General features: G+C 33.2%; 4 protein-coding genes, 2 long non-coding RNA genes and 2 pseudogenes across 7 annotated transcripts; 1 reads left to right on the forward strand and 7 right to left on the reverse strand.

The window, feature by feature from the left end:
• Window positions 1-5,065: 5,065 nt before the first annotated feature.
• On the reverse strand, window positions 5,066-8,281 carry LOC132307020 (G-type lectin S-receptor-like serine/threonine-protein kinase SD1-1; annotated as a pseudogene).
• On the reverse strand, window positions 6,826-10,041 carry LOC132307014 (S-locus-specific glycoprotein S13-like). Its single transcript, XM_059804665.1, has 2 exons — window positions 8,491-10,041; window positions 6,826-8,316 (listed from the first exon to the last, which is right to left on the reverse strand). Exons 1-2 carry the CDS (start codon window positions 9,702-9,704, stop codon window positions 8,175-8,177), a joined length of 1,356 nt encoding a protein of 451 aa, XP_059660648.1. The 5' UTR covers window positions 9,705-10,041; the 3' UTR covers window positions 6,826-8,174.
• Window positions 10,042-10,762: 721 nt separating this feature from the next.
• Window positions 10,763-20,518, forward strand: LOC132307027 (uncharacterized). Its single transcript, XR_009482168.1, has 2 exons — window positions 10,763-11,208; window positions 20,254-20,518. It is a non-coding gene; the product is annotated as an uncharacterized LOC132307027 (long non-coding RNA).
• Window positions 11,524-15,696, reverse strand: LOC132307005 (G-type lectin S-receptor-like serine/threonine-protein kinase At4g27290). Its single transcript, XM_059804657.1, has 7 exons — window positions 14,302-15,696; window positions 14,082-14,192; window positions 13,392-13,519; window positions 13,003-13,213; window positions 12,627-12,870; window positions 12,391-12,541; window positions 11,524-12,307 (listed from the first exon to the last, which is right to left on the reverse strand). The coding sequence occupies exons 1-7, from the start codon at window positions 15,461-15,463 to the stop codon at window positions 12,002-12,004; spliced, it is 2,313 nt and encodes a 770-aa protein (XP_059660640.1). The 5' UTR covers window positions 15,464-15,696; the 3' UTR covers window positions 11,524-12,001.
• A 3,551-nt stretch (window positions 20,519-24,069) lies between the features above and the next one.
• LOC132307034 (uncharacterized) lies at window positions 24,070-27,709 on the reverse strand. The gene is made up of 2 exons (XR_009482169.1): window positions 26,506-27,709; window positions 24,070-25,108 (listed from the first exon to the last, which is right to left on the reverse strand). It is a non-coding gene; the product is annotated as an uncharacterized LOC132307034 (long non-coding RNA).
• Window positions 27,710-30,860: 3,151 nt separating this feature from the next.
• On the reverse strand, window positions 30,861-35,164 carry LOC132306988 (G-type lectin S-receptor-like serine/threonine-protein kinase SD1-1). 2 transcript variants are annotated; one of them, XM_059804623.1, is made up of 7 exons: window positions 33,695-35,164; window positions 33,475-33,585; window positions 32,766-32,893; window positions 32,372-32,582; window positions 31,994-32,237; window positions 31,758-31,908; window positions 31,188-31,674 (listed from the first exon to the last, which is right to left on the reverse strand). In XM_059804623.1, exons 1-7 carry the CDS (start codon window positions 35,001-35,003, stop codon window positions 31,369-31,371), a joined length of 2,460 nt encoding a protein of 819 aa, XP_059660606.1. In that variant the 5' UTR covers window positions 35,004-35,164; the 3' UTR covers window positions 31,188-31,368. The 2 variants fall into 2 exon arrangements, with proteins under 2 accessions (XP_059660614.1, XP_059660606.1); XM_059804631.1 differs by lacking the exons at window positions 33,475-33,585; window positions 33,695-35,164 and adding an exon at window positions 33,049-33,136 and having other exon boundaries at window positions 30,861-31,674.
• Window positions 35,165-38,334: 3,170 nt separating this feature from the next.
• LOC132307001 (G-type lectin S-receptor-like serine/threonine-protein kinase At4g27290) lies at window positions 38,335-45,515 on the reverse strand. Its single transcript, XM_059804643.1, has 8 exons — window positions 45,268-45,515; window positions 43,748-45,118; window positions 43,523-43,645; window positions 40,010-40,149; window positions 39,550-39,760; window positions 39,164-39,407; window positions 38,925-39,075; window positions 38,335-38,841 (listed from the first exon to the last, which is right to left on the reverse strand). The coding sequence occupies exons 2-8, from the start codon at window positions 45,027-45,029 to the stop codon at window positions 38,539-38,541; spliced, it is 2,454 nt and encodes an 817-aa protein (XP_059660626.1). The 5' UTR covers window positions 45,030-45,118; window positions 45,268-45,515; the 3' UTR covers window positions 38,335-38,538.
• Window positions 45,516-61,118: 15,603 nt separating this feature from the next.
• LOC132277804 (G-type lectin S-receptor-like serine/threonine-protein kinase At4g27290) lies at window positions 61,119-71,578 on the reverse strand (annotated as a pseudogene).
• Between the last annotated feature and the right edge of the window lie 511 nt (window positions 71,579-72,089).

The following is a 72,089-nucleotide window of genomic DNA, read 5'->3' on the forward strand; positions in this document are numbered from 1 at the left end:
CAATTTTCTGCTCTTCTACAAAAAGAAACAATTCAGAACTCGTTTTAAAGACTTTTCAATTGAAGGAACCATTAGTCAGCAAAAGGACAAATTATAAGCAAGAAATACACTGGAACTTGCTTGCAGCATTGGACTTTATTTCTGAATGAAATCTAAAGTGCTTCATTAAACATTTCTTCTATTTAGATAATAAAAAATGTTAAATTCAATATAAAGAAGTCAATAGTTATTGAGACAACGTTTAGGGACTTGACGCAGTTAGGTCTTATAACTTTTTCAATTATCATAAAAGGATTTTTAATTTTACATAGGAAATTTAAATAAAAGACTAATTTATGTGATCCATCGGATTAGATTCTCATTTAAAGCATGTATTGTAGTTTCGATGCATTGAAACCTGAAATGGTTTTCTTGGACATATCTAGAAATACATAAAAGGAAAAGATATGGAAATGGGTCGTAAAAAAGAAAATAACACCATTATGATAAGAAGATGTAAAATAAATTGAACTGAAGTATAATTAAATACATCAAAAGCTGGATTTTTGCAAAAAAGGTTGTAACTTTACCTTGTCTCTGTACTTTCCTCTTCCGTATTATTCAAGCACCAACAAGCAGCATTACTAAAGCTACTGATGTAAAAATCACCACCAACACCAGTGGCTTGATCTTCTTGGAATTGTATTCAACTCTAAGAACCAATTCGGTTAGACAAAGAATCCAAAAAATATTAACGGGTTAGTCAACTTGATTTTAGTATAATCCTAGGTGAAAAAACAAGAGAAATATACCTAGGTCCGAAGCTGTGGCCCGAATGTTAAGTTTATGGTTACTAAATTCTGTGAAACCTTTGATATCAAACAGTTCCCCATACCACAGCAAGCAACCACTTCCCCCTCCAGTAACATCTGAATTAGCATAAGCTGTGCAAGAACAATTCTTCAAGCACTCCATTTCACAATCCTTAAGGCTCATACTAGTGTTGATTGAAAACTGCAAGAAATCGGGCATTTTTATACCCTTTATCTCTATAAATCCTTCTCCTTTGGAACAATTCAATGGGTCTTTCCAAATACACCCACCAGACCATCTCAGCTTCTCCCAATCTTGTGCTACTCTGGGTACATATCCAGTCAAACAGCTGCAAATACTAGGATCACTGGTTGTGCAAATACTATTAGAACCACACTGGCTATAATTATCACATGGGTCTTCAGGCAAGACATGCATGAGAATCCACTCGAGGCTACTATTGTTCCCTACATAACTTTGGAGTAAGCCCGAAAAACTTAAGACTAACCTTGTATTAGTAGATTCATTCTTGATATCATACTCATAATATGTTTCCTCTGAATTTGTGATGAACTTGGGGTTGATGGGAAGGTTGGGTAGAAAAAGGACACCATTGCTCACCATTCCACAACCCGCTTCGGAACATCTTGATAGAGCCCTTATGGCTGACTAATTGTGGGAACCCACAAGATTCGATGCCATAAGAAAAATCTCCAGGAGCAGGGACATCCGCACTCTTCCACGGTGTCAAATACCAACCCAAACCATTTTTGAGATCCCTTCCTAGCTTCATTCCTGCTAGCAGGGTATCGGAAGGATGATCAAAGCTTTGCCAAATATAACCATCTCTGCTTTCATGTCTCAAAACAAGATTTCCAGAGTCTAAAAGCTTTGCAACAGTTGATGTCGATGATGAATCCTTGATATTAGTAGACCAGACTACTCTCCGTCTGGTCTTGCAGAATCAAATTTCCATCATCACCAATCTTCAGAATTCCTGATGAGTCATTGAACTGGTTATTGCGGTTTGCAACCCAGACTACAGTTTGGGTTGGGATGCTGTCAAACCATATTTCCAAGTATTGGTTTCTGGAATTGGTGGGAGTGAAGAAACCAAGCCGGAACTTTCTTCCAGCAGATACTAAGGTCATGTTTCCATTGATTGACTGGTTTTGACTTAGCTTATCATCTGCTACAGAGATAACTGTATGGTAGAAATATGTGAAAGCAAAAATGTAACAGAATATAGCGAAGAAGGCAGTGCCCATTGACTCAAACAGTTGGGCTGATATGCCAATTAGATCGTCATTTGCAGACTAATTTAAAGACCTGGGGCACTGCTCTCAGTCTCCCAAGATTTCTGGTTAACAGAATCAAAAGTCCATTCTAAATCATTGTCAACTTGGAAAACAATTGGTAATTTATTTTTTACCCTGTCCAAACGAAAAACGATAGGTAATTTATTTTTTACCCTGTCCAAACAAAAAATGATTGGTAATTCAAAGGTAATAAAAAGAGAATCAAATCTGTACGACTCTTTTTCTTAGGTCTTCCTCTCCATCTTCTTGATCTTTCCTTGCAGGCAGACTGGATCAAATTCCTCTCTTCTTTCTCGCGGGTGTGGGGATCATGTGCACACCACTTTGTCCCTTATTTCAAAAAGGTGAAAGTGAATTCCAACTGGAACCCTTCCATATTCTCCGTTCTCTTTTCTGTTATGTAAGAGGAAGCATTTGCTCCTCGACTGATGACTTATTTGATCTATTGGACTCTATTGGTCCTTAGGTTCATTCTTCGTTTTGTGTATTAGGGACGCATTCCCCTTTTGAACGCTTTTCTAATAAATTATTACTTATCAAAAAAAAAAAAAAAAAAAAAAATTCCAACTGGAACCCTTCCACAAAATTTTTCTGTTCAAGCGTAAGATCATCAAAGAAACTTGCATCCACCGAAAGGTCTGATAGTATCAGTGATAAGTAAAGGAAGTCGAGTTATGCTTGGAAATTTCAATTCTTGATCAATCCTTATCTGGTTAGAGACAAAATAGATGGTGCTATTCATTGTATAACTCATCCATAGAACACTGGACAAAGATAGTTTGTAATCTGAACATGGTTAATTCAATTTTAAACATTTCCATTATTCGGTATAACAATTTTTTCTAATGTTGCCATAACTGTACTTAGACAAGTTTGAGTGTATTTTAATTGGGTTAAGACAACTAAAAAAAGAAAAAGAAAAAGAAAAAAGAAAGCAGTAACTACAAACCAAGATTGCTTTTTGTTTTATGGTTTACCTAATCGGCTAACCAGAAACATTGTGGTATATATATGTATATATATTTTTTCATTGGCTAGAGGGACTTGAACCTTTTCCCTTCCTTTCTGGGTTAGTTGAGATGCTTCATTGTCAGTATTTCGGGTACTGAATAATTTCTCTAAAGCCTCCTTCAAAGTATACCCTTCCGGGGCCCACCCACTTATCATGCCCTTTTTTTCAAATGCTACCAATATAGAATCCAATGTGATCTTGCAAGCGAAGCCGAAATTTGAAGACAAAGCTTTATAAAGCGTCGAAATGTGCAATCTGGATGATTTACCCTAGTAAATTGATTACGGTCTTTTAGTAAAATTTCTTCCCCCGGTACTTTTACATATTTCCCCCTAATTTCAGATGATTTTTAGAAATGTTTTTTTCCCAGATATTTTTACTATTTTGTTATATCATTTTTACATGAGTTATTTATTAATTTATTTATTTTTGGAGTTCTTTCATATATTCTAAAGTTTACCTTTTTAATTTATTCTAACAATAAACTCACACACCCACATGTTCCAAGGACTTGAATGCTAGTCTTTCTACTTTGAAAGATAAGAAAGTGCCACTAAGTTATAACTTTTGGTCCTAAAATTTACCTAAGCAAATTGTTTTTCAATGCTAGAATATTTTCATTGGAAATGGGTAACAATTTTTTGTAGCTTCAAGCTTGCAATGCTCATATGGCTATGCACATGAATTCTTATAGGTGAGGCAATTGGACCATTATGCTTTTACTGGGTCCAAGAAAAACAAGTCTCTCCTTAACTTCTATGCATGTTGGGCTAAGTGACATTTTCCCACAAAAAAAAAAAGAAAAAAAAAGAAAGATAATTTATTGAAGTCTGTGATGAAGGTGTGTATGATGAGCCTTTGGAATTGCACCTTTTTCTTCTTACTCCAAACACCTGGGTAACAAAGTTATTGTAAATCTTAATTCACTTGCCAAACAAATGTTAAATAGATCCAAACACCTATTTGTCGACAGCTTATTGAGTGAACTTTAGAGCTTAAAAAAATAGTCCACCTATTGAACATTGCGCTACTATTTCAATACTATCAGTCTTTTTTCAATGGCAAATATAACTCACAGTTAACACCCAACTTGGATGGCCCGATGGAACCATCTTGGACTGCCACATGTCTCCATCCAGAGGCATCATGTGTCATTCACTTGACTAAGTGAATGAGTGGCTTGGTTATGGTATGAGCTGAAGCTGAACTACTACCAGATTTGAGCATCGAATTGTCAAGGGCACTGAGTTTATCAGGCTGACCAGTTATTTGCCTAAATAATGGAGTTATGTTCTCCAAATACTGACCTCATCTACCAACAAGAAGTCCACAAGTCAAGAGTCAGAAAATCCCTAGGACGTGTAACAACATCCTGAAGCCTCAAGACCCGCTCTCGTGTTGCCATTCCGTTTCCGTTTCATTTCAAGCTTCTTTTGTTCTTCTTTGTAGCTATTAACTATATGGCTATCAAGCTTTGCTTGGTTTCTGGTTTATTAATGCATTATTTCATTTCTCTCCAATTTTACTTGACCTGTTTTATTTAAGCTTTAAAGCTATTCATTATCAATTGTTATTGAGAAACAGTTTGCAAGTTAAGGTACATTTGTCAGTTCCATTTATTGTTTTCATGTTATCTTCATTCACATTTACTTTATTGCCTTTACTTTCAGTGTAATATTTCCCTTTATTTTTCAGTACCCTAAGTTAATATAAGTCTCTTTTAGGGTTAGTTCAACTTAGGATAGTCTTTGGAACGATCTAGGAAAGAAAGAACCAATTGGGCCGAGTTCTTTAATGATATTCCTGCATTGAAATCCTTTGATATGTGGTCTGACGTATCCAAAACTGTGTTGACAACTTGACACATGACCAATTTGCTCCTATGGCATCATGAACTCTTCACTTGCATTTTGATAGGTGAAGATATATCACTAAATTACAACCATTTGTTATTTGAACACTATGTTAACTCATAAGAATCTCGCAGGGTAAAGGAGGCTGCAAATACATTCCAAAAATAAACAGCTTACCTGAGTCTACCATCCTATCACAATAAAATATATTTACATTCAAGCCTACGTAACTACCATATCATATTAAATTCTAAGATAAGGCTTTAGCAGAAGGTGGCGGAAGAAATAATCTGTATCATTTTTATACCTCCTTACAGACACGTGGGTTAAAATATGATGTTACTTCTACCAACCATCAGCTATTGAAATAGTAATCGTATTTATTGTACAACTTCTTTCCTCTACCCGAGACTCTGTCTCGCAAGGGCTTCTATCTGTGTAGAAACCAGGTTGCTTAGGCTGGGGCAGCATTGTGTCCTCACTACTAAACATTAAGAGCACAAAGGACATCATCGGTCTGTCATCGGGGCGTCGCTGCACACACAATAGCCCAACCTGTATGCATCTTAATACTTGAGACATTGGAAATGAATCCTCCATTTGTGGATCTGTTAGCTCAAAGGCCTTCCGTTCAATCAGTAACTTCCATGCCTGACGCATCATAAATCATGAAATAATTTACCTTACAGAAGAACTGCAAAGAGGAAGAAAACCAATTTTAACAATGAACTTACATGTCCAAGAAGGTTGTGGTGATGGTCCGGATGATGGAACTGTCTGTTCCTTTTGCCACTCTACCATTTCCAAAACTAGCACTCCGAAACTAAACACATCTGATTTCATGGAAAATAGGCCTTCGACGATGTACTCTGGAGACATGTAACCACTGTTCTATCATAAGAAAAATGAAGAAATCAATGAAAGTTTATCTTATATGGATGCACCTTAAAAACATATTTGCGCACTTACTAAGTTCCAACCACTCTTCTAGTTTTCTCTAGTAATTGATCTCCTGCAAAAGCTCTGGCAATGCCAAAATCTGAGATTTTAGGATTCATCTTATTGTCTAGTAGCACGTTACTGGCTTTTAGATCCCTATGAATAATCCTCAATCTTGAATCCTGGCAAAGATAAAGAAGCCCTTGAGCAATCCCCATGATAATATCAAAACGCCTCTTCCATACAAGAGAATTAGTTGCGTCATTTGGGCTGCCTTCAAAAAATATATTTAAATAAATAAATAAAAGTGTTTGTATTATAGTACTCATATTTGTCATGTTACTAATACTATTCTTTTGGCATTATTACGAATTTCAATTTAAGCAAAGTTAGAGCACCAAACCAAAAATAAAGGAGCTCAAGCTTCCATTGGGCATATATTCATAAATCAACAATCTCTCTTCTCCTTGAATGCAGCATCCCAAAAGCTTTACGAGATTTTGGTGCTGTAGTTTTGCAATCAGTATAACCTCATTTTTAAATTCATGGTGTCCTTCTTGTGAATTCTCTGAAAGCCTCTTCACTGCTATCTGTTGTCCAGTTGCTAGCTGACCCTACAAAATTTGAAATGTGATGACTTCTTCAGCTATCAATACATGAGCGACACACACAAACACACACACACAACACACAAGCTCTCTCCTTGTCTATACATACCGACACCATATGATAATCGAAATTACATAATTCAACTGAGATTACCTTGTATACAGGTCCAAAGCCACCCTCTCCAATCTTATTTGAATCAGAAAAATTGTTTGTTGCTTCCACGATGGTGATCATATTGAAAATAGGTAATTCCATGTTTTTTTCATCTCTTGCTTGAGAATCTGATAGCATACCTGTTAATAATAACAGGTTCAGGAATATAGAACGAACATTATTTTGGATCATAAGATAACATTCCCAAACATAAACTCTTGGCCAGTTGGGTGAAGTTTTGTTCTAAAGAACATGGTCAATACAATTTTAATCACCAACATAAAAGTACTCCACTGTCGTCCATAAAATTATAATTTGAATGTTATGGCCCATGAGGTTTTCATAAAACGCATTACAGTTTTTCTGCAATTCTACAAAAAGAAGCAATTCCGAACTTGTTTTTGAGATTTTTTGCAACCACTAGTCAAAGCGGACAAATTACAAACAAGAAATACACTGCGACTTGCTGGCTGTTTGGAATTTATTTCTGAATAAAATTCTAAACTACTTCGTTTGAAATTCTGCTTATAAAAGAAAAGAAAAAAAGAAATGGGTCATAGAAAGCAAAATGACTCCATTAGGATAATAAGAAATACCTTGACCTCCCCTGATATTTGTTCAAATATCTTTGAGCTGAAACTATTGTCAAAATAACCCCTTGGGCCCCGACCTTCCCTGAGGTTTGTCCAAATATCTCTCCGCCAAAACTGCTGTCAAAATAGTCCCTGACCTCTCTTGAGATTTGTCAAAAATAATTATTGACACCCCTTGAGGTTTGTCCAAATTTCTTTGACCACCTCTAACATTAATCAATGGAATATTTTCAAAATGTCCAAACTACCCTTAGGTGAGAGAAAAAGATTCAAATGACCCTTGTTAGAATACCAAATGACCATTTCAACCAAAGTTAATTGGACAAAAATACCCTTTCTTATATCTATCCTTTTGGATTGCTTATGCAGAGTTGAAAATAATTTTTTATGGGCAGTTGAAGACGATTTAGTTTAATTTTTTTTTTTTTTTTTTAACAAGTGGTTTGTTAATGAATCAAATGATGAATTATTATTAGCCAATGTTTATTTTCTTGAATTATATGAATTATTTGTTGAATATTTTGCTTTGACAGCAAATATGTTGAATTATATGTTTAATTATATGCTGAAATGATTATTTGGTATACTAACAAGGTTATGTGAGTTATTTTTTCTCACTTAGTGGTACTTTGGACATTTATAAAATATTCCATTGACATAATTAACTCTAACTAACATTAGGGGTAGTCAAAGAAATTTGGAAAACCTCAAAGGGTGTTAGGGCTATTTTGACAATGGTTTCAGCTTTGAGATATTTGGACAAACTTCAAAGGAGATCAGGTTATTTCACCCTAAAATGAAATATAAATTTAACTCAAGTATAATTGAATTGTTTTATTATTATTATTATTATTATTTGACAATTGAATTAATAAAAAAGCTAGATCTTTTGCAGGTTTAAACTTTACCTCGTCTCTGTACTTTCCTCTTCTATATTTTGCAAGAAGCAACAAGAAGCATTACTAAAGCTACTGATGCAACAATCGTCACCAACACCTGTGGCTTGATCGTCTTGGAATTTGGCATCAATTCTATGATCCAATTCACTTAAGAAAACAATCCAAGAAAAAGATTAATGGGTTAGTCAATTTGATTTTAGTATAATCTTAAACGAATGCGTGCGCGCACACACAGAAATAAGGTCCGAAGCTGTGACCCGAATGTAAAGTTTATGTTTATCAAGTTCTGTGAAACATTTGATATCAATGAGATCCCCATACCACATCAAGCAACCACTTCCCCCTCCAGTGATGTCTGAATTAGCATAAGCTGTACAAGAACAATTCTTCAGGCACTCCATTTCACAATCCTTAAGGCTCATACTAGCGTTGATCTGGAACTGCAATAAATCAGGTATTTTTATACCCGTCATCTCTATAAATCCTTCTCCTTTGGAACAATTCAACGGGTGTTTGCTAATACACCCACCGGACCAGATAACCATTCCCCAATCTTGCGCTACTCGGGGTACATATCCAGCCAAACAGCGGCAAATCCTAGTATCACTGCTTGTGCAGATAGTATTAGAACCACAATGGCCATAATTATCACATGGATCGTTAGGCATGGTATGTATGACAATCCACTCGAGGCTGCTATTTTCCCATACAAAACGTTGGACTAAACCTGAAAAACTTAAGACTGACCTTATAGGAAGATATTCATAGTTGGGACCATATTCATGGTTCATCCCTTCTGAATTGTTGATGATGACCTTGGGAATGAAGAGGAGGTTCGGTATAAGAGGGATTCCCATGAATTGCTCACCATCCCATGGTCCACTTCGGAACTTCTTCATAGAGCCCTTACGGATGACTAACTGTGGAACCCCATGAGGATCGATGCCATAAGAAAGTTCTCCAGGAGCAGGGTTATCTGCACTCTTCCAGGATGTCAAAAACCGGTCCAAACCATTTCCTGACTCCCATCCTCTCTTTGTTTCTGCTAGCAGGGTATCAGAAGGATGGTCAAAGCTTTGCCAAATATAACCGTCTCTGCTTTCATGATGTCTCAAAACAAGATTTCCAGAATCTAAGAGCTGTGCAACCGTAGTTGATTTTGATGATGAATCCTCGAGAATATTAGTAGACCAGGCAACTCTTTCTGTCTGGTCTAGAAGAATCAGATTTCCATCATCACCAATCTTTAGAATCCCTGATGAATCATTAAGCTGGTTATCGCGGTTTACAACCCTGACTACAGTTTGAGTTGGGATGCTGTCATACCATATTCCCAAGTATCGGTTACTGGAATTGGTTGGAGTCGTTGGACTGAAGAAACCAAGACGGAACTTTCTTCCGGGAGATACTAAGGTCATGGTTTCATTGATTGACTGGTATTGTCTTAGCTGATCATATGCTACAGAGATATCTATAACGTAGAAAAATGCGAAAGAAAAAATGTAACAGAATATAGCAAAGTAGACTGTGCCCATTGACACGAACAGTTGTGATGATGATGTCACAGTTAACTTGAAGCAAGAACTGAACTGCAACTAGCTGACAGTTTGGCATTTATGTCTGAATAAAATTCTAAAGTACTTTGGTTGAAAAGTTGTGTGGCTCTCTAGATGATAAAAGTGGTGCTGAAAGAGCAATTTCCAAATATCTTGACCAAGATAAGTGGTCGGTGGTCCACCACTTATCATGGCCTTTGTTTCAAGCTGCCAATATTGAGACTACTTGATCTTGCATGCAAAGCCGAAATTGAAGACTAAGTTCGGTACAAAAATATGTGAATGCATTTGTTTTTTTGTTTTTTTTGTTTTTTTTAATTTTATTTTAAAAATGCGTACTATTATAACTGAGTTTTTATTATTAAAAAAAAAAAAAAAAAAAAAAAAAATCACTCAGTTACAAAAATTAACAAATCAAAATTTTTGTACAAATGTTTTACTTATAGTTAATTTTTCTGAGTTAGAAGCCAAACACTCAAATAATAAACAATGATGACAGAGGTAAGAATGATAATATCCGATACAGACATTTAACATGTGCACATAGATAGGAATTTTATAACTAATTGATTTCAAGTACGTAATATATATTTTCTATCTTATTAATTTGTCAAAGAATTAATTAGTTATAAAGTTGTAATATGATCTAAAATTGAATAATTATTCTCTCCCTGTTCTAGCAAATAGAAGGTCTTGAGATCAAAATTCTATAGAACAAAAGTGAGTATGTTAGCGTGTTTTTTACTTTTAAAAAATTAAATAAATAAGTAATCACTTCTAATAGATGAAATGATTTTTTTTTTTTTTTTTTTTTTTTCAATTAGTCAAACGGTAACAATTTAAAGTTGGAAGAAGGAAGCTAAAATTTGTTTGCTTATAATATGTAAAATACAAATAAAAAATTAATTTAATTAGAAAAATTATTTATTTATTTATTTAATTTTATTAGTGCCTATATTAATTAACTAAAATAATCTTTTTTAATAATCCAAGTCAATAGAATTAATCCAAACATTTGAATTCACGATTCAGGAGCATGCTCCTGGTAAGTTTATAATTATTTTTGATTTTTTTTTGGGACAATTCGGTTATTTCAATTATTACGTGATGATTTTATAGAAACTTCTTTAGGTGAGGAATTTTTTCGTATATTAGATATACAAATTGATTTAATTAGATTAAATTACATAAAAGTTTATTATTTGACTTAAAAAAGAGACGGCGTCGTTTGGATTGAATAACCCTTTCTTCCCGTTCTCCAAGTTGGTATCTGTGTGTTTCTCACACACGCACACTAACAAATAACTATTACCTTTCACTCCTTTAATGTCAACGGCGAAACCCTAACCCTAAAAGTCCGCTTCGCCGGTTTACGCGTGTTCTTAAACGGTGGCTTTCGACTTCGTAATTTGGGGATATTTTTTGAAGCAATTTCAAGCACAACCAACTTCCATCGAGTGACTTGAGTCTTCTTCATTACTAGGTCGGTATCCAGAATCTTCCTAAAGTTTGGAATTTCTGCTTAAATATGTCTTAGTTTGTTTAGTTAGTGGTTGGATTGAATTGTATGTGCGCTAAATTAAACGACAAATAATACATATATGTATATTTTTAATTGATTCTGTTTCATTCCTTTTCCCTTTTGCATCTTGTTTGAGTGATTATAAGTGATTATTCATTCATTATATGCTTCTTATTGATTATATAATTGTTTTACTCAAAATTGTAGGAAGTTGCAGTGATTTCATGATTATTGTGTATGCAAATAGGTTACATTTGGATAAACACATTTGTGTTGAACCAATAACAATCTTCTTTAGCACTCTAGGTCATTCTAACTCTCACTCCCCTGATAACTTGGCTGTTCAACTCGCCAAAGATTGGAATAATTAAACACTTTTGGGTGGACCTCGACTCTGGCACGACCACATTGAAACCTTCCGGCATTTGAAGTTTTGAACTGTGAACTCGTCAACATGTGAACACTTTAGAAGGTGAAAGACTACCACTAAGTTCGAACCTTTTCTTATTCCAATTGTTTGTTGTGTCATAAGAAGCTCGCGGATGAAAGAGACTACAAAAATATTCCAAAAATAAATAACTTACCGAGCCTACCATCCTATCACACTAAAATATATTTATATGTGAGCCTACTTAAATACCATATCAATATTAAAGACAAACATAAGGGTTTTAAAAAAAAGTGGTGGAAGGAATAATTTGTATTCACTTTTTATGCCTCCTAATAAATATGTGGGTCGTTTTATAAGTTACTTCTACCGACCCTCTGCTATAGAAATGGTCATCTTATTTATCGTACAAGTTCTTTCCTTTACCTGAGACTCTGTCTCACAAGGGCTTCTATCCGAGTAGAAACCAGGTTGCTTAGGCTGGGGAAACATTGTACCCTCACTATCAAACAATGAGACCACAAAGGACATCGTTGGTCTATCTTCGGGGCGTTGCTGCACACACAAGAGGCCGATCTGTATGCATCTTAGTACTTCACATATTGGAAATGAATCCTCCATTTGTGGATCTATTAGCTCAGTGGCCCTCCCTTCAATAAGTAATTTCCATGACTGACAAAGCATATATCGTGAAATAATTAACCTTACAGAATAACTGCAATGAGGAAGAAAACCAATTTTGACAATGAACTTACATGTCCAAGAAGGTTGTGGTCATGGTCTGAATGATGGAACTGTCTGTTCCTTTTTCCACTCACTATTTCCAAAACTAGCACTCCAAAACTAAAGACATCTGATTTCATGGAAATGAGGCCATCGATGACATATTCCGGAGACATGTAACCACTGTGCCATGGTAAGAAAAGTAAAGAAATTAATCAACGAAAGTTATCTTATATGCATGTACCATAAAAAATATTTGGGCACTTACTAAGTTCCAACCACCCTTCTAGTTTTGTCTAGTAATTGGTCTCCTGCAAAAGCTCTAGCAATGCCAAAATCTGAGATTTTAGGATTCATATCATTGTCTAGTAGCACATTGCTGGCTTTAAGATCCCTGTGAATAATCCTCAATCTTGAATCCCGATGAAGATAAAGAAGCCCTCGAGCAATCCCCACGATAATATTAAAGCGCCTCTTCCATGAAAGAGATTTACTTGCATCATTTGGACCACCTTCAAATAATATTAATAAGAAGAGAAGTGTTGTAACAAAGAAAACAACTTTATTTAATACTCATATTTGTCAAAATAATTTTATAATAATGCCTAAAAAAGATTCAATTTAAGCAAGGTTGAGAGCCAAACCAAAAATAAAGGAGTTCAAGCTTCCATTGGGCATATACTCATATATTAATATTCTCTCTTCTCCTTGAATGCAGCATCCCAAAAGCCTCACAAGATTTCGATGTTGTAGTTTTGCAATTAATATAACCTCGTTTTTAAATTCTTGGAGTCCTTGTTTTGAATTCTCTGAAAGCCTCTTGACTGCTATCTCTTGTCTAGTTGCTAGCTGACCCTGTAAAATTTAAAGTTAACACGATTTTTTAGGCTATCATGCCAAAGATTGGAATTTTGCTTCATACATTAGCGAACACACTCACAAACACACAAGAAATCTCTCCTCTCTGTATACACACACGCACACACACACACACCATATGTTAATCATAATTACATACTTCAAGTGAGATTACCTTGTATACGGGTCCAAAGCCACCCTCTCCAATCTTATTTGAATCCGAAAAATTGTTGGTTGCTTCCGCAATGGTGATCATATTGAAAATTGGTAATTCCATGTTTTCTTCATCTCTAGCTTGAGAGTCTGATAGCATATGTGTTAATCACAATAGGTTCAAGAATATATAACTAATATTATTTTGGATCATAAGAACATTCCCTAACTTAAAAACTGGACCTTTTGGTCAGTTTGGTGAAGTTTTTATCTGAAGAATATGGTCAATACAATTTTAATCCCTTACACAAAGAAGTACATACTATTATAATCTGAATGTATTGGTCCAGGAGGTTTCATAAAACGCCTTCTCATTTTTCTTCTCTTCTACAAAAAAAAGCAATTCAGAACTTGTTTTTGAGATTTTTCTATTGAAGCAACCATTGGTCAACAAATGGACAAACTGTAAACTGTAAATACACTGCAACTTGCTGGCAGCTTGGAGTTTATTTTTTGAATAAAATTTTAAAGTACTTCGACAAAAAAATTCCCTCTATTAGATAATAAAAATATGTAAAATTCAAAATTGTAAAGAAGTCAATAATCATGGAGACAACGTTCAGGGACTTGACATAGTTAGGTCTTATTACTTTTTCAAGTATTATTAAATTCATTAAAAGCTGGATTTTTGCAATAAAGGTCGTAAGTTTACCTTGTCTTTGTGCTTTCCTCTTCCATATTATGCAAGAAGCAACAAGAAGCATTACTATAGCTACTGATACGACAATCACCACCAACTTTAGTGGCTTGATCTTCTTGGAATCTGATATCAACAATATGAATTTAATTAGCAAAACAATCCAAGAGAGATTAACGGGTTAGTCAACTTGATTGTAGTGTAATCTTGTATGAAAAAAACACAAGAAATATACCTAGCTCCGAAGCTGTGACCCGTATGTAAAGTTTTTGATTACCAAGTTCTATGATACGCTTGATATCAAGCAGGTCCCCATACCACAGCAAGCAACCATTTCCCCCTCCAGTAACTTGTGAATTAGCATAAGCTGAACAAGAACAATTCTTCAAGCACTCCATTTTACAATCCTCAAGGCTCATACCGGTGTTGATCCAAAACTGCAATAAATCGGGGATTTTTATACCCTTCATCTCTATAAATCCCTCTCCTTTGGAACAATTCAATGGCTGTTTCCTAACACACCCACCAGACCAAATCAGCGTCTCCCAATCTTGTTCTACTCTGGGTACATATCCAGTCAAACAGCTGCAAATCCTAGTATCACTGGTTGTGCAAATACTATTTGAACCACACTGGCCATAATTATCACATGTGTCGCTAGGCACACCATGCATGGCAATCCATTCAAGGCCACCATTGTTCCATACATAACGTTGGAGTGAACCCCAAAAAGTTAAGACATACCTTGTAAGAATAGATTCATTCTTGATATCATACTCATAATACATCTCTTTTGAATTTGTGATGAACTTGGGAATGATGGGAAGGTCGGGTAGAAAATGTTGTCCGCTGAACTGCTCACCATTCAACAGCTCGCTTCGGAACTTCTTGATAGTGCCCTTCTGCAAGACAAATTGTGGAAACCCACGAGAATCGATGCCATAGGTAAGTTCTCCTGGAGCAGGGTCATCTGCACTCTTCCACGATGTCAAATACCTGTCCAGACCATTTTTCAAGTCCTTTCCTAGCTTCATTCCTGCTAGCAGGGTATCAGAAGGATGATCAAAGCTTTGCCAGATATAGCCATCTCTGCTTTCATGTCTCAAAACAAGATTTCCAGAGTCTAATAGCTGTGCAACAGTACTTGATTTTGATGATGAATCCTTGATATTAGTTGACCAGACAACTCTTTGTGTGTAGTCTTGTAGAATCAAATTTCCATCTTCGCCAATCTTCAGAATTCCTGATGAATCATTAAGTGGGTTATCGCGGTTTGCAACCCAGACTACAGTTTGAGTTGGGATGCTTTCAAACCATATTCCCAAGTATTGGTTTCTGGAATTGTTGGGACTGAAGAAACCAAGCCGAAACTTTTTTCCGGCAGATACCAAGGCCATGGTTCCATTGATTGACTGGTATGGACTTAGCTGATCATCTGCTAGGGAGATACCTATATGGAACAAAAATATGAAAGCAAAAATGCCAGGATATAGCAAAGAAAACGGTGCCCATTGACATGAACAGTTTTTATGATATGCCCATTAGATCATCATTTCCAAAGGAATTAAAGACGTGGGAGACTGCTCTGGTCAACAACATCAATAGTGAATTCTAAATACATGGTCAGTTTTGACGTATTTCCTATCATATGCATTATCCATACATCCAAATTAAAATGATACTAAGGTATTTTTTTTGTTTGAAGATCTTTACTATATTAATCATAGGTTTTACCCTCCTAATAAATTGATTAAGGTCTTTTAGTAAAATATCTGCCAACAGTACTTTTACATATTTTCCCCTAATTTCAGATGATTTTTAGAAATTTTTTTCCCAGATAATTTTACTACTTTTTTTTTTTTTTTTTTCTTAAATATGAATTAATAATTCTTTTGGAGTTTTTACATATATTCTAAAGCTTGCCTTTTTCTTCTTATTTTTTTTTAGCCCTGGCAATAAAAAAGTGTATATATATATATAAATCCTAGCAATAAACTCACACACCCACCTACTCAAATGGCTACTTAAACGCTAGCCTTTTGTTATAACTTTTGATGATTATAAAATTTACCCAAGCAAAATGTTTTTCTTTAAAGAAGATATATATTTTCATTTTTGGAGCTCGCAATGCTCATATGACTATGCGCACCATTATGCTTTTATTGGGTACATTATGCGCATCATTTTTACATGCCAAATTTATATTTTGACAGGAGTTATAGTGTCAAAATGTTATATTTTAACAACTTTGCTCCAATAATGCATTTCATCCAAAATGTTATTTTTTTTATACAACAACTATTTTTTTCCAACTATCATTTCCAATTACCATTTTTAACTACCAATTTTCAATAATCAAAATTTTTTTTTTGTGAGTGTCTATTATATTTAGCTTATTTACCTGAATAAAAATAAAAATATATATAAATTAATTATCAAATTTAATGTAAAAGATAAGAATGTAAATTATATAAAATTAAATGGGTAAATTTGTCATTTATATAACAAGCAAACCCTGTCAAAAATCATTTCAGCCTCCCCAATCGCCTGCATCTTTGTTCTTGTTCTTGACTCTGAACTTGCCCCCTCTCTCTCTCTCTCTCTGTCTCTCTCTCTCTCTCTGTGCAACTGCAAACTACAAAATCTACAAGAATCAGAAGCTCTTTCTGCAACTGCTACTTGTATGAATGGGTTTTGTTTTAATTTTTTTTCTAAATCAACTAATCAAGGTCTGTAATTCTTGTTTTTGCAAACTAAATCCTATTTGGTGAAATTTTTTATGATCTTTTTTTTGTGTATATATATATATATACACAATATAAATTATATATATATATATATATATATATATCTGAACCCCCCTCCCCCCCTTTCTCTGTACTCCCCCTCTCTCTCTCTCTCTCTCTCTCTCTGCAACTGCAAACTACAAAATCTACAAGAAGAAGTTCAAACCCATATCGGCATATCATTTCAGATTGTTCAAAAAATCAAAATCCATATCTTTCAGTTTTCATCCCCCGTTGTTCCAGTTCGGGTTCCCCGTTTGCATACACGCATCCATCTGATGTTGATTTTGTTTTTTAACAATCTGGTGTTGAGTCTATGATTTATAGACTCATATGCTGACTCGGTCTAATTTGTTTATTGCCCTTTTTTTCAAATTTGCCAGACACGTGGGTTGAATAATTTGTTGATTGCCCTTTTTTTCATTACCAATTTGTTTATATGGGTTGAATAAAACGACACAAGAATTTCTGCAATCGTATGCTTAGCAGGCTAATAGTCTTTCTAGATTATTATTATTATTTATTATTATTATTTTTTTTGTCATAATAGTCTTTCTAGATTATGTAACAATCGTATGCTTAAAAAATAGTCACCTATTCCACAATACACTATTATTTCAATAAAAAATGGCAAATGCAATGACACCAACTTATTAGATGGCCACGTGGAATCATCTAGGGTCACCACATGTTTCCATCTTGAGGCAGAGGAAAAGGTGATGATATTACTATAGTGAAAATAATATTTAACGGTTATGCAATACCCCGTCAATAAAAACACACCCATCTTTCCTAAGCATGAGTGTGTGTTGTGTAGGTCTCACATCCAAGTGATAGTATTAAGGCGTTACAAGGAAAAATTTGTTCTACATCCAATTCAAATGGAAGATTGATTGGGTATATATGGGAGGGCGTTAGACTAACTTAATAGTTAAAATTTATAGGTAAATGGACAAATATCCACACGTTACATTTGGTATCAGAGCAAGACACGATCCTTGTTTTGGTGTCACGCCAAGTATCCGGCCAGAACGGTGTCCGGATGTCCATCCGGGTAGGCAGGTGGCTCGACCGCAATGAGAGTATTGCGAGTTCGGGAGGGGAGAATGTTTGTAATGTCCTGGATTTTTTGGATTTTTTTCAAATTTTTATTTATTTATTTTTCGTGCCTCGTTTTGCATTCCACACGGGTCCTAATAGTCATTTCCTTGAGCCAAGGGTTTTAGAAGTTCATTTTAATTATTCTAAGTCAATTAGAAGTAATGGTATCATTTTTAGAATTTTTCAGAAATAAGGGCAATTTTCGAGTTCGGGAACTTCTCTCGATTTTGCCATTTTAATTAAAGGGCATTGTGGTATTTTTACATTTATATGCATTCACCTATATCTATACATTTTGAAAGATTTTTTATTAGGACATAGGAGTTTTAATGGTTATAGAGGGCAATAAGATAACTTTGGCATAAGTTAGAAACCCACCAATTGTTTACACTTGGCACAATTGTAGCCTTGGAATCTAAAGGAAGACCAAGCCATGCTCCATTTTCTTCTTCATTTTGGATTGCCCCTTCTCTCTCTATCTCTTCTGTTTCTCTTTATATATCCATCTATACACCACATACACCAATGTTTAAAGCTTAGATTTGGAGAGGCTAGGATAAAATTTTGAGGAAAGCCAAGAAAAGAAAGTGGAAGAGCTTGACAAGGGCTATCATTTGAGACTAATAATGCATGGTTGGAGGGATTTGAGATTTGGGAGGCCTTAGGGCTTGTTTGACTTGCTCTATGGAGGTAGGGGTTTTCTAAATCCCTAAACTTTGTCTCTAATTGAGAACTACTAGCATGTTCTTCATTTAATTTCATGTCTAATGTTACATCATGATTTTGTTGCTAGTTGAAAGATGGTGATGTGTTTTAATGATTCAAGCATGCTTATGTGTACTAGATGTGATGCCATTTGTGTTAAATTCTAAGTACTAGCATACTTGTGAAATGTGAAAGATGTTGTGAGCATGTTGGTAGCTATATTAAGGAAAATGTTATGCTTATTTCCATTGTATTAAAGATAATATGCCTATAAGTGATTCTATGACAATTGTCTTACTTGTGGTTAATTGATAGAGAATGCCTTGCTTGAAACCAAATGCTAGTAAATGTCTTACTTATATCAACTGTACTGAATATGCCATGTTTATACCATTATTGTTACATAGACGAATTCAGGGCTGCAACTCGGGCGGGTTGGCCAGGTTTAAGGTATAACTTGAGCCCAACCTTGACTCTATCTTCAATTTTAACTACTCAACCCGAGCCTAACCCATCTTTATACTTTTAAATTCGGGCTTACAACTCGGGTTTAGATTTTGGATTAAAACTTCGCGTTAATTCGGGTTGCTCATATGGCTAATCTTTATACCAAAAATTTAATATGATCTTCAATTAGTTTTAGATTAAATTACTCTTAAACAAGAAGAAGTTTAAAATTTTTTTTGTAGATTATTAATAAATTATAAACAAATTTTTAGAAAATTAATTCTCCTAAATGATAACAAACAATAAGTTAAAGATTTAACAAAAAAAATGTTGAAAAGAAAAAAGTAATCATAGTTTAAATTTTATATATAATGTATTTAAAAGTAAAAATATATATGAAAATAATATTAGAATTCAGGTTCAGGTTGGCTAGAGTTGCTAACACTTCAATCCAAGCTGAACCCTAATTAAATTTGGGTTGAGATTTTTCAACCCAAGCTTAACCCTAATTGTAAAAATGATTGTCCAAACCCGTGAAAATCGGGCTGGGCTCGGGTTGGGTTCGGGTTACCCAACCCAAGTTGCACCCCTAGACGAATTTGATGTTAAGTTGATGAAAATGAGGCATTTGCATGACATGGTGGGAAAAGGAAATGAGAATAGGATTTTGAAAAGATTTTTCATAAAAGGAATCGGATTTTTCGAGTCCGGTACTAACTTGACCTGGAGGAAGTGCGGTCTGATGTAGGACATGAAAAAGTTTGTACTAGGCCCCAAAATGGTTGCTGGATTTGAAACCAGGGATAATTATCAATCTCGCCTTAGTAAAGTCAGTTAGCAGTTTTCAAATGTGAGTTTAGGGTCGGTAGAAACCAAGTCTAGGGCCAATATAGGCCAAGTTGGGGTCGATTGAGACCAAGGTTGGGAGAATATGGTGCGTTGCATTGCATTTTATGCATATCCGTATAGACATGCCTAAATGCTATTGTGAGGATTGATACTGGATTAAATGCTATAAAAATTCCAAGTATGATCTCGGATTCCTTTTATCCCAATGTGTGATGTGTGGCTCAAGGGAGTCTAAAGTTGGCGCTTTAGGCATCTTCTACTGAGCCTCCGTGCTCACCCCTTCTATTAACATTTTTCAGGTTATAGCAAAGGCGTAGCTGATGACAGACTCTCACAAATATAGTTAGGCTGATGAGAGCATTTTTCGATATCCTTGTGACCAATGTATAGCTTATGTGATCTTAATTGTAAAGGCATTGTAATTGTGACCTTAAGGGTTTTAGACTTGTAATATTATTCTTTTGGGACTATATTATGTTTATTTTGGACAATGATGTAATGATCTATTTTAACCATGGATGGCTAAATGAATATGAATATAAATGGACTATTTTGATTATGTAACTTAAATGAATGAAGAATAGTTATATAGGTGATTGAATGATTTTTCATATTCTTGTTTATGAGTGTAAATGGAGCTTTGGATGTTATATATATTATGTTTAAGCAGGTTAGGAAGCATCCTAATAACCTTTCTTAGGACCTGAGAGGTCCCCATAACTCTTTATACTCAATTTAGTCAATTATGGGTCATTTTTATCATTCTGGCATGTGGAACCAGTTCAGGGGTGAAATTTGGTTCCCAACGTGGGCATACTGCCCATGTTAAACCGGTTCTAGTATTCTGAACCGGTTTAGGTCTCCTAGAATCATTTTGCCTTGGTGACTTTTAGCTTTAGACCTCTAACTTCGAGCAATCATAACTTATTCGTTTCAAACCCAAATAAGGTCTTTCTTGAGTCTATTTTCAAGGTTTTTAAGTTAGTTTTCCAATGATACCAACCTCATCTTCAGATTTGAATCATACTGAGAGATATGACTATTTTAGTGAGACAGTGTTGGGATTTTCCTTGAACCGAGCAGGGGTACTTTTGGACAAACCATGACTAATGCCTATAGAACCTTTTATAATGTTATGGAATGACTAGGATTTGACGTGATTGGGGTCAAATTATCCTTACTTAATGTAAAATAACCATTTTATCATTGGGTGTTCACGGGTCGGGTCGGGACCTGTTAGCGATTTGGACTACCGGGTTTATGTTGTTACAGATTTGGTATCAGAGTCAAGGTTCAAAAACCTTTCGGACGACGGGTAGTGGCTTACCTAGACGGGGTGAGAGGTTGACTTGCATTGACTATGTGTTATGTGCTTATGTATTTACGGTTTTAAAAGGTATGCTTACTTGCTAAGTGTTCACATGCTTACGTGTTTAATTGCTAAAATGTGTGTTACATACATAAATGGCTATGTCAATGAAATGTGTAAATGATTGAAAGCATGTTAATTGTGATGAGATGACAAGTGTAAGGTGCATGGTATAATGGCAAGTTGTAGGCACGGTTTGTGCAATCATGTGTTAAATAGTAAAGTGAATGGTAGTTGTACATGGTAATGTGACGGGTAGTCGAGCACAAGTTATGCAAGCGTGTGTTTTATGAAAGGATGATGATGAACGGGATGTTTAATTTTACATAATGAATTACTAGGCATGTATTTTAGTTGATATGATAGGACATGACTATGTCAAGGTATAGGTCCTGGTTATTATATATATATATATATATATATGTATGTATAAGAGTATGCGGACGAGCATGTGAAGGTTACTAGTACAGTACAGTATTTGTGGCGACATAGATGACTGTGAGGGTTATGACCTAAGTAGGCGGGGAGCTCGGTTGCTCTAGGGTTGTTGAGTGCTAGTTCTTATTGAATGAATGGCATGGATTTCTAGCTCGTGGATTGAGCTATGCGGTGCGGGGATTGTTTCAGTTTTCCCATTGTTTTCATAGTATGGTGCTCGGGGCACAACCTTAGAATGATAGCATATGGCATAGTGTGGTGTCCAGGGTGAGGTGTATAAGAATCATATATTAGTGTATGGGTTCTTGTGACCGTGGAGGTCAGGCGTACGATGTGAGGTTTTTGTGAGATATATATATATATATATATATATATATATATATATATATATGACCTTAAGAGGTTTGTTTGTAACTTAGGTCACGATTTGGGTGTGACGGTTCTCTTCGCACCAGCTTGTGGTAGGTATAATAGAGATTGGTAGAATTACGAGTGTGGTTTATGGATTGTGGACGTCGGTTTTGGGTACTTTGGTACAGTTTGGTGAGATGTGTTAGCTATGGGTGTTAAGTATAGATTGACGAAAGCGTTGGGTGGAGTCATGTCGGTATTGGGTGACCAATTGATGGATGTGATTCATTTCGTAGTCGTGTAAAAGGAGGTTTTAGATATTAGTTAATTGAGATGTGATTTTTATTTTGGGAGACCTACGGAGGTACGTAATGGGTGTTTCGACTCTTGGTGAGTTGATTCAGTGGCTCGGTTGTCGAGTGAGTCTCAAGATAAGGGATGGTGGTTAATTTTAGCTGGATGGTGTAGGATTGCACGATAAGGTAGATAGTGTATGGTTGTTGAAGCATTCGGTTGTTTGCGGATGAGGTAGTGGATGACGAGTACTAATTTTGCAATATAATTCGTCTTCTCTAAGCATAGATTATGAAAACATTCATTCACAAAACGGTTTATGCACCATTGCATGATCTTTATTCTTATTGTCCGAGAAACCCTTAGACGCCAATCTCACACAATAAGAATAGATTGAATATAGTTTTAGAATAATTAAATCTAAGATAATCAAAAACCAATTTATTTGATTAAAATCCCAATTGCATAGAAGATCTAAGTTAATTGCTCAAAATCATGCAATCAATTATACATTAACAATTAAAATCCCAAAGTATAGAACAATCAAACCATGTAATCAGATTCGGGTTACATCAATGCCCTATGAGAGGATTTAGCTACTCATGACGATGGAATATATCATTTGTGTTATTGTAGACTTCATCATCATGGATTGCACTTCTCTTCTAAAGATCTTCACTTTCAATACTTTAGAGAAAAACTTCAAAAACCCTAAAAGCCGCCAATTGTTTGTAAGAGATAAGAAGAAGGTTTTTTGTGGCCTTGTGCATTCTTTTATAGAAGTAACTGACTTCTATCAATGATTGGATGGGTTTTAGGTCTTCTAGGGTCATCTGGGCTCGTCTGGGATTTAATAAGACTTAATGAGAACTCGAACTATGGTGGTTTATCAAGTTTTAAATTAATTACTATTTTAATTTAGAAGGAAGTTTTGTTTGTTGTGTGTTGTGATTCAATAACATGAACAAAAATTAAACTAAGTAAAAGGATTGAGATCAGAGAGAGAAGATCCTAGGGATTGACTTCACCACGACCCTCATACTATGGTCAATTATCCAACCTTGGGAATTCAATATTATATATAACTCGGAATTAAACTCAATAACATTTGTTTAATTCAATTTAAAGAAAGATGAATCATGAGTTTCAGCTAATAATAACCTATCTTCGGTTGGTACGAATTATCTACCTATCTATTTCTAACTAATTTTGTAGTATAATTCATCTTTCCTAAGCATAGATTATGAAAACATTCATTCACAAAAACTATTTATACACTATTACATGATCTCTATTCTTATTATCCAAGAAGTCTTTAGCCTCCAATCTCACACAATAAAAATATGTTGAATATGGTTATAGAAGAATTAAATCTAAGACAAGGTATCAATTTATCAAAAACTAATTTATTTGATTAAAATCTCAATTGCTTAGAAGATCTAAGTCAATTGCTTAAAATCATGCAATCAATTATACATTAACAATTAAAATCCCAAAGTATAAAACAATCAAATCATAATAATCAGATTCAGGTTACATTAATGCCTTAAGAGAGGATTTAGCTATTCATAACGATGGAAGATATCATCTGTGTTGATTAAAACCATAATAAAAATATGTTGAATATGATTTTAGAAGAATTAAATCTAAGACAAGGTATCAATTTATCAAAAACTAATTTATTTGATTAAAATCCCAATTGCTTATAAGATCTAAGTCAATTGCTTAAAATCATGCAATCAATTATACATTAACAATTAAAATCCCAAAGTATAGAACAATCAAACCATAATAATTAGATTTAGGTTACATTAATGCCCTAAAAGAGGATTTAGCTACTCAAAACGATGGAAGATATCTCTGTGTTGTTGTAGACTTCATCATTATGGACTGCACTTCTCTTCTGAGAATCTTCACCTTCAATGTTTCAGAGAAAAACTTCAGAAACCATAAAAGCCGCCAATTATTTGTAAGAGAGAAGAAGAAGGTTTTCTGTGGCCTTGTGCATCCTTTTATAGAAGTAACCGACTTTTATCAATGATTGAATGTGCTTTAGGTCTTCTGGGGTCATTTAGGCCCGTTTGAGACTTAATAGGACTTAATTAGAATTAATCCCACAATTAAAAATTCTAATTGAAGGGAAAAGGCTCGAGCAAAGAATCTTCTGCTCGAGCTTTTTGGCTGCTGCTCGAGCTTTTTAGGCAAGACTTGAGCAGGAATTCTATATTTAGCCAAATTTCTTCACTTTATTTCCGAAACGTCTTTTTCATCAACACTTAGAATATTTTTGGACTTTTTTTCAGGGTGCTCGATCACCTTGGCTGGAGTGCTCGAGAAAAGAAGCTTCTGTTCAAGCTTTTTGGATAGTGCTCGAGCTTTTTGCATTCTGCTCGAGCTCTGGCAACTGGAATTTCCGAAGCGTCTTTTCATCTTCCCAAGGGAGTTTAAGCTTGAGCCTTTTGGAAAAGGCTCGAGCAAAGAATTCTCCGCTCGAGCTTTTATGCCTTAGTTGTTTTTCTTGCTTCATTCCACTTTGTGCTCTAGTTAGGAAACTTGTGCTCGAACTTTTGCACTTGAATTTCTCCAGAATCACCTTTTAGACTCCAAGCTTGCTTTAGATGGTTTTGGACAACTCTGTAAGCCTCGGTAACAGTCTTTAAGTCTCCAAAATCACGATTTTATCATTTTCTTTGGGAAAGTACCTACAAAAGCAAATAAACTAAAATCAATCTAAAACTGAATAAAAGTATCACTTAGGATCGTAACATACGCACGTTTATGGGCTTGAATATGCAATATTCAGCATTCATCACACCCCTAAACTTACATATTTTTAGTCCCTTAGCAATATAGAATCTAAAAAGTCATTTTCGTGGGAATCACGGTTGCATTTAGCCTATGCAACAAGCCTTTAAACTCCAAGGTTACCCTAGCGAACGAGTTATAATCTCGTGAGGGCTTTCAGTGATGATACCCACAAACATCTCAAAATTTGTGCCTTAATGCACAATATGCTCATTTAAACATGTTCCGCATATCACAATATCCCAACAATACATAACACGCAAATACAACAAGTATAGAGAACTATATTATTCAGGAAAAATTTCGAACCTCCAACATCAAATCAACAATTAATCATGGTTCCCACATGTCAGTCTAATCACATATCAAATAATCCCGATCCCCAAAATCCTTTTTAAAAGTGAACCTACAGTTTTAAACATATGGCTTACCATCCATACTCATATCTGTTCCGTGATATCCCTCAATTCACAAGCAAACCTTTCAAATCTCGATCCCCAAGGTATATTTTCTAATTTTCACAAATATGCATTTGTTTCATTCATCATTCATTTTTTCATTTTTTTTTTCAAACAGGGTAATGTGCAATCCTTGGGTTTCTTAAGATCTCTAGATCACTTGAATAACGAGATTTTAGCCTACGACTCCCAAACTAGATGGTTTTAGGGCATTAGGTGTCAAAACACCCATAAAGACTTAATTACTCAAGCAACCTAGGCTACAAACCCAACTGACCCTTCAACTTATTTTCTTGTCTTTTTCACTTTTCTGCGTGAATCCTCAATACTTAATGAGGCAAGAGTCCCAGTTACTCAGTGAAAAAGCTCTTTTTTATTTAATTACATACATACCATATTTTATACATTGGTTCTCAAAATTATCAAATTCACCTACTTATCTCAGTTTAACACAAAACAAAACAAAATATCAAGTTTATACTCCACAGAATGCATGCAAGTGTGAACATGTACAAAGTGAAATATTCTAGGAATCAAAATCATCAGACTACAACCATGCTGACAAAGTGGACCACATGTTACCAACTAATATAAAAAAATTTCAAAAACCCTTAATTAACATGAATTTGGCATACAAGCCATTTTTAATCCATTTTAGTCTGTATATGAACATCATAACACAAAAACAGGTCCAAACTTATGCTTAGTAGTTAATATTCATCTTGTTGTGCACTACACAATAACAACAAATTTTAAAAGGCACTACCTTACCCCCAACTTATTATGCATATTGTACTAAATGTGAGAAAACAAAGCTGAAGTCACAAAGATATTACCAAGATCGAGTAGAACCAGCAAAGATAAGTAAATGTAGCTCAGAGGGGCAAAACAAGAAATTCACCCCCAAACTTGGTCCACAGGCCCTGGCAAAATAATTAAACTACACAGCACATATCAGAGTATCAAGTATCAAGTATATGGAGTAAAACAAATATATATCATCATGCACAAGTAAACATAACATCCATAATGTAACAAGGACAAAATAGGCAAAACAAGCATGTATGTAGTTGGGACCATCCTCATAGTTCATCCCCTCTGAATTGTTGATGATGACCTTGGGAATGAAGAGAAGGTTGGGTACAAGAGGGATTCCTATGAATTGATCACCATCCCATGGTCCACTTTGGAACTTCTTTGTAGAGCCCTCACGGATGACTAATTGTGGAACCCCATGAGGATCGATGCCATAAGAAAGTTCTCCAGGAGCAGGGTCATCTGCACACTCTTCCGGGATGTCAAAAACTGGTCCAAACCATTTCCCGACTCCCATCCTATCTTCATTTCTGCTAGCAGGGTATCAGAAGGATGGTCAAAGCTTTGCCAAATATAACCATCTCTGCTTTCATGATGTCTCAAAACAAGATTTCCAGAATCTAAGAGCTGTGCAACCGTAGTTGAATTTGATGATGAATCCTCAAGAATATTAGTAGACCAAACAACTCTTTCTGTCTGGTCTTGAAGAATCAGATTTCCATCATCGCCAATCTTTAGAATTCCCGATGAATCATTAAGCTGGTTATCGCAGTTTGCAACCCAGACTACAGTTTGAGTTGGGATGCTGTCATACCATATTCCCAAGAATCGGTTACTGGAATTGGTTGGACTGAAGAAACCAAGACGGAACTTCCGGGAGATACTAAGGTCATGTTTTCATTGATTGACTGGTATTGTCTTAGCTGATCATCTGCTACAGAGATATCTGTAACGTAGAAAAACGTGAAAGTAAAAATGTAACATAATATAGCAAAGAAAACGGTGCCCCTTGACACGAACAGTTGTGATGATGATGTCACTGTGAACTTAAAAAACTAACATTGCATGAATAAATTATAAACAAGAATTGCACTGCAACCAGTGGGCAGTTTGGAATTTATTTCTGAATAAAATTCTAAAGTAGTTCGTTGCAAAGTTGTGTCTATCTAAATTATAAAAGTGGTGCTTAATAAAATCGTAGAATTTGAATGGGATATAAATGAATCCACGTTAAAATATGAAAGAGCAATTTCCAAATATCTTGACCAAGATAAGTGGTTGCTGGTCCACCCACTTGTCATGGCCTTTGTTTCAAACGCTGCCAATATTGACTACTTGATCTTGCATGCAAAAGCCCAAATTGAAGACCACGTTCGATACAATAATGTGCGTGTATATTTGTAGCGCGAACAAAACGAGTGAGCGGAGGCGAGAGCAAGTTAGGTTTTTTTTATTTTTTTTTATTTTTCAGACACTTAATTTTATAGTTTTTAGCCAAAAAAAAAAAAAATCTTTCAAAAAAATTAAACAATCAAATTTTTTGTACAATTTTTTGATTTGCAGTAATTTTTTGTGAGTAACAAACTAAGGACTCAGATAATAAAAAATGATGACAAAAGTAAGAGTGATAATAATCAACACAGTCAAGACACTTCAAACCGAGTGAGAACTTTCTAAAAATGAGATCCCACTGTACCACATATAACATGAAAATTTTACATGTGCACTTAGATAGAAACTTTATAACTAACTGATTTTGTAGGGGTGCAAATTGCACGGATTAATCCAGTCCAATTCAAATTCAGCCCAAAAGTTTTGAATTTTGAATTTTTAAATTCTCAAATCGGGCTCAAATTGGATTGGATTTTGGAGAACCCAGACATGTTTAGGTCGGGTTCGGACTCAACCCGAAATTGAAAAAAAAAAAAAAAAAAAAAAAAATTAAGAAAAAAAAAAAATTCCCCCCTCTTCTTTCTTCTCTCTCTCTCTCTCTCTCCCCTTGCAACTCACTTCCAAAATAAGCCCTCTTCTACCGGTAATAGAAATTCTCATCAATCTGTAAGAAATTCTAGAACTTTTATAATTCAATTCTGTCTCACTCTTCTTTCTTCTTCTTTTGTCCATCTCCATCACCTCATTATTTGCATTCTACTTCCAACAATCACATTCTGACTTTATACGTCTTTTTACATTCCACCCAGATATTGGGCCTTTGACTACCAAAACCCAAACAACCCATTACAATTCTCATGAAATGGAACATAAACAAATGCTCATACTAGTCCTAGGAATAACCTCTGCATCAGTCATAACGATTCTGTGCTTCACGATCTGTACGTGCTTGTTGACGAAAAAGGTCCCTGAAAGATGAGTCCAGTGACATAGAAACTAGCCTAGAGACTTGATCAAGTTTCGTGGCGGCGAAACTCTCGGCATATATGACATGTTGGAAGCTCCTGGGGAAGTGATTGGGAAATGTCTCATTTTTTTTTTTTTTTATTTTATTTTATTTTATTTATTTATTTATTTTTTTTATGAGAAAGAAGAAAAGTCTATGAGATTGTAAATCAATTAATTGCACAAAATATTTTTATTAATTGCAGAATCAATTCTTTAGTACACTCAATTATTGGAATTAAATTGTGCAAAGTGTTGAAAAAAAGAAAGGAGTTAATTAAATTTAATGCTGTAAGATGTAATTAAGTAATTGTTCTTAAAAACATATTCTAATTCCATCAATATATTTGAAAAATGATAAAAGATCAAATTCATATTATTAGTCTATTACTCATTTAAAAACTTTGATTCCTGAAACTCGCTTGATTTGTTCAAAATATTGATGTTTAAAAAATAAAATTTTCTTAAAAATTTTGATATTTATAAACATGGAAAATAAAAATGTAATTTGCATATTTAGAAATATATATATATATATATATATAAATTGACTTGTAAAATCCATCTGACCGGTCCAAAATATTCAGACTGACTTATGTCGATAACTCATTTTGGGTAGAATTCAGGTTGGCCCAAGCCCAACTCGCAACCCTAATTTCAAGTACGTAATATACATTTTATATCTTATTAATTTGCCAAAGAATTAACTAATTATAAAGTTGTACTATGATCTCAAATTGAATAATTATTCTCTTCTTGTTCTAGCAAATAAAAAGTCTTGAGTTCAAAATTCTATAGGATTGTGAGCATGTTTTTTACTTTAAAAAAATTAAATAAATAATTAATCACTTCTAGCAGATGAAATGATTTCTTCTTGTATGATTTATTATTTATTTATTATTATTATTATTTTTTTTTCTTTCAAATGATAACAATTTAAAGTTGGAAGAAGGAAGCTAATATTTGTTTGCCTATATAATATTTGTTTGTAAACATACAAATAAAAAATTCATTTAATTAGAAAAATTATTTATTTATTTAATTTTATTAGCGCCTATATTAATTAACTGAAATAAGCATTTTTTAATAATTAAGTCAATAGAACTAATCCAAACAGATGAATTCACCATCCAGGAGCATGCTCCTTGTTAGGTTTATAATTATTTCCGATTTTATAATATGTGCTAATGATTTATGACATTATACTACATTAAACTCCTCTTTTTTTTTTTGGGACAATTCGATTATTTCAATTATTATAAGATGATTTTGTCGAAACTTCTTTAGGTGAGGATTTTTTTCGTGTTAGATTTAGAGTTAACATGAATGAAAAAAAAAAAAAAAAAAATTCTTATTGGCCTATAATTATAGTATTAGATACTACGTGTACAAATTGATTTAATTAGATTAAATTACGAAAAAGTTTATTATTTAACTAAAAAAGAGACGGCGTCGTTTCCCGAAGTTATCTGTGTGTTTCTCACACAAGCACACACTCTCTCTAACAAAGAACTAATCACCTTTCACTCCGTAATGTCACCGGCGAAACCCTAACCCTAAAAGTCGGCTTCGCCAGCTTACGCGTGTTCTTAGACGGTGGCTATTCGACTTCGTAATTTGGGGATTTTTTTGAAGCAATTTCAAGCACAACCAACTTCCATCGAGTGACCTGAGTCTTCTTCATTACTAGGTCGGTATCCAGAATTTTCCTTAAGTTTGGAATTTCTGCTTAAATATGTCTTAGTTTGTTTAATTAATGGTTGGATTGAATTGTATGTGCGCTAAATTGAACGATAAATAATACATATATATTTTTGATTGATTCTGTTTTTTTCCTTTTCCTTTTGTGTCTTGTTTGAGTGATTATATGCGATTATCCATTGATTATATGCTTCTTATTGATTATATAATTGTTGTACTCAAAATTGTAGGAAGTCGCAGTGATTTTATGATTATCCATTGACTATTGTGTATGTAAATAGGTTACATTTGGATAAACACATTTATGTTGAACCAATAGCAATCTTCTTTAGCACTCTAGGTCATTCTAACTCTCACTCCCCTGATAACTTGGCTGTTCAACTCGCCAAAGATTGGAATGATTAAACACTTTTGGGTGGACCTCGACTCTGCCATGACCACATTCAAACATTCCGGCATTTGAACCGTGAACTCGTCAACATTTCACTTTAGAAGGTGAAAGAATACCACTAAGTTCGAACCTTTTCTTATTCCAATTCTCTGTTGTGTCATAAGAAGCTCACGGATGAAAGAGGCTGCAAAAATATTCCAAAAATAAATAACCTACTGACCTACTGAGCCTACCATCGTATCACACTAAATTATATTTATATGTGAGCCTACTTAACTACCATATCATACTTAAAGACAAACATAAGCGTTTAGAAAAAAAGTGGTGTAAGGAATAATTTGTATTCACTTTTTATGCCTCCTAATAAACACACGGGTCGTTATATAAGTTACTTCTACCGACCCTCTACTATAGAAATGGTCATCTTATTTATCGTACAAGTTCTTTCCTTTACCTGAGACTCTGTCTCACAAGGGCTTCTATACGAGTAGAAACCAGGTTGCTTAGGCTGGGGCAACATTGTGCCCTCACTATCAAACATTGAGACCACAAGGGACATCATTGGTCTGTCTTCGGGGCGTTGCTGCACACACAAGAGGCCGATCTGTATGCATCTTAGTATTTCACATATTGGAAATGAATCCTCCATTTGTGGATCTATTAGCTCAGTGGCCCTCCCTTCAATAAGTAATTTCCATGACTGACAAAGCATATATCGTGAAATAATTAACCTTACAGAATAACTGCAAAGAGGAAGAAAACCAATTTTAACAATGAACTTACATGTCCAAGAAGGTTGTGGTCATGGTCTGAATGATGGAACTGTCTGTTCCTTTTTCCACTCACTATTTCCAAAACTAGCACTCCAAAACTAAAGACATCTGATTTCATGGAAATGAGGCCATCGATGACATATTCCGGAGACATGTAACCACTGTGCCATTGTAAGAAAAGTAAAGAAATTAATCAACGAAAGTTATCTTATATGCATGTACCTTAAAAAATATTTGGGCACTTACTAAGTTCCAACCACCCTTCTAGTTTTGTCTAGTAATTGGTCTCCTGCAAAAGCTCTAGCAATGCCAAAATCTGAGATTTTAGGATTCATATCATTGTCTAGTAGCACATTACTGGCTTTAAGATCCCTGTGAATAATCCTCAATCTTGAATCCCGATGAAGATAAAGAAGCCCTCGAGCAATCCCCACAATAATATTAAAGCGCCTCTTCCATGAAAGAGATTTACTTGCACCATTTGGGCCACCTTCAAATAATATTAATAAGAAGGGAAGTGTTTGTAACAAAGAAAACAACTTTATTTTGATACTCATATTTGTCAAAATAATTTTATAATAATGCCTAAAAAAGATTCAATTTAAGCAAGGTTGAGAGCCAAACCAAAAATAAAGGAGTTCAAGCTTCCGTTGGGCATATACTCATATATTAATATTCTCTCTTCTCCTTGAATGCAGCATCCCAAAAGCCTCACAAGATTTCGATGTTGTAGTTTTGCAATTAATATAACCTCATTTTTAAATTCTTGGAGTCCTTGTTTTGAATTCTCTGAAAGCCTCTTGACTGCTATCTCTTGTCCAGTTGCTAGCTTACCCTGTAAAATTTAAAGTTAACACAATTTTTAGGCTATCATGCCAAATATTGCAGTTTTGCTTCATACATGAGCGAACACACTCACAAACACACAAGAACTCTCTCCTCTCTGTATATAAACACACACACACACACACATACACACCATATGTTAATCATAATTACATACTTCAAGTGAGATTACCTTATATACGGGTCCAAAGCCACCCTCTCCAATCTTATTTGAATCAGAAAAATTGTTGGTTGCTTCCGCAATGGTGATCACATTGAAAATTGGTAATTCCATGTTTTCTTCATCTCTAGCCTGAAAGTCTGATAGCATGTGTTAATCACAACAGGTTCAGGAATAGATAACTGATATTATTTTGGATCATAAGAACATTCCCAAACTTAAAAACTGGACCTTTTGGCCAGTTTGGTGAAGTTTTTATCTGAAGAATATGGTCAATACATTTTTAATCCCTTACATAAAGAAGTACTCTGCTGTAGTCCATACTATTATAATCTGAATGTATTGGTCTTAGGAGGTTTTCATAAAACGCCTTCTCATTTTTCTGCTCTTCTACAAAAAAAAAAAAAAAGCAATTCAGAACTTGGTTTTGAGATTTTTCTATCGAAGCAAGAATTAGTCAACGAATGGACAAACTGTAAACTGTAAATACGCTGCAACTTGCTGGCAGCTTGGAGTTTATTTTTTGAATAAAATTTTGAAGTACTTCGACAAAAAAATTCCCTCTATTAGATAATAAAAATTTGTAAAATTCAAAATTGTAAAGAAGTCAATAATCATGGAGACAACGTTCAGGGACTTGACACATTAGGTCTTATAACTTTTTCAAGTATTATTCAATTCATTAAAAGCTGGATTTTTGCAATAAAGGTCGTAAGTTTACCTTGTCTTTGTGCTTTCCTCTTCCATATTATGCAAGAAGCAACAAGAAGCATTACTATAGCTACTGATACGGCAATCATCACCAACTCTAGTGGCTTGATCTTCTTGGAATCTGATATCAATGCTATGAATTTAATTAGCAAAACAATCCAAGAGAGATTAACGGGTTAGTCAACTTGATTGTAGTGTAATCTTATATGAAAAAAATACGAGAAATATACCTAGCTCCGAAGCTGTGACCCGAATGTAAAGTTTTTGATTACCAAGCTCAATGATACGCTTGGTATCAATCAGGTCCCCATACCACAGGAAGCAACCATTTCCCCCTCCAGTAACTTGTGAATTAGCATAAGCTGTACAAGAACAATTCTTCAAGCACTCCATTTTACAATCCTCAAGGCTCATACTGGTGTTGATCCAAAACTGCAATAAATCGGGGATTTTTATACCCTTTATCTCTATAAATCCCTCTCCTTTGGAACAATTCAATGGGTGTTTCCTAACACACCCACCAGACCAAATCATCGTCTCCCAATCTTGTTCTACTCTGGGTACATATCCAGTCAAACAGCTGCAAATCCTAGTTTCACTGATTGTACAAATACTATTTGAACCACACTGGCCATAATCATCACATGGGTCACTAGGCACACCATGCATGACAATCCATTCAAGACTACTGTTGTTCCATACATAACGTGTGACTGTACCCGAAAAAGTTAAGACTAACATTGTAAGAGTAGATTCATTCTTGATATCATACTCATAATACATCTCCTCTGAATTTGTGATGAACTTGGGAAAGACGGGAAGGTCGGGTAGAAAAAGTTGTCCGCCGAATTGCTCACCATTCCAGAACCCACTTCGGAACTTCTTAATAGAGCCCTTCTGCATGACAAATTGTGGAAACCCACGAGAATCGATGCCGTAGGTAAGTTCTCCAGGAGCAGGGTCATCTGCACTCTTCCACGATGTCAAATACCGGTCCAAACCATTTTTCAAGTCCTTTCCTAGCTTCATTCGTGCTAGCAGGGTATCAGAAGGATGATCAAAGCTTTGCCAGATATAGCCATCTCTGCTTTCATGTCTCAAAACAAGATTTCCAGAGTCTAAGAGCTGTGCAACAGTAGTTGATTTTGATGATGAATCCTTGATATTAGTAGACCAGACAACTCTTTCTGTGTAGTCTTGAAGAATCAAATTTCCATCTTCGCCAATCTTCAGAATTCCTGATGAATCATTAAGCGGGGTATCACGGTTTGCAACCCAGACTATAGTTTGAGTTGGGATGCTTTCAAACCATATTCCCAAGTATTGGTTTCTGGAATTGTTGGGACTGAAGAAGCCAAGCCGGAACTTTTTTCCGGCAGATACTAAGGCCGTGGTTCCATTGATTGACTGGTATGGACTTAGCTGATCATCTGCTAGGGAGATATCTATAAGGTAGAAAAATATGAAAGCAAAAATGTTACAGATTATAGGAAAGAAAACGGTGCCCATTGACATGAACAGGGGTGATGAAATGCCCATTAGATCATCATTTCCAATGGAATTTAAAGACGTGGGACACTGCTCTGGTCAACAAAATCTATCTGCCAGCAGTACTTTTAGATATTTTCTTCAGATTTTTAAAATTTTTTTTCCGAGATAATTTTATTTTTTTTTTTTTTTTTTTGTTAACATAAGAATTAATATTTCTTTTGAAGTTATCTCATATATTCCAAAAAATAATAATAATAATAATAAAATTATTAAAAATTATAAAAGTTTGGGATTACACCTTTTTACCAAACATGAAAGACGGTGTTACAAAGATGTAAATCTAATTTTCTTAAGGGTTAAGTGCAAGAAACTCTCTCACTGTGTACAAAAGGTGCAATAAACTCCCTACTTCTTTTATTTTTTTATTTTTTTATTGCAAATTACCCCCTAATTAGCTATTTTGACCAATTTTTTATAAAAATTTCAAAATACCGTCCTAATCCTGTGAAAGGCATTGCCGGCAAAAACCATTTTCGGCCAAGTTATAATTTTTTTGTGTTTGCATCGCCGTTGTCGGCTATAACAGTTCCTTGCCCAACCCATGACGTGAATGTCAAAAACTAGTAAATTGAATAAAATATACATAAACAGTGAACTAAGTACACAAAAAAGCTAAATTATAAAAAGCATTTGTGAACCCAAATAAGCAGAAACTGAAAATGAAGGCCACTATCAAGAAATCAAGGGCAAACCCATGTCTGCAACAAAATCAAGAGGCAAAACAATGAATATGAATTGAAAATTGAGGAACACATAAAGGCTAAAGCGAAGGTGAGGAATGAACGACAATGCAAGGAAGAACTGCGAGCAACGACCGGCGACGAGCAAGAGTGGCCAACGAGCAACAACTGTTGACGGCCGGCAACTGTCTTGCAGTTCTGTAAATGGTTTTTTCTTTTCTTTTTTTACAGAGCTATCTTCGGCGACGAGGCGGTGGTTGCTTGAAGGTGAGGGATGAGGAAGGGGTGGCGGAGGAGGACGACGACGGTGGTGAATGGTGGTGCCGACGTTTGGTGGAAGAAAATGGCGACGGCGGTGGATGGTGGTGTCGACGTTTGGTGGAAGATAGTGGCACAAGTCTGTTGACAATGGAGCGGTGGGACGGAGTCTTTGGGATGAACGAAGCTTCCTTTAGGGTACACACTCGGACGCATAAATCTAGAGAGAGAAATGGAGTTTTATGGAATGGATTTCAAGTCTCAGTTTAATGAGTTCACATCCACAATCAATCTCACTGTTTTATCACCACTATTGCTATCATCCTCCATCACAAAAATCAGAAATGGGTTTTCAATTGAAACTCTTAACACACAAAAGAAACAAAATTTGGCCGGAAATGGTGTTGGCTGGTGATGACTTTCATAGGACTAGAGGGCATTTTGGAATTTTTATAAAAAATAAAAATTGGTCAAAATGGCTAATTAGGGGCTAATTTGCACCCAAAAAAATAGTAAGGGTTTTTTTGTAAAAAAAAAATTAGTAGGGAATTTTTTGCACCTTTTGTATATAATAAAGATATATATATATATATATATATTTTTGCAGTGAACCCTTCTCTTGATTCATACAATCATACATGCATCCATATAAATCTGATGTTGATTTTGTGTTTTTTTTTTTTAATGTCAAGGGGGGAACTCATATGCTGACTCGGTCTAATTTGTTTATTACCCTTTTTAAAATTTGTTGACTCCACAAAGCGGTCTAATTTGTTTATTGCCCTTTTTAAAATTTGTTGACTCCACAAAGCGGTCTAATTTGTTTATTGCCCTTTTTAAAATTTGTTGACTCCACAAAGCGATATAATTTGTTGATTGCCCTTTTTTTCAAATTTGCCAAAGAATATTTAATAGACCCAAACACTAATTCGTCCATAGGATATAATTATTGACGTGCAAGTAAAAAACAAAGTTGAATAAAACGACGCAACAATTTCTGCGTTACGTAGTGGCAATAGTTTCTAGACTATGTAACAATCAGTTGCTTAAAAACATAATAACCTATTCCACAATACACTATTATTTCAATAAAAAATGGCAAATACAATAACACGCAGCTTAGATGGCTACGTGGAATCATCTAGGGCTACCACATGTTTCCATCGTGAGGCAGAGGAAAAGGTTATGATATTATATTTCCAAAGTGAAAATAATATTTAACGGTTACGCAATACCCGTCAATAAAAACAGACCCATCTTTCCTTTCTTTGTCGGATATACCAAATAAAAACTCCTTGCCTCGTAATTAAAAAAACAAGAACAGTGAAAATACATGTGACTCAGTCAAAGAGATCTCTTTCAAATCACTTACTATCGAAATCGGAAGCATCAACATGTAGGTTTCACATCCAAGTGATTATATTAATGTGTTACAAGAGATTTGTTTCGTACCAAATTCAGAAAAGAGATTGATTAGGTATATATGAATTAGGTATATATGAATTAGCTGTTAGACCCATTTAATAGTTTAAATTTTTAGATAAATAAGTAAACGTGTACCCGTTGTATTTGATATTAAAGAAAAATACAGTCCTAGTTGTGGTGTCCCGCTAAGCATCCGGGTAGTAGAGGAAAAAATGTTACAAGGAGAAATTTGTTACACATCGGATTCAGATGAGAGAGTGATTTGAGTACATATTGGTTGGGTGTTAGTCCTACCTAATAACTTAAATTTTTGGATAAATGAACAAGCGCTCACTCCTTACACAAGGCCTTTAGCTAGTGTTCCTGAGAAATGACGTGGTCTGACCCATTCCTCGAAAGAAATTTTTGTGATTCCTATCTACTAAAATTTTTACTTCTGGTTCTAGCAAACAAATAATCATTGAGGTTGTGTTCGGTTACATGAAATTAGTAAAATTAAAAATAAAAAAAAAAAAAAAAAAAAAAAAAATTCAGTTCAATTTTCTGAGTTTTTTTTTTTTTTTTTTTTTTCATTTTTATCAATTTCAATTTCAAAACTTCAAATTTTCTTTCCTGACATACAAAGAGACCTGTCAAAAGTCAAATAATTAGTGAACTTTGCAGAGATATTTATATAATTAGTTTATTTTTCATCTATTTTTATATCCCAATACTAAATTAATATTCGCCGTCCAACCGGTTAAAGCTAGGAGGAATGGTCCAACTCCTTGAAGCTAGGAATAGTTACACAGTTTTGGGCCAAACTCGTTTATAACATGCCCTCATTGAAATCCTTCAGTCCATGGTATCCAAAATTGTTAATAACACAAACCAAGTTTGCCCCATGGCCATGGCAATTGTCAACTTGAACTCCTCGAATCTTTCTTGCGTTTAAAAGGTGGAGAGAGACTACTAAATGACTAACTATTTTTTATTTGAATACTAAGTCAACTCAGAATAATCCTTTTTTTCCCCTCCAACTTCATAAAAATCTCGCAGATGGAGGAGGCTGCAAGCACATTCCAAAAATAAACAGCTTACCCAAGCCAACCTTCATATCACACAAACATATTTACATTTGAACCTACCTAAATAATCTGTATCAATATATGATGTCACTTCTACCGACCATCTGCTATTGAAATGGTCATCGTATTTATTGTACAACTTTCCTCGAGCTGGGACTCTGTCTCGGAAGGGCTTATATCTGTGTAGAAACCAGGTTGTTTTGGCTGGGGCAACATTGTGCCCTCACTATCGAACATTGAGAGCACGGAGGACATCGTTGGCCTGTCTTCAGGGCGTCGCTGCACACACAAGAGGCCGACCTGTATGCATCTTAATACTTCTGACATTGGAAATGAATCCTCCATTTGTGGATCTATTAGCTCAAAGGCCTTCCCTTCAACGAATAATTTCCATGCCTGAAGCATCATATATCATGAAATAATTAACCTTATAGAACAACCGCAAAGGAGAAGAAAATCAATTTTAACAATGAACTTACATGTCCAACAAGGTTGTGATGATGGTCTGGATGATGGAACTGTCTGATCTTTTTGCCACTCACTATTTCCAAAACTAGCACCCCGAAACTAAAGACATCTAATTTCATGGAAAATAGGCCATTGATGACATATTCTGGAGACATGTAACCACTGTGCCATTGTAAGAAAAGTAAAGAAATTAATCAACAAAAATTATCTTATACGCGTGTACTTCAAAAAAATATATATTGGCACTTACTAAGTTCCAATCACCCTTCTAGTTTTTGCATGTAATTCATCTCCAGCAAAAGCTCTGGCAATGCCAAAATCTGATATTTTAGGATTCATATTATTATCTAGTAGCACATTGCTGGCTTTTAGATCTCTATGAATAATCCTCAATCTTGAATCTCGATGAAGATAAAGTAGCCCCCGAGCAATCCCCACAATAATTTCAAAGCGCCTCTTCCATTCAAGAAAATTACTTGCATAGTTTGATCCACCTTCAAATAATAATAATAATAAAAATGTGCTTGTAAACTAGAAAACAACTTTGTAAAACTCATCTTTGTTACTTTATTATTATTATTATTATTTTGCATTATTATGAAATTCAATATAAGAAAGGTTGAGAGAGAGCCAAACCAAAAATAAAGGAGTCCAAGCTTCCGTTGCGCATATACTCATAAATTAACATTCTCTCTTCTCCTTGAATGCAACATCCCAAAAGCCTTACAAGATTTCGATGTTGTAGCTTTGCAATCAATATAACCTCATTTTTAAATTCATGGAGTCCTTGTTTTGAATTCTCTGAAAGCCTCTTGACTGCAATCTCTTGTCCAGATGCTAGCTGACCCTGTAAAATTTAAAGTTAACACAAGACTTTTTCAGCTATCAAGCCAAATATTGGAGTTTTGCTTCATACATGAGGGAACACACGTACACAAGAAACTCTCTCTACACACACACACACCAAATGTTGATCATAAATAGATACTTCAACTGAGATTACCTTGTATAACACAGATACACAAGAACACTCTCTCTATATTTACACGCACACACACCATATGTTAATCATATTACATACTTCAACTGAGATTACCTTGTATACTGGTCCAAAGCCACCCTCTCCAATCTTATTTGAATCAGAAAAATTATTTGTTGCTTCTGCAACTGTAATCATATTGAAAATAGGTAATTCCATGTTTTCTTCACCTCTGGCTTGAGAGTCTGATGGCATTCCTGTTAATCACAACGGGTTCAAGAATATAGGATTAACATATTTTGGATCATAAGAACATTTCAGAACATAAAAACTGGACCTTTTGGCTAGTAGGGTTTAAGCTTTAATCTGAAGAATATGGTCAAATTAACTTCCACAAAAATTTTAAACTTCCAAACAAGAACATGGTCAATACAGTTTTAATCACTAACATAAAAGTACTCTGCTGCAGTCTATACATTTTTAATCTGAATGTTATGCTCCAGGAAGTTTGCATAATACGCATAATCATTTTTCTGCTCTTCTACAAAGTAAGCAATTCATAACTTGTCTTTTGAGACTTTTCAATTGAAGCAACCATTAGCCAGCAAAAGGAAAAATTATAAACAATAAAACACTGAAACTTGCTGGCAGCTTAGACTTTATTTTTGAATAAAATTCTAAAGTACTCTGTTGAAATATGTAAAAATATGTAAAATTCAATTGAAAAGAAGTCAATAGTTCGTTGAAACAACGTTTAGGGATTTGATGCAGATAGATCTTTGGGTGAATTTCATTGACACCCCCTCAGGTTTGGCCAAACATCACATTGAAACATCTTTCAAAAATTACTATCAGTCAAACTACAACAGTTTGTTCCATCTTTCACTTGCACCCCAATAGTTATCTGCACATGACGTCTGGGCTATGACACCATGTAAAATGACATATATACCCTTTATCTTTGTCAAAAGAACTCATTAACCCTAAAGAATTATATTAAAAGACAAAAATATCCCTAAATTTTTTTTATAAATTTACAATTATATATATATATGTGTGTGTACACATATATTTATATATATACATATGTATGTATATCTTTATTGCTTCTTATATATATGCATAAATATATCCCTCCCCTCACTTGCCACCACTAGTGCCGCTGGCGACCCAAAGACCCACATTAGCGATCCACCATCTAGCGCCAATTTACAACCACAGTTAACACCAACCCTGCCTTATATATATATGCTTCAAAGAGCCTATAACATTACTCAAATTGTGTGTTAACAAAGAATTTTTCTTCATCCTTCTCAATTGCTGCAAAGAGCTTGTGACGTCATTACAATCTGGATTGTTTAAATCTAGCAAAGAGAACTGTTGCACCCAAAAGTAATTTTCTTCATCTCTTTCGGATGAATGGCCACTACAGGTTTCAAAGAGAGCAGGTAGCATCAATCAAGCAAGTGTTTTTTTTTTTTTCATTATCTCAAAATCAACAAAGCACTTCGCGAGGTTAACGGACTCAAGCACATGAATAAAGCCAATTAAGGAATGAGCAGTTGACAGAGCAAATTTTGACTCACCCAATAGTTTTTATTTATTTATTTATTTAAATCAAACTGACCCAATAGTTTGATTATTGTCTTCTTTCTCTAAAATTGAAGAAACCAAGTTCCCAAATTAGAAATATTCTTGTTTTCAATACCCTAACCCTAATATAGCTTTTGCATCACCTCTGCAACCATACATATACATTTACATACACACACACACACACATATATATATATATTCATAGATACATATATGAACGAACACATGGACACGCATGTGATTTTTGTTCATTTTTTAAAGATGTTTGGAGTGGGATGCTTAGATTTTGGAATATAAATATCAATTTCTCCAGAATCAGTCCTGATTCATGCACTTCTAGATTACAACTAATTGGTCACACCAAGAATAATTAGGAGAATATATATATATAAGCATGTCAGGCTTTCAGGAAAGTACCTCTGGATTGGTCAAGGATCTATGCTTAAAATCCACTTTGGTTCCTCCAAATTTTCAAAAATAAAAAATACACAAAATTAAGAACAAAATATCAGTGAACGACTTAAGAATTTTGCAAGTCTTCAAATTGAAAGTTCCAAATATGAGAGAGAGAGAGAGAGAAGTGGGTATAGGTGAGAGTAACTAATGAGGGCAAAATTGACATTTTAGATTGTTGATATTTTAAAATAAAAAGTATTAAAAAATAGGGGTACAATAGTCTTTTCACACAATTTCAACGGTGTGAGTGACGGTAAAGTAAAATTGGACCTAAGTAATAGTAATTTTCAAAAGGTATTTCTATGTAATATTTGGCCAAACCTGATGGAGTGTTAGTAAAATTAATCCTAGATCTTTTAACATTTTCAAGTTTCATAAATTGATTTTTAATTAAACATAAGAAATATAAAATAAAAGACTGTCTATTTATGTAATATATATAGATATTTTTGTTAATGGAACGAGCAGATAGATCCTCCTTTAGGCTATGTTTGGTAGGGTGGGTTTGAAGGGGAAGGATAACTTTAGTTATGAGGGAAAAGGAAGGGAAGGGTAGGGAAGGATAATTTTAACCCCCTGTCGTGTTTGGTTGGTAATGAAGGAAAAGAAAGGAAAGGATAATAATTATGTTTGGGAAAAGAAAGGAAAGAGAAGTATTTTAGTAAATTTACTATTATACCCTTTTAATTTTTGAAAGAAAAATTTATAAATTTAAGTATGTAATATTTGCCAAAAAAAAAAAAAGAAAAAAGTGACAAACCCTATAACAAAACGTATGTAATATATATATAATATTTTTGGGGCAAATCATTTTAGCCTCCCTGCCTCCATCTCTATTCTCGTCCTAACTCTGAACTTGCCCTCTCTCTCTCTCTCTCTCTCTGTGCAACTGCAAATACAAGAATCAGAAGTTCAAAACCCATTTCTTTCAGTATATATATTTGTCTGCAAGAATCAAAACTACAAAACCCATATCGGCATCATTTCAGATTGTTCAAAAAATCAAAACCCAATTTCAGCCATATCAAAACCCAATTTCAGTTTCCATCGCCCTTCCAATTCGGGTTCGCCGTTCGCAAGCTTCAGCCGGCCCTCTTTCTCTCAACTCAAGCTTGCCTCCCTCTCTCTCTCTGCAACTGCTAACTTGTATGTATGGGTTTTGTGTGTAATCAAGGGCAAATTAGGCATAAGATCAACCCGCCCAGCCTCTCCTTCCCTTTTCTTCCGTTTCCGCCCATTTTTGGAAGGTTAACAAAGCCACTGTAGATGCCTTGTGTTAACCCTCCAAACCCTTCCCTCTCCTTCCCTTTCCTTCCACCAATTTTACCCAACCACAATTTTTTTATAACCCTCCATCACCTTCCCTTCCCTTTCCCTTCAAACCAACTCTACCAAACTGAACCTTAAAGCATATATTGTAGTTTCGATGCATTGAAACCCAAAATGGATTTCTTGGACAGATCTAGAAACATATGAAAAGAAAAAAAAATATATAAAATGTAATATAAATTGAACTTAAGTATTATTAAATTCATCAAAAGCTGGATTTTGCAATAAAGGTTAAAGATAGAACTTATACCTTGTTTTTGTACTTTCCTCTTCCATATTATGCAAGAAGCAACAATCAGCATTACTATAGCTACTGATACAACAATCATCACCAACACTAGTGGCTTGATCTTCTTAGAATTTGATTTCAACTCTAAAACCAATTCAATTAGAAAAACAATCCAAGAAAGATTCACGGGTTAGTCAACTTGATTTCAGTATAATCATCTTAAATGAAAAAACAAGAGAAATATACCTAGCTCTGAAGCTGTGACTCGAATGTAAAGTTTTTGATCGCCAAGTTCTATGAAACGTTTGATATCAATCAGGTCCCCATACCACAGCAAGCAACCACTTCCCCCTCCAGTAACTAGTGAGTTAGCATAAGCTGTACAAGAACAATTCTTCAAGCACTCCATTTCACAATCCTCAAGGCTCATGCTAGTGTTGAGCCAGAACTGCAATACTTCGGGCATTTTTACACCCTTTATCTCTATAAATCCTTCTCCTTTGGAACAATTCAATGGGTGTTTCCTAACACACCCACCAGACCAAATCAGCATCTCCCAATCTTGTTCTACTTTGGGTACATATCCAGTCAAACAGCTGCAAACCCTAGTATCAGTACTGATTGTGCAAATACTATTTGAACCACACTCGCCATAATTATCACATGGGTCGCTAGGCAAGGCATGCATGACAATCCATTCAAGGCCACCATTGTTCCATACAAAACGTTGGAGTGAACCCGAAAAAGTTAAGACTAACCTTGTAAGAGTAGATTCATTCTTGATATCATACGCATAATACATCTCCTCTGAATTGATGATGAACTTTGGGTTGATGGGAAGGTCAGGTAGAAAAAGTAATCCACTGAATTCCTCACCATTCCACAACCCGCTTCGGAACTTCTTGATAGGGCCCTTATGGATGACTAATTGTGGAAACCCACGGGAGTCAATGCCAAAAGAAAATTCTCCAGGAGCAGGGTCATCTGCACTCTTCCGCGAAGTCAAGTATCTGTCCAGACCATTTTTCGAATCGATGCCTAATTTCATACCTGCTAGCATGGTATCAGAAGGATGATCAAAGCTTTGCCAAATATAACCATCTCTGCTTCCGTGCCTCAGAACAAGATTTCCCGAGTCTAAGAGCTGTGCAACAGTAGTTGATTTTGATGATGAATTCTTGATATTAGTGGACCAGACAACCCTTTCTGCCTGGTCTTGAAGAATCAAATTTCCATCATCACCAATTCTCAGAATTCCTGATGAATCATTAAGTGGGTTATCTCGGTTTGCAACCCAGACTACAGTTTGAGTTGGGATGCCGTCATACCATATTCCTAAGTACTGGTTTCTGGAATTGGTGGGACTAAAGAAGCCAAGCCGAAACTTTTTTCCGGCGGATACTAAGGTCAGGTTTCCACTGACTGACTGGTATGGACTTAGCTGATCACTTGCTAGGGAGATGTCAGCAAGGTAGAAAAATACGAAAGCAAAAAAATAACAGAAAATAGCAAAGAAGTCGATGCCCATTGAGGCATTGACACGAACAGTTGCGAGTCTTGTGAGACTATACCCAAAATATCACCATTTCCTTGCTAATTTGAAGAGCACAAAGTTTTCTGAGATGGCGTATAAACAAAATCAATAGTCAATTCTAAGTCAATAATTCATACTATATATTCTATAATTGTCAAGTCAAAATGGAATAAACTATAATAGGGAGCTTAACGGAAGAAGAGTAAATTCAAACAATTTGGACAATACTTGCCTCCTGGGGCCTGCGCTAGTGGCAGTAGGAACTCTCTCCTGATAAGTGATGTGGCAAAGTTAAAATTTGACATCTGTACAAATTTGGTATAATAATAGTCTGCAAAATGCAAGCTCTTCTTCGTCGAATCCGCCGCCAGCGGAGGCAGCGTCTCCATAGGAGGTTAATTGGGGATTCTAGTAAAATTAGGGTTTGGTGGTCCATGGGAACAAAAGAAGTGAGAATGGTATAGACCCAATTGGGGAGGTAGGTGATGGAGACCATAATTGAGGGGTTGACGTACTGGTTTGGGCATTTGATGACCATGTCACGAGTGGGGTCGACCAGGACGAAGGATTGGTGGTGAGGGTAGGTGTAGCCGTGTGGGACTCCATCGCTTCTCCATCATATTCTTGGTGTAAAAATGGACACCTGGGACAGAAATAGTAATTAAGTACGTATATAAACAATTAAAAATGATCTCAAACGTTTTAAAAATAAAAAAATAAATAAAAAATAAAAAGATTAATTACACCCACACTACTCGTAGCCTCTTTTTCAACAATAACCCACGCTACTCTTAGCCTCTTTTTCAACGATAACATCCCTGTAATATTTTGTATTCAAATAAAGTCTTAAAATATGTGAAATATCTACTTGAATATTCGATTAAATTTTAATATAAAATATATAAAACATTAATGGACCAAAATGCCCTAAATGAGAAAATTCAATATTAATACTAGTTTTTACTTTTTATTTTTTTCTCACCTCTCCAGTCTTTCCCAAAAACGATCCAGATTCGTGTCTTCTTCCACGTCTTGCTACCACGGAAAAGCTCCAATGAATATTCTGAATACAAAGATCCGACAAAAGGCTCCGGCGACAACCAAATCGACACGACTGCGACAATGGTTGCTGGTGACAACAGTAAAGCACAACTCCGACGACGAAGTATTAGATTTCGGCGATGATGTAGCAGCGAAACACTCTGAGGACGACGACGACGGAAGACGACGGTTGATGAAGACGAAAGCTTGGAAAGATTCGGGTAACAATTATCGTAGATTTCGGCAAGATTGTTGGCGATGAATGTTGTTGCTTGGGTTCGAATCGTGCGGCTTTGGTTTGGGTTCGTGAATGGGTCTTGCGGCTTAGGCTTAGGTATGGTAAGAGTGGATTTGTTGGGTGCGAGACCAAACTCTCTGTTACCTTAAGCTTTTCCCTAACCCTTGGATCGTGAGAAATCCTCTGCAAATCTCATTGGTGACTCTTCTCTAACATATTTTGGGAAATGCCTAACAACAACAATGGAATCAGTTTAATTGGCGTGTGTAAACATTGTATTTGTTTTTCAAAAAATCAGTTTATTATTTTGATTTTTTTCTCAACTTTTGTTTCTGGGTTTTGCAATTACATTCTGGCTTGCTTCATTGTTTGAAGCTTGAGGTTTCATATAGTCAATATTGCATATATATGCACCCACACAGACATCCATATATATATATATATGGAAAGAGAGTCCTTGAAGAGAGACATTCCCATTTGATGCTCTTATATATTGAATCTCCAATGATGTTGAACCTGTATACACACGATATATATAATTACTTTGGGGTGATGGGTTGTGAATTTGAGAATACAGTGAGAGGGGGATTAAAATTAGTTAGAAGGGCATTTAAGTCATTTCATAATTCAAAGCTTGTTATTGACAAGTCAAAGGTATATAAGTCATTTCATCACGTGTAAGGAGTCTTTGTTAATTTTATTAAAATTGAGGATTGTCATTGTTCAATAAAAGACTAACTTAGAGAGAGAGAGAGATGCTCATCCAAAAAAAGGAACCTTCGCGATGAGGTTGTTAATATAGCAAACCACAGAAAGTGTGAATGTAATTAATCTAAAATAAAATGTGACAGTGACTCAAAGTTTTCAAAATACAAAAATATTTTATAAAATATGATTTTATTACAATTTGCCCCACCACGTCAGTATCAGATGCCGAAAAATTAAAAAGACTAATTTACCCTTTTATAGCTATTTCGTTTTAACCTTTCTTTCCAAAAAAATTTGCTACATTAGTCTCTATATATAGTCATAATATATCCTTCTACATATATATATATATATCTAGATCTTCTTTCCAAAAATCTTCTTCCCAAAAATCCGTGAACTGCTTTATCCTTCTATATACATATATATATATATATATATATATATATTACTCTCTCTCTATCTATATATAGACAAGTATTTTGTTCAATTCATTTATGGGCGGTTTGTTCTTCCAATTATATATATATATATATATATATATAGATCTTCTTTCAAAAAAATCTTCTTCCTAAAAATCTGTGAACTACTTTATCCTTCAATATACATACATATATTACTATCTCTCTATTTATATATAGACATGTATTTATCCTTTATGAACTGTTTTGTTCAATTCATTTATGGATTGTTTATTCTTCCAATTATATATATATATATATATATATATATATATATAAAATTTTAATCGATTCTATTAGGGCTAGTTTAGTGTGCAAGAATGAAATGAAATGGAATAAGAATGAAGCTAGGAATGAAATGGAATGGAAATAATGATTCCCATTCTACCAAACAAGAGAATGTTAAAAATAAAATAATGATTTTCATTTACTTGTTTGGTTGGACTAAAAACTAAAATGGAATAAATTTATATTGTTTTACCTTTATTATCATTTATATTGTTTTGTTCAAATTACCTTAATCATTAATATAAAAAAAATTAACTAAAAAATTAACATCAAATTTTTTCCTATCCAATGGTCAGAAAGAGGTCTGTAAGAAGGAAATTGGGGCAAGAGGCAGAGAGAGAAAGTAGAGAGAAGAAAGAAACCGAGCAGCAGTGTCTATAGTTTCCAGCCAAGCCTTTCGTTCCGGGCTGGGCGTTTCCGTTCTAAGGTCGCCTCTGCTGCGTCTACAAACAAGAAAGCCATATGAGTCACTGTTTCTTTCCTTATTGTTCGCCTTGATCGAATTCGTTATATTGGCCATTGTCTCGTTCAGCACAAAAGGAGGAATCTGGTGTTGCTGGGAGCAACCGTTAATCGTCTTCGTCAATTTAAGCGCTGGCACGATATCTATGAAGATTGATTGTCCTTGATCTAGAATGGGTCACTTCCCCACAGCGACCAAACGACCCTCTTCCCAAGTGAAGTTGCAGTGTTCGCCGGTGGTGAAGCTCCACAACGGCGACCAAACGACCCTCTTCCTAAGTGAAGTTGCAGTGTTTGCCGGCGTGGCGACCAATTGACCCTCTTCCCAAGTTGGTTTCACCAATTCTTTCACAAAATCAACGAGAGAATCACGAAAAAGCTTCAGTGCTTTTGGTCCTATTCACTGTTTGCTTAACTCAGATCTACTTCTGATTTTCTGTTGTGTCTTGGTCCATCACTTTGAAGTTCAAGATCAATATTATGTTTGTTAGACAATGGGTTGGATTGGGTTGTGCGTTATTGTATGTTTCACCGTATGCTGGCGGTGGGTTTGACAGAGGAGATGATGACGTGGGTTTGTAATTTGTTAGGTTTTTTTTTTTAATATATTTTTTTTAGTTTGTATTTTTTAAAAATAAGAGTAGAATGGTCATTCCTTTTATGAGAGGGTGGAATGATTTTGAAGGAATGACCACTCTCCAAGAATGATAGAGAATGACAATTCCAAATTTAAAATTGGGCACCAAACACAATAATAGAATAAAAATCATTCCGTTTTACTTTCTTTGTATTTCATTCCACCACACCAAATTAGCCCTTAGGTCCCATCGATCCCAATCTCCACTTGTGTTCTGGTCTCTAATTCCCATGTGTTCCAAATCATACAACTCCAGTCTCTGTATATATACAAAAGGTATGTGAAAAAGATGAATAGTTTCACCACGAGTCGTGGTGACGCAGCCAGTGGATTTTGCCTGGCCTTCTCTCTTTCCTTTTTCTCCTCTGCAACTCCAAACTTGATTGCAATGATTTAATTTTGCATAACAGGTTGCAAGGTTGAAGATGAATGGTGAAGGACACCCAAACCTAGAAAAAATGAGACTTTGTAATTATTAGTGGTGTCCATGGTCACCGGCGTTGCTAGATACTAAATATTTGGGTCCTTAAAACATTCCGATTTGGTTTAGATGATGATGGTCTACTCTGGTTTGGATTTGTTTTGTATGATGAAACTCGCTGAAATGGGGTCAAGGTTCATTATTGCTCCGGTAGTGGTTGGTCTCGGTATTGATTTTGATTGTAGTTGTAATGGCGGTTGGAAATGTGGTGATGGTCGCAGGTGGTGGTGGTGGTGGTGGTGGTGGTTGTGGTGGTGGTGGTCGCAGACGGTGGTTATGGTTATGGTAGTGGTCGCAGACGGTGGTTATAGTTATGGTGGTGGTTATGACCCTCGCCAATCTGAATTTGGGTTTTGGTTCATTGATTTGGGGAATGTATATGTATGTATATCTCTCATGCAATGTGATGGTTATGGTGGTAGTAACGGACGGTGGTGGTGGTTATGACCCTCACCAATCTGAATTTGGGTTAGGGTTCTATTGATTTGGGGAATGTATATATATATGAGTGTGTATATATAATGGGAGGAAAGCTCGGACTTTTCAACGGACCAATTGGTCAATTATACTTTATTACCTTATCAAATTTAACCATAGTTAATAATGTTAACTTTAATAGTTAATTTACCATAGTCAGCCAATACCCTTTTAAAAAAGCTTATTCACAAAGCGTGGAATAATGGGTCGAAGATTAAAGTGCTAAAAGAAGAGAGAAAGAGATAGTGACCAGGTAGCCTTGGAATTCAATTTTGGAGAATGAATATGGTAGTTGTGCTGTGGCTGTAGTGGTGAAGATGGTGGTTGTGATAGTGTGGTGGTTGAGATTGCAAAGAAGATGAAAGAGATTAAGGAGGAGAGAGATTGAATAAAGGTATTGACTGACTATTGTAAATTGACTATTAAAGTTAACATTATTAACTATGGTTAAATCTAATAAGATAATAAAGTGTAATTGACTAATTTAGTTTTGGTCAGTTGAAAAGTCCGTTTTTTTGTACGGCCTGTATATACTAGAATCCAATCTGAATTTGGGTTAGGGTTTTATCAATTTAGGGAATGTATATATATATATATATATATAAGGGTGTGTATATATACTGAACCAAACAAGATAAGGACAATTTGGTATTTTCATATATAGAAGGTCATTATTGTCCAAAAAATTCAATTTTTCAGTCACGTGAGAACCACGCGGTCATTTATGACTGGTAGCCGGATGGGGTGATCTACAACAAATTTATATAGTTCAGAAATTTTCTGCAATTTTGGTAGTTTAGGGGTTAATTAAAAGTTTTTTAATAATTCAGAGTTTTTTTTTTTTTTTTTTTTGGCTTTTTACCTTATCTAATATGAGATAAAAGGGGTAATGTTTTTGTAAGGTAAATTACTAAGAACAAATTGATTTAAGGGTAAAATGTAAAAAAAAAATCCTTGAATTATTGGGGTTTTGCAAGAAACCCCTTTGAACTACACAAAAAAAAAATAAATAATAAAATAAAATAAAATAAAATTTCCTAAACTATGATTTTGTTGCCATTTACCCCACCACTTCAGCTTCCAATGCCGAAAAAGAAAAACCAGTTTACCCATTTATAACTACCTCTCTAACCTTTCTTCCCAAAAAAATTGCTATGTTATTCTCTCTATATAGTCATAAATCCTTCTATATCTAGATATTTTTTTCCAAAATTCTTCCTCAAAAAAATCCGTGAACTGATTTATCTTTCTATATACATACATATATTATCCCTCTCTATATATAGACATATATCTATCATTTATGAACCGCTTGTTCAATTCATTTATGAACCGCTTGTTCTTCCAATTATATATATATATATATTGTTCTATATATAGAACTGAATCAATTCCATCAGGTCCCATCGATCCTAATCTCCACAATTGAAACCCTAATCTTAGATTTCTCAAAATCATGTTGTTTCTCGTCTTTAATTCCCAAGGGTATGTGAAGAAGATGAACAGTGTCATCACGAGTGGACGTGGTGACGCAGCCGGAGGATTTTGCCTAGAAAAATTGAGACTATGTAATTATTAGTGGTGTTCACGGTCACCGGAGTTACTGGATGCTAAATATTTGGGTCGTTGAAACATTCCGATTTGGTTTAGATGGTGATGCACTGCTCCGGTTTGGATTTGGTTTGTATGATGAAACTCGCTAAAATTGGGTCAAGGTTCATTATTGCTCCGATGGTGGTTGGTATCGTTATTGGTTTTGATTGTAGTTGTAATGGTGAGAGGAATGGCAGTGGTTATGGTAGTGGTAGACGGCGGTGGTGGTCGCAGGACAATGGTGGTAATTATAGTGGTGGGAGCAATAGTGGTAGACGGCGGTGGTGGTCGCAGGACAATGGTGGTAATTATAGGTGGGAGCAAACGATGGTAGTGGTGGTTATGAGTCAGTATTTGAGTATTTATTTATTTATATAAAAAGAATTTATTAATTGAAAAATAATTTCTATAAAATTTTAAAAATTATCTACTAAAATCAATCACATTCTATATAGAACTCTTATTTTTAGTTATTTTTTATGAATAATTAGAGTTTCTATAAAACTCTAAAAATTACCTAATAAAATCAATCATATTCTATATAAAATTCTTATTTTTAGTTATTTTTTAAAAATTACCTAATAAAATTAATCACATTCTACATAAAACTCTTATTTTTAGTTATTTTTTTATGAATAATTAGAGTTTCTATAAAACTCTAAAAATTACTTAATAAAATCAATCATATTCTATATAAAACTCTTATTTTTAGTTATTTTTTATAGATAATTATCACAGTATAACCGGCCCGGCTCAATTATGATTATGTCATTATCAGAAAATGACACATGTTATCATCCTATTCATCCAAGAAGCCTATAAATAGAGGCATGGAGGAAGGAGGAAGGAGGAAGGGGTCCAGAAATTGAGAATTCTAAAAATTCAGAATTCCAAAGTAAAATACAGAAGCTCAGTATTTATTTATTTATATAAAAAATATTTATTAATTGAGTTGAATTTAAGAGTAAAATACAAAAGCTCTGTCAAGAGTTTTTAGTATTTATTTATTTATATAAATAAATATTTATTAATTGATATAAAAAAAGTTTGTATCTATATTATTATTAGATGGGTAAAGAGTTTCATTATTTATTTATATAAAAAAATATTTATTAAATGATATGAAAAGAGTTTTTACTAAAACAAAAAAAACAAAAAAAAAATCTATAATACAGTAAAATCTACATAATAAAATTTAAATTAACCTATTTATCTATTTGTTAAAATTTAAATTAACATATTTATCTATTTATTATTATCCATTTTTAATAAAAGAAAATATAATTAGACAAGATTTATTAATATAAAAAATATTTATTAATTGATATATAAAATAAAATAATTTTTATAAAACTCTACCATAAATTAGCTTTTATTATGAGTATCTTAATAAAATTAAAACTTATTAGACAAGTATATATTTAAAGAAAATAAAATAATTTCAATAAAACTCTATTACAAATTATCAATTGTATTATCAATAAAACTCTATCAACAAAGATATATTTAAAGAGTTTATATAAAACTCTAACACAAATTACCAATTTATCATGAGTTTTTTAATAAAAAGGAAACCTAATTAGACAAGTATTATTAATATAAAAAATTATTTATTAACTGATACAAAATGAGGTTTTTAAAGAGTTTTTAAAACACAAATTACCTATTTATCTATTTATTTTGAGTTTTTTTTACCAAAAGTAAATCTAATTAGACAAGATTTATTAATATATATAATATTTATTAATTAATATATAAAATAAAATAATTTTTATAAAAATCTACCATAAATTAATTTTTATTATGAGTATCTTAATAAAATTAAAACTAATTAGACAAGTATAAATTTAAAGAAAATAAAATAATTTCAATAAAACTCTATTACAAATTACCTATTTTATTATCAATAAAACTCTATCAACAAAGATATATTTAAGGAGTTTGTATAAAACTATAACACAAATTACCAATTTATCATGAGTTTTTTAATAAAATGAAACCTAATTAGACAAGTATTATTAATATAAAAAATTATTTATTAACTGATACAAAAGGAGGATTTTAAAGAGTTTTTAAAACACAAATTACCTATTTATCTATTTATTTTGAATTTTTTTTACCAAAAGTAAATCTAATTAGACAAGAATTATTAAAATAAAAAATATTTATTAATTGATATAAAAAGAGTTTATATTAAACTCTAACACAAATTACCTATTATTTATTTATTACAAGTTTTTTAATAAAAAAAAATCTAATTTACCTAATAAAACCAATCACATTCTATATAAAACTCTTATTTTTAGTTTTTTTTTTAATGGATAATTATAGTTTTTATAAAAATCTAAAAATTATCTAATAAAATCAATCATATTCTACATAAAACTCTTATTTTTAGTTATTTTTTATGGATAATTATCACAATATAACCGGCCCGGCCCAATTATGATTATGTCATTATGTATCCTATTCATCCAAGCAGCCTATAAATAAAGGCATGGAGGAAGGAGGAAGGGGTACATAAATTAAGAATTCTAGAAATCTAGAATTGTAAAGTAAAATATAGAAGTTCTGCCAAAGAGTTTCAATATTTATTTATTTATATAAAAAAATATTTATTAATTGACATAAAAAGAGTTGAATTCCAGCAGAAACTCTGTCAAAGAATTTAACTATTTCAATATTTATTTATTTATATAAAAAATATTTATTAATTAATATAAAAAAAGTTTTTATCTATACTATTATTATATGTGTAAAGAGTTTCAGTATTTATTTATTTATGTAAAAATATATTTATTAAATAATACGATAAAACACTAAAATCTACATAATAAAATTTAAATTAACCTATTTATCTATTTATTATTATCAATTTTTTTAAAAAATAAATCTAATTAGACAAAATTATTAATATAAAAAATATTTATTAATTGATATATAAAAGAAAATAATTTTTATATAACTATACTATGAGTTTCTTAATAAAATTAAATCTAATTAGACAAGTATATATTTAAAGAAAATAAAATAATTTCTATAAAATTCTATTACAAATTGCCTATTTTATTTTTCATAAAACTATATCAACAGAGTTTCTATAAAACTCTAACACAAATTACCTGTTTATCTATTTATTATAAATTTTTTAATAAAAAGAAACCTAATTAAACAAGTATTATTAATATAAAAAATTATTTATTAGCTAATACAAAAAGAGGTTTTAAAAGAGTTTTTAAAAAACTCTAACACAAATTACATATTTATCTATTTATTATTAGTTTTTTAATGAAACTAAATGTAATTAGACAATAATTATTAAAATAAAAAATATTTATTAGTTGATATAAAAAGAGTTTTTAAAAGAGTTTATATTAAACTCTAACACAAATTACCTATTTATTTATTATAAGTTTTTTAATAAAAGAAAATTTAAGTAGATAAGAATTATTAATATAAAAAATATTTTTAATTGAGATAAAAAATAAAATAATTTTTCTAAAATTCTACCACAAATCACCTTTTATTATGAGTTTTTTTTTTATTAATAAAAGCTAATATAATTAGATAGAAATTATTAAAATATAAAAATATTTATTAATTCATGTAAAAAGAGTTTAAAAATATTTGCTATAATACTCTAACACGTATTACAAATTATAATTTTTTAATTAAAGAAAATCTAATTTTCAGAGTAAAATACAGAAGTTCTGACAAAGTGTTTCAGTATTTATTTAATTATATAAAAATTATTTATTAATTAATATAAAAAAAGATTTTATCCATACTACAATTAAATGTACAAAGACTTTCAGTATTTAAGTATCTATTTATAAAAAAATATATTTATTAATTGATATGAAAAGTATTTTTTTTTTTTGAAAAAAAAAAAAAAAAAACTCTATCAAACTCCAAAATTTATCTAATAAAATTTAAATTAACCTACTTATCTATTTATTATTATGAATTTTTTAATAAAAGAAAATTGAATTAGACAAGAAATATTAATATAAAAATACTTATTAGTTGATATATAAAATAAAATAATTTTTCTAAAACTTTACTACAAATTAACTTTTATTGTGAGTTTCTTAATAAAATTAAATTTAATTCGACAATGATATATTTAAAGAAAATAAAATATTAAATGTGCAAAGAGTTTCAGTATTTCAGTATTTATTTATTTATATAAAAAATATTTATTGATTGATATAAAAAGAATTTTTATAAAAAAAAATAAATAAAAGAAAGAAAAAAATTCTATAAAACTATAAAATCTACCTAATAAAATTCAAATTAACCTATTTATCTATTTATTGTTATGAATTTTTTAATAAAACTAAATCTAAAGTTTTAGTATTTATTTAAAAAATATTTATTAAATGTGAAAATAGTTTCAGTATTTCAGTATTTATTTATTTATATTAAAAAATATTTATTAATTGATATGAAAAGAGTTTTTATAGAAAAAAACTTCTATAAAACTCTAAAATCTACCTAATAAAATTCAAATTAACCTATTTATTATTATAAATTTTTTAATAAAAGAAAATCTAATTTTCTGAGTAAAATACAGAAATTGTGCCAAGGTGTTTAAGTATTTATTTACTAATATAAAAAAATATTTATTAATTGATATAAAAAAACTTTTTATCTATAGTATTATTACATGTGCAAAGAGTTTCAGTATTTAACTATCTATTTTTATAAAAAAAATATTTATTAATTGATATGCAAAGAGTTTTTATAAAATAAAATAAAATAAAATAATGTCAATCAAACTCTAAAATCTATTTAATAAAATTTAAGTTAATCTATTTATCTATTTATGATTATGAATTTTTTAATAAAAGAAAATCTAATTAGACTAGAATTATTAATATAAAAAATATTTATTAATTGATATATAAAATAAAATAATTTTTCTAAAACTCTACCACAAATTAACTTTTATTATGAGTTTCTTAATAAAATTAAATGTAATTAAATAAGGATATATTTAAAGAAAATAAAATAATTTTTATAAAACTCTATCACAAATTACAAATTTTATTTTCAATAAAACTCTATCACAGTAGACAAAGATATAATATTTAAAGAGTTTCTATAAAATTTCAACTCAAATTTTCTATTTACATATTTATTAAGTGTTTTTTTTTTTTAATAAAAGGAGATCTAATTAGACAAGTATTATTAATATAAATAATTATTTATTAATTGATCTAAAAAGAGTTTTTAAAAGAGTTTCTATAAAACTATATCACAAATTACCTATTTATCTATTTATTATGAGTTTTTTTTAAAAAAAAGAAAATCTAATTAGACAAGCATTATTAAGATAAAAAAATATTTATTAATTAATATAAAAAGAGGTTTGGAAAGAGTTTCTATAAAATTCTAACACAAATTACCTATTTATCTATTTATTATGAGTTTTTTAATAAAAGGGAAATCTAATTAGACAAGAATTATTAGTATAAAAAATATTTATTAATTGATATAAAAGGTATTTTTTTTAAAATTTATATTAAACTGTAACACAAATTACCTATTTATTTATTTATTTATTAATTATAAATAGATTTCCATAAAATATAATAATTTCTATAAAACTCTACCCCAAATTATCTATTTATTTTCTTTAAAACTCTATTACATATAACTTGTTTTTATTTATTTATTGTGAGTTTTTTGATGAAGGAAATCTAATTAGACAACGATATATTTAAAGAAAATAAAATATTTTTTTAAAAGAGTTTATATAAAATTCTATTAAAAGTTACCTATTGATGTATTTATTATGAATTTTTTAATAAAATATAATATAACTAGACAAGAATTATTAATATAAAAAATATTTAGTAATTGGTATAAAAAATAAAATAATTTTTCTAAAACTCTACCACAAATTATCTTTTATTATGAGTTTTTTAATAAATAAAAAAATCTAATTAGACAAGGATATGTATATTTAAAGAAAATACATAATTTATATAAAATTCTACCACAAATTACCTATTTTATTTGTAATGAAACTCTATCACATTAGATAAGTATATATTTAAATAGTTTTTATAAAACTCTAACACAAATTACCAAAACTTTACCACAAATTAAGTATTTTATTTTCTTTAAAACTCTATCACATATAACATGTATTTATCTATTTATTATGAGTTTTCTAATAAAATAAAATCTAATTAAATAAGGATATATTTAAAGAAAATAAAACAATTTCTATAACTCTATCACATTAGACAAGGATATATTTAAAGAAAATATATAATAATATAATAATACATATAAATAACATATAAATGTTAAAGAATTTGTACATTTCAGTATTTATTTTTTAATATAAAAAACATTTATTAATTAATACAAAAAGAGAACTCTATCACATATAAGTATATAACCCTTGTTTTTATCTATTTTTTATGAGTTTTTTAATAAAGAAAATCTAATTTCACAAAGATATATCTAAATAAAATAAAATAATTTTTATAAAATTCTACCACAAATTACATATTTAAAGAAAATAAAATATAATCTAGGGTCTTCCAAAAACCACAAACTCCATATAATAAATTTTTATATCAATTTCAATCTAATGTATAATTAGTATAATTGAATTTCTATTTTAAAATTTAATTAAAAATTAATATAATTGAATTTCTATTGTAAATTAAAAATTATACTAAATTTCTAATTATCTAATAAAATTCAAATTACAAATTAGCTAATAAAATTCAAATTACCTAAAAAAATTTGTTACTTTGCAAAACTCAAATATTTCACTATTAAAATAAAAAATTATTATTTAATAAAAAATAAAATATACGTATTTCAGTATTAATATAAAAATATAAAAGAATTTATTAATTTACGAAACTTAAACTCTATCACCAATTTCAAAATATTTCAGTATTTATTTATTAATATAAAATAAATTTTTATTAATTAATATGAAGGCAAAAATTTTATAAGTTACAAAATATTCACCACGTGCATCGCACGTGCCCTTTCCTAGTATATATATAAGGGTTTGTATATATACTGAACCAATACGAATGAACGACAAGACAGGAAGAAATATGAAGCAAACTCCTTACACTTACACAGAAGCACGTCTAACATTAGTTGGCGTTTTGACTTGACTTTGGTCCTCAAGAGCTTGGCATTTGCACTAATATAATTCAATTAAGATATTGAATGAAAGTATGATTTCTCCTATTCTACTTTGAGAAATAGAGGGTTTTTTATTGACCGAGTTCAAAGAAAAAGAAAGATTTTAATTAGAAAAATTGAAAAAATTTTCTCAAAGAAAAATATTTCCTTCTTTGGTCTTCTGTAGAGTGGCAGTAAGGGTGACTTATCTGTCAACTTTTTCATTATCACCCAAAAAAAAACCAAACTCTACCTTACGTAGTGAAAGAGCGTGTTTTGATTGTTAAGAGTAGGTAACTCGTTCCCTATCTTTGTTTTTATTGCATTATATCTCATTGTATCACATTCTTATTGCATTCTATTTCATCGTATCACATTCTGTTTTGCGATATTTGAAAATCATCGTCAATACCTCAATGTAGGTGTAGGTTCGAGCTTTAAAAATTATGTTTCAAAATTTCATAATCCAATTTTCCCATTTTAAGGGATCATTGAATACAAATTACTAGAATAGATGTGGGTAGCTAAATAAGGGTTAGCTGATTGTATTACTAAAGAGTCAATTTGAACAATTAGAACTTGACCCTATATTCATCCTGATAAGAAATTATCTACATAATAAAATAGGTATTATAAACACTAAGGGTTGTAGCTCACTTTGGTTGAGCACTTCATTTACACACACAATTTGGTATTTTCATATAAGGAAGGGCATTATTGTCCAAAAAAAATCATTTTTTTTTTTTTTTTTTTTTTTTTTTTTTTTTTTTTTTGTCACGTGGTTCATTTTTGGACGGTTGGTAGCCAGATGGGGTGATCTACAACAAATTTGTATAGTTAAGGGGTTTTCTACAATTTTGGTAGTTTAGGGAGTTAATTGCAAATTTCCTAATAATTCAAGGGTTTTTTGCATTTTAAATTGATTTAATTAGGTTAAATTACGAAAAAGTTTATTATTTGATTAAAAAAAAGACGACGTCGTTTGGAGTGAACACCCTTTCTTCCCATGTTTCCCGAATATGGGTATCTTTGTGTTTCTCTCTCACACTCTTTCTCCTCTCTACTCTCTCTAACAAGGAACTAATTACCTTTCACTCCATTAATGACTCCATTAATGTCACCGGCGAAACTCTAACCCTAAAAGTCCGCTTCGTCAGTTTATGCATGCTTTTAAACAGTGGCTATTCGACTTCGTAATTTAGGGATATTTTTTGAAGCAATTTCATGCACAAGCAACTTCCATCGAATGACTTGAGTCTTCATTACTAGGTTGGTCTCTATATTTTTCCTTAATTTTTAGAATTTCTGCTTAAATATGTCTTAGTTTGTTTAATTAGTGGTGGGATTGAATTGTATGTGCATTAAATTGAACGATAAATAGTACATATATATTTTTTATTGATTCTATTTCATTCCTCTTCCCTTTTACGATTATCCATTGTTTATATGCTTCTTATTGATTATATATAATTATTGTACTCAAAATTGTAGGAAGTTGCAGTGATTTTATGATTATCCATTGACTATTGTGTATGTAAATAGGTTACATTTGGATAAACACATTTATGTTGAACCAATAGTAATCTTTAGCACTCTAGGTCATTCTAACTCTAACTCCCCTGATAACTTGGCTGTTCATCTCGCCAAAGATTGGAATAATTAAACACTTTTGGGTGGACCTTGACTCTAGCATGACCACATTCAAACCTTCCGGCATTTGAACCGCGAACTCATCAACATTTCACTTTAGAATGTGAAAGAATACCACTAAGTTCGAACCTTTTCTCATTCTAATTCTTTGTTGTGTCATAAGAAGCTCGCAGATGAAAGAGGCTGCAAAAATATTTCAAAAATAAATAACCTACTGAGCCTACCATCCTATCACACTAAAGTATATTTATATGTGAGCCTACTTAACTACTGTGAAATTGTGTGTATGATAGAGATAGAGATAGAGATTGAGAGAGAATGTCAATTAGAGGCGCATCCCTCTATTCATTATCATTTTCACCCAAAAAACATAAGAGGGTATTTATACAATACAATAAAGGCCTATTTACATAATAGCCACAAAGTCTATCTCTAATTACAATAGGACCCCAGCATAAATACATATATACATGTAAGTGTTCTAACACTCCCCCTCAAGCTGGAGAATATATATCATATAATCTCAGCTTGGAACAAATCGTTTTTAACCGATTATGACCAAGAGCCTTAGTAAACATATCAGTTAATTGATCTTCAGACTTCACGAATGGAGTAGAAATGTTCCCACTCAATATTTTCTCTCGAGTGAAGTGACAAACAACTTTAATATGCTTGGTTCTTTCATGAAATACCGGAATGGAAGCAATGTGAATAGCTACTTGGTTATCACAAAATAATGGAATATGAGTCTTGACTATTAACCCAAGTTCTTCAAGAAAATGTTGTATCCATATTAACTCACTAGAGGTATGAGCCATCGCCCTGTACTCTACTTCAGCGCTAGACTGTGCTATAACTGTTTGCTTTTTACTTTTCCATGTAACTAGATTTCCACCAACAAGTGTGCAATAGCCTGTAGTAGATCTCCTATCTGAGGGAGAAACAGCCTAGTCAGCATCTGTGAAACCTGTCACATTAAAATGACCATTAGATTTATATAGTAATCCAAAACCTAGAGCTTGCTTGAGATATCGAATAATTTGAAGAACATCATTCCAATGTGGTACTCTAAGAGCACTCATGAACTAACTTACAACACTAACTGCATATGAAATGACAGGTCTGGTGATAGTGAGATAAATTAATTTCCCAACCAGACGTCGATATCTGCCATGGTCGTTAAATAAATCACCCTCATCAGGTAATAATTTTATATTCGGGTCCATAGGAACATCAGCAGGGCGACTACTTATCATACCTGTTTCTTTTAACTAGTCCAATGCATATTTCCTTTGAGATAGACTTATACCTTCCTTGGATCTAGCAACCTCAATACCCAAGAAATATTTGAGTTTGCCTAGATCCTTTGTGTGAAACTGATTCTGCAAGAACAATTTTAATTTTGCAATGCCGTCAGAATTATCACCTCTTATAATAATATTATTTACATATACCACAAGAAATATAAAGCCGATTTTAGTATGCTGGTGAAATACCGAATGATCTGTCTGGCATCTATTAAGGCCAAAGGAAAGTGCCGCCTTGGAGAATTTTCTAAACCAAGCCCTTGGAGATTGTTTCAATCTGTACAGAGCCTTTTAAAGATGACATACAGCATAGCGAGACTCCCCCTGAGCAACAAATCCAGGTGGTTGCTCTATGTAAACCTCTTCATGTAAGTCACCATTTAAGAAAGCATTTTTCACATCTAATTGAAACAATGCCCAATTACAATTGGCAGCAATGGAAATAAGGATTCGGATAGAAGAAATCTTCGCAACAGGGGAAAAAGTCTTATCATAATCAAACCATAAGTTTGGGTGTATCCTTAGCTTTGCAACAAAGCAAGCCTTCAATCTCTCGACAGACCCATCATGGAGATTTTTAAAAGTGTAGACCCACTTACAAGTTTTGGAACCGGGAGGCAAGGGAACAAAATCCTAAGTTCCATTATGATGAAGAGTATCCATTTCATTTACCATGGTTTTGCGCCAATCTGTATCAGACAGAGCATGCTGCATAGTCTTCGGAACAACAGTAGTAGATAATGTGGATAAAAAACAAGAAAATGAGGGCGATACATTGTTATAGGAAACAAAGTTAGATATGGGGTGTGCAGTGACACAAGAACAAATACCTTTAGGTAACGCAATAGGAAAATCATCAGTAGTAGGAAAAACCTCAATGGAAGTAGACAATTGGGGGGGGGGGGGGGGTGCTACTTGTGATCGATAACGATACACTTGAAGTAGCGGTGGCACTTGAGGTGGTTGTGGTGGGTCAGAGGGTAATGAATGTGACACAATAGGCAACGGAAGCAACAGCTCGGTATCTAAAGACAAATTATATGAAGAAAAATAAGGAGTATCCTCAAAAAAGGTAACGTTCATGCACACAAAAGCACGACGAGTGCTACAATCCCAACATTTATAACTTTTTGAGTCAGAGAGTACCCAATAAAGGCACACTTAATGGCATGAGGAAACAATTTTTCAGTGCCAGGATGGAATATGTGAGCAAAACACACACACCCAAAAACACGAGGCGACAATGAAAATAACGGGTGAGTAGGAAAAACAAAGGAAGTAGGATATTTCCAATTAAGAACGGAAGATGGCATACAATTAATTAAATAACAACCAGTTAAAATAGCATCACCCCAAAATGCTTTTGGAGGATGCATATGTATCATCAATGTCCAAGCTATTTCAATTAAATGCCTATTTTTCCGTTCGGCTACGCTATTTTGTTGAGGAGTATAAGAACAAAAAGGTTGGTGCAAAATACCACGAGAGTCACAAAAGCTAGAAATAGCACCTTTGACATATTCCATAGCATTATCAGATTGTAAAGTGCGTATAACACAACCAAATTGGATTTTAATTTCTTTTAAAAATATTTGAAATATGGAAAAAAGTTTAGAACGGTCTTTCATTAAAAACAACCAAGTCATCCTTGAAAAATCATCAACAAAGGTAACAAAATAAGAAAAACCTGAGTGACTAGTGTAATGAGCAGGACCCTAAATGTCCGTATGCACTAATTTAAATAAAGAAGATCGACAATTAATAATACGAGGAGGGAAAGGCACTCTATGGTGCTTACCCAGCTGACAAGACTCACAATTTAAAGTAGATACCGACTCAAGGAAAGGTAAAACAGACTTCAAATACCGCAACGATGGATGACCTAACCAATAATGCCACTGGTATATAGACATCTGGGAATGTAAAGCAACAACGAAAGGTTTGCAATCCAAATCGTATAGGCCATTTCTATTAGTGCCCCCACTAATCGTCTTCTTCGTGTTAAGGTCCTGAAAGACACAAAACGAAGGGTAAAATGTGACAAAACAATTGAGTGCTTGAATCAATTGACTTACAGATAATAAATTAAAGGGAAAATTTGGTATTAATTGCACAGAGGATAAAGAAATGGACGGGGTTAGTTTAATTGTTCCCTGGCCAATAATAGAACATGTTTTACCATCAGCCAGAGTAACAAAAGATGAGGAACTAGACTTCTGAAAATTAGAAAATAGAGAGGTATTACCTGTGAGATGGGTAGAAGCCCCAGAGTCAATGTTGAAGTCTGTAAATCGAACAAGCATCCAATATTACTTGATTACGTAAAATTTACCATATCATTAGAGTTGGGATGTGTCCGGTTGACCAAGGCATTGAACTTAGCTCGTGATAGTGATAGTGTCACGTTGTCACTAGTAGATGCAGGTGATGGTAATATAGAAGTCTGACCAAGAGAGGGATGAGACCTATCAAGGTCAGAGGAAGACACTGCTTGATTTGGCCATGCTGGTTTCCATGAAGAGCCCAACAGTTTTCAACAGAATGGTTAGTACCCTAATAGTGGCTGCAGAAGCGAGTATCAATACGTCCATGACCACGACTACAGTGACTGCGACCTCTATCACGGCCACTACCGCCATGAGAACTACTCGAATTTCCACCATACCCTCTGTTGCCACTAGGAGTATCACGGCCTCTGGAGGATTGTAGAAAGATAGAAGGAATCATCATAGCTGAATTTTCTTTCACAGTGGGCATCATATGTGATTGTTCTGAAACACGGAGTAAGCGGGCATAAATGTTACCCAACGATGGGAGTCCTCCATCACCAGCAAGGATTTGATCTCGAATATTTTGAAGGCTGGGGTGCAGACCAGCAAGAAAAATGGAAACAGAAAATTCCTCACGTTGTCACTTTAGAACCTCAGGATTAGTAGTCAAAGGATGGTAATGATTCAACTCATCTAACAAGCTTTTGAAGGTACTGTAATACTCACCGATGCCTAACCAGAGGGATCAAATTGACGAGAATGGAATATCTTCTCACATAATAAATATATGCGAGAAACATTCGTGTTGATAGAGTAGGTTTCTTTAACGGCATCCCATATTCCCTTTGCAGTGTTGACAAACACAAAGGTGGATGCAATGGAAGTTTTCATTGTATTCCACAACCAGGACATAACCATATAGTTATCAGTTTCCCAATCATCGTATGTTGCTAATGTTTTAGATGGAGGATTTTCTGTAACAAACTTCAGCTTTCGTCGAGCACCTAAAGAGATCTTCACTGCTTGGGCCCATAGTAAGTAATTGGAGTTACTTAATTTCATCGATGTAAGTTGCAGCCCGACATTATCAACATATGTTGCAGAAGATTTAATTCCAGTAGACCCAGAGCCAACAGTTGAATCTTCCGACATGGATTTAATGCCAAAAAGAAACTGTTGGAACAAAGTAAATGAGTATGTAAACTGGGAAAAAAAACTTATTTGTGTTGTCATACTAATGCCAAATCTGTACCGAGAAGAACAGAAGAGAACTGAATCGGGAACAGAAGAAGAAGATCCGGCGCCAAATCGGGTTGGAGCCAAATCGGTATCAGGATAGCATATCCTGGTTTGGGATAGCTTTACACATGTAACCAAACATGTCTCTTTTTCTCCGCGATCACCGCCGACGAGAACCAGAAATTTGCTACCGGCGATAAACTCTAGCAACCAAGGTTCACAATGGAGGATCGAGGCTAGTACACACCCTAGCCCTTGCAGCGGCAGCGACGACGACGATCCAACACAAGAAGCGTCCTAACTACCGAGCATAGATGGTTCGCGATGATGGAACCTTTGTTTTGACAGCCAAGATGGTTTCGGCCAACAAAACAACCTTCAGATTTGATAACAACGGACCAGAGATTCGGCGAAGAACAAATTCAACCTCGATCTTGATTTTGATTTGTACAAGAACACAAGGATGCAATCACAATCACAACCACAACCACAACCACAATCTTAGTTTCCCATTGTTTCGTATGGCTCTGATACCAAGTGAAATTGTGTGTATGATAGAGATAAAGAGAGATTGAGAGAGAATGCCAATTAGAGGTGTAACCTTCTATTCATTGTCATTTTCACCCTAAAAACATAAGAGGGTATTTATAAAATACAAGAAAGGCCTATTTACATAATGGCCACAAACCCTATCTCTAATTACAAAAGGACCCCAGCATAAATACATATATACATGTAAGTGTTCTGACGTACCATCTCATAATTAAAGGCAAATATAAGGCTTTAGAAAAAAAGTGGTGGAAGGAATAATTTGCATTCACTTTTTATGCCTCCTTATAAACACGTGGGTCGTTATATAAGTTACTTCTACCGACCCTCTGTTATAGAAATGATCTTATTTATCATACAAGTTCTTTCCTTTACCCAAAACTGTGTCTCACAAGGGCTTCTATCCAAGTAGAAACCAGGTTGCTTAGGCTGGGTCAACATTGTGCCCTCACAATCAAACATTGATCCCACAGAGGACATCATTGGTTTGTCTTCGGGGTGTTGCTGCACACACAAGAGGCCGATCTGTATGCATCTTAGTACTTCATCTATTGGAAATGAATCCTCCATTTGTGGATCTATTAGCTCAAAGGCCTTCCTTTCAATAAGTAATTTCCATGCCTGACACATCATACATCATGAAATAATTAACCTTATAGAATAACTGCAAAGAGGAAGAAAAACAATTTTAACAACAAATTTACATGTCCAAGAAGGTTGTGGTCATGGTCTGGATGATGGAACTATCTATTACTTTTTCCACTCACTATTTCCAAAACTAGCACTCTAAAACTAAAGACATCTAATTTCATGGAAATGAGGCTATCGATGACATATTTTAGCGACATGTAACCACTATGCCATTGTAAGAAAAGTAAAGAAATTAATCAGTGAAAGTTATCTTATATGCATGTACCTAAAAAAATATTTGGGCGCTTACTATGTTCCAACCACCCTTCTAGTTTTTTCTAGTAATTGATCTCCTGCAAAAGCTCTAGCAATGCCAAAATCTGATATTTTAGGATTCATATCATTATCTAGTAGCACATTGCTGGCTTTAAGATCCTTGTGAATAATCCTCAATCTTGAATCCCGATGAAGATAAAGAAGCCCTCGAGCAATCCCCACGATAATATTAAAGCGCATCTTCCATGAAAGAGAATTACTTGCATCATTTGGGCCACCTTCAAATAATATTAATAAGAAGAGAAGTGTTTGTAACAGACTCCGTAGAAAACAATTTTATTTAATACTCATATTTGTCAAAATAATTTTATAATAATGCCTAAAAAAGATTTAATTTAAGTAAGGTCGAGAGCCGAACCAAAAATAAAGGAGTTCAAGCTTCTGTTGGGCATATACTCATAAATTAATGTTCTATCTTCTCCTTGGATGCAGCATCCCAAAAGCCTCACAAGATTTCGATGTTGTAGTTTTGCAATTAGTATAACCTCATTTTTAAATTCTTGGAGTCCTTGTTTTGAATTCTCTGAAAGCCTCTTGACTACTATCTCTTGTCCAGTTGCTAGCTGACCCTTTAAAATTTAAAGTTAACATGATTTTTAGGCTATGATGCCAAATATTGGAATTTTGCTTCATACATGAGCGAACACTCACAAACACACAAGAAATCTCTCTCCTCTCTGTACACTCACACACACACACACACACACCATATGTTAATCATAATTACATACTTCAAGTGAGATTACCTTGTATACGGGTCCAAAGCCACCCTCTCCAATCTTATTTGAATCAGAAAAATTGTTGGTTGCTTCCGCAATGGTGATCATATTGAAAATTGGTAATTTCATGTTTTCTTCATCTCTAGCCTGATAGTCTGATGGCATACGTGTTAATCACAACAGGTTCAGGAATATATAACTAATATTATTTTGGATCATAAGAACATTCCCAAACTTAAAAACTGGACCTTTTGGCCAGTTGGGTGAAGTTTTTATCTGAAGAATATGGTCAATACAATTTTAATCCCTTACATAAAGTACTCTGCTGTAGTCCATGCAGTTATAAATTTATAATCTGAATGTATTGGTCTAGGAGGTTGTCATAAAACGCCTTCTCATTTTTTTGCTCTTCTACAAAATATAGCAATTCAGAACCTGTTTTTGAGATTTTTCTATGGGAAAATTATATTTTGGTGACCAAAATTATACATAATTGCTATATAATGACCTTAAAGTTAAGAAAAGGTGAATAGTGACCAATCTTGAAACTTAATTGATATTAAGTGACCATTTAAGGATAATTTGGCCAAAAACATTTAAAAGTTTAATAACATTTTAAAAATAAATTTTAGATGACAAAATTGCCATCCAATATAAATAATAAGTCATTAAATTCCTCCTCCTACTCTCTCTCTCTCTAATCCAACGTTTTCTTTTTTTTTTTTCTTTTTAGTTTATAATTTACCAATTTAAAAAATTAAGATTTCTTTATCAACATTATCTTTTTTTCACCCTTTATCTATTTTTCAAGACTCTCAACCATCTAATATTTTCCTTTTTAGTTTACAATTTACCAATTTAAAAAATTAAAATTTCTTTATCAACATTATCTCTTTTCCATCCTTTATTTAATTTTCAAGGCTCTCCAACATGAACGCTCATAACATTTACAGTGAAAAATCATACTTTTGAAACACTCTTTAACAGTTAGTAAAATTATGAAATTAATCAACAATAGTCATTATTTCTTGAACTATAACTAAATAGTATTAAAAATTCCTAAAAATTACAATCTTATATTTTTAAGGAAGATCTCTCAGACAAATCAACTCGTAAAGTATAATAACTATACCTTGAAAATAATGAATAAGAAGAAAATTTACAATTTTCTCGTCATGTATCTTAGAATCTTGAAGAAAATGATGTATAATATCCATCATCAGTTCTCTCCCATTTTGATCTTCTCTTCAGAGACTCACCCTAATAATCTGTCGTCTTTTTGTTAGTCAATTTAAGTAAGTATTTATTTAGGTTAATGTAGAGGGTAAATTTGTTTACTTACATAATAATATATTATAAGAAGGCTATTTAGGTAATAAACCATCAAATGCTCATTTAATATCAATTAAGTTTCAAAATTGGTCACTATTCACCTTTTCTTGACTTTAAAGTCACTATATAGCAATTATATTTAATTTTGATCACCAAAATATAATTTTCCCTTCTATTGAAGCAACCATTAGTCAATGAATGGACAAACTGTAAAACTTTAAATACACTGCAACTTGCTGGCAGCTTGGACTTTATTTTTTGAATAAAATTTTAAAGTATTTTGATAAAAAAATCCATCTATTAGATAATAAAAAAGACAATATTTGCCAACTCACTGGTGAATAAGAAACTTATACTCACCATATATGTGGCGCAATACTAAATTGACAAGTGTACTTACATATAAAATAATTAAAAATTAATAATTTGATAGCTATTCAGGTTAAACCCAAATGAATCCGAATTAAATTCTAATTTTCTGTCCTCTCTGTCTTTCTCAGGCTATCTTATCCGTTTTGCCCCTCTCCCCTCTCTCTCTCTCATATTTTTAGAGAAAGAAACTATGAGAGAAACTTGTGTCTCTAAATTAAATTTCAAAAGTACCCTTTTTACACCAACCGGAACCACCACACCTTCCCCAACTTAGATCTCTCAACCCTTACCAATTCAATTAGATCAACTGATCAGGGTATAATAGTAATATCAAGCACCATCAAACATAGAAGAAAGACTGTACTTTGCCAATGTTATATATGAAGCTATTTCCGAGGCCTATATTGCATCATGTTACTATACTGGAGGGTTGAGAAATATGATACCAATCCATAGGATCTAGAGACATACTTTAATATAGTTCAAAAACCATCGGATAGATTAGCAAAGAATTTGCCAAGAAAGCACGATGAAAAAACTTTATTTCGATCGGTGCAATACACATGTACATTATACACGATCAAGTTCTTATATGTCCTCAAAATTATATATATATATATATATATATATATATATATATATATATATAATATTTAATTCTTTTATTCTGATTTCTACAAGGAAAACTCTAAACCTTAACCAGGCTCTAATATCAATTCTCCGGAGACACGAGTTTCTCTCTCTAAAAAGATGAGCTAGAGAGAGGGGGAGAGGGAGAGGAACAAAACGGATAAGATTAAGAGTGAGAAAGAGGGAGAGGAGAGAGAATTAGAATTTGATTCGGATTAATTTGGGTTTAACTGGGATAACTATCAAATTATTATTTTTAATTATTTTAAATGTAAGTACACTTGTCATTTTAGTATTATTTACATTTACACCACATACGTGGTGAATGAATTTCTTATACTCACCGATAAGTAATCAAGTATTGCCCTACTAAAAATATATAAAATTTAAAATTGTAAAAAAGTCAATAATCATGGAGACAGGACTTGACACAGTTAGGTCTTATTATTAAATTCATTAAAAGCTGGATTTTTGCAATAAAGGTCGCAAGTTTACCTCTTCTTTGTGCTTTCCTCTTCCATATTATGCAAGAAGCGACAAGAAGCATTACTATAGCTACTGATACGACAATCATCACCAATACTAGTGGCTTGATCTTCTTGGAATTTGATATCAACGCTATGAACCAATTTAATTAGAAAAACAATCCAAGAGAGATTAACGGGTTAGTCCACATGATTTTAGCATAATTTTATACGAAAAAAAAACACGAGAAATATACCTAGCTCCGAAGCTGTGACCCGAATGTAAAGTTTTTGATTATCAATTTCTATGATGCGGTTGATATCAATCAGGTCCCCATACCACAGCAAGCAACCATTTCCCCCTCCAGTAACTTGTGAATTAGCATAAGCTGTACAAGAACAATTCTTCAAGCACTCCATTTTACAATCCTCAAGGCTCATACTGGTGTTGATCCAAAACAGCAATAAATCGGGGATTTTTATACCCCTTATTTCTATAAATCCTTCTCCTTTGGAACAATTCAATGGGTGTTTCCTAACACACCCACCAGACCAAATCATCGTCTCCCAATCTTGTTCTACTCTGGGTACATATCCAGTCAAACAGCTGCAAATCCTAGTATCACTGATTGTGCAAAAACTATTTGAACCACACTGGCCATAATTATCACATGTGTCGCTAGGCTCACCATGCACGGCAATCCATTCAAGGCCACTATTGTTCCATACATAACGTTGGAGTGAACCCCAAAAGGTTAAGACATACCTTGTAAGAATAGATTCATTCTTGATATCATACTCATAATACATCTCTTTTGAATTTGTGATGAACTTGGGAATGATGGGAAGGTCGGGTAGAAAATGTGGTCCGCTGAATTGCTCACCATTCAACAGCTCGCTTCGGAACTTCTTGATAGTGCCCTTCTGCAAGACAAATTGTGGAAACCCACGAGAATCGATGCCATAGGTAAGTTCTCCTGGAGCAGGGTCATCCGCACTCTTCCACGATGTCAAATACCGGTCCAGACCATTTTTCAAGTCCTTTCCTAGCTTCATTCCTGCTAGCAGGGTATCAGAAGGATGATCAAAGCTTTGCCAGATATAGCCATCTCTGCTTTCATGTCTCAAAACAAGATTTCCAGAGTCTAATAGCTGTGCAACAGTACTTGATTTTGATGATGAATCCTTGATATTAGTTGACCAGACAACTCTTTGTGTGTAGTCTTGAAGAATCAAATTTCCATCTTCGCCAATCTTCAGAATTCCTGATGAATCATTAAGTGGGTTATCGCGGTTTGCAACCCAGACTACAGTTTGAGTTGGGATGCTTTTAAACCACATTCCCAAGTATTGGTTTCTGGAATTGTTGGGACTGAAGAAGCCAAGCCGAAACTTTTTTCCGGCAGATACTAAGGCCATGGTTCCATTGATTGACTGGTATGAACTTAGCTGATCATCTGCTAGGGAGATATCTATATGGAACAAAAATATGAAAGCAAAAATGTTACAGAATATAGGGAAGAAGACGGTGCCCATTGACACGAACAATTGTGATGGCCCATTGGATCATCATTTTCAAACTAATTTAAGACGTGGTACACTGCTCTGGTCAACGAAATCAATAGTGAATTGGTGTTTCCAATCATATACACAGTTACATTATTGAGATACATGCATGCATCCAATTCCAAATGATACCCATGCTTTGACAGGCATTTGGTTTTCAAAATCTTTATTATCTTCGGATGTATAATTAATCATAGGTTTTACCCTACTAATATGATTAAGGTCTTTAAGTAAAATTTCTGCCCCCAGTACTTTTACATATTTCCCCCTTATTTCAGATGATTTTTAGAATTTTTTTTTTCCCAGATAATTTTACTGTTTTTTTTCTTTTCATTTTTACATATGAATTATAATTCTTTTGGAGTTCTTTCATATATACTAAATATATATATATTTTTTGTTTTTAGTCCTGGCAATAAAAAAAGTATATATATATTTAT

The sequence above is a fragment of the Cornus florida genome, unplaced genomic scaffold, assembly GCF_030987335.1.
Source record: "Cornus florida cultivar Cherokee Brave unplaced genomic scaffold, ASM3098733v1 CherokeeBrave_3.0.0_Hap2_Chr01, whole genome shotgun sequence".
NCBI classification, from domain to species: domain Eukaryota; kingdom Viridiplantae; phylum Streptophyta; class Magnoliopsida; order Cornales; family Cornaceae; genus Cornus; species Cornus florida.

What these genes read in the sequence shown, in the direction of transcription:
- LOC132307014 (XM_059804665.1), bottom strand. Translation starts at nt 9,704, where the DNA reads ATGGGCACAGTCTACTTTGCTATATTCTGTTACATTTTTTCTTTCGCA. An exon ending in GGAAGTGGTTGCTTGATGTG is followed by an intron (nt 8,317 to 8,490) that starts GTATGGGGATCT and finishes TGTTTTCTTAAG; the next exon opens with TGAATTGGATCATAGAATTG.
- LOC132307005 (XM_059804657.1), bottom strand. Translation starts at nt 15,463, where the DNA reads ATGGCCTTGGTATCTGCCGGAAAAAAGTTTCGGCTTGGTTTCTTCAGT. An exon ending in AGAAGGGTGGTTGGAACTTA is followed by an intron (nt 12,542 to 12,626) that starts GTAAGTGCCCAA and finishes ACCATGGCACAG; the next exon opens with TGGTTACATGTCTCCGGAAT. An exon ending in ACCACAACCTTCTTGGACAT is followed by an intron (nt 12,308 to 12,390) that starts GTAAGTTCATTG and finishes ATGCTTTGTCAG; the next exon opens with TCATGGAAATTACTTATTGA.
- LOC132306988 (XM_059804623.1), bottom strand. Translation starts at nt 35,003, where the DNA reads ATGGGCATTTCATCACCCCTGTTCATGTCAATGGGCACCGTTTTCTTT. An exon ending in CTTGAACTCCTTTATTTTTG is followed by an intron (nt 32,238 to 32,371) that starts GTTTGGCTCTCA and finishes TATTATTTGAAG; the next exon opens with GTGGCCCAAATGGTGCAAGT. An exon ending in AGAAGGGTGGTTGGAACTTA is followed by an intron (nt 31,909 to 31,993) that starts GTAAGTGCCCAA and finishes ACAATGGCACAG; the next exon opens with TGGTTACATGTCTCCGGAAT.
- LOC132307001 (XM_059804643.1), bottom strand. Translation starts at nt 45,029, where the DNA reads ATGGGCATCGACTTCTTTGCTATTTTCTGTTATTTTTTTGCTTTCGTA. An exon ending in GAGGAAAGTACAAAAACAAG is followed by an intron (nt 40,150 to 43,522) that starts GTATAAGTTCTA and finishes TGTGATTAACAG; the next exon opens with GAATGCCATCAGACTCTCAA. An exon ending in CTTGGACTCCTTTATTTTTG is followed by an intron (nt 39,408 to 39,549) that starts GTTTGGCTCTCT and finishes TATTATTTGAAG; the next exon opens with GTGGATCAAACTATGCAAGT.